The 61,823-nt window shown below is 52.1% G+C and overlaps 2 protein-coding genes and 1 long non-coding RNA gene across 7 annotated transcripts; 1 reads left to right on the forward strand and 2 right to left on the reverse strand.

The window, feature by feature from the left end:
• Nucleotides 1-1,083: 1,083 nt before the first annotated feature.
• Nucleotides 1,084-19,032, reverse strand: ADAM11 (ADAM metallopeptidase domain 11). Its single transcript, XM_055575687.1, has 26 exons — nt 18,963-19,032; nt 18,313-18,488; nt 9,297-9,373; nt 9,040-9,106; nt 7,998-8,083; nt 7,824-7,899; nt 7,350-7,416; nt 7,214-7,281; nt 6,796-6,870; nt 6,639-6,710; nt 6,311-6,477; nt 5,690-5,774; nt 5,478-5,568; nt 5,310-5,361; nt 4,724-4,823; nt 4,562-4,633; nt 4,366-4,458; nt 3,910-3,990; nt 3,374-3,424; nt 3,207-3,270; nt 2,890-2,989; nt 2,568-2,687; nt 2,308-2,476; nt 2,104-2,218; nt 1,926-2,016; nt 1,084-1,248 (listed from the first exon to the last, which is right to left on the reverse strand). Exons 1-26 carry the CDS (start codon nt 19,030-19,032, stop codon nt 1,200-1,202), a joined length of 2,334 nt encoding a protein of 777 aa, XP_055431662.1. The 3' UTR covers nt 1,084-1,199.
• Nucleotides 19,033-21,690: 2,658 nt separating this feature from the next.
• Nucleotides 21,691-55,462, reverse strand: DBF4B (DBF4B-CDC7 kinase regulatory subunit). Of its 5 annotated transcripts, XM_055575692.1 has the most exons (15): nt 55,413-55,462; nt 54,921-54,983; nt 44,710-44,864; nt 42,530-42,715; nt 41,536-41,586; nt 40,649-40,736; nt 39,456-39,529; nt 37,726-37,759; nt 36,246-36,291; nt 33,689-33,820; nt 28,666-28,774; nt 28,413-28,537; nt 27,325-27,555; nt 25,664-25,738; nt 21,692-24,852 (listed from the first exon to the last, which is right to left on the reverse strand). In XM_055575692.1, exons 2-15 carry the CDS (start codon nt 54,952-54,954, stop codon nt 24,693-24,695), a joined length of 1,500 nt encoding a protein of 499 aa, XP_055431667.1. In that variant the 5' UTR covers nt 54,955-54,983; nt 55,413-55,462; the 3' UTR covers nt 21,692-24,692. The 5 variants fall into 5 exon arrangements, with proteins under 5 accessions (XP_055431665.1, XP_055431667.1, XP_055431666.1 ...); XM_055575690.1 differs by lacking the exon at nt 55,413-55,462 and having other exon boundaries at nt 21,691-24,699; nt 54,921-55,125; XM_055575691.1 differs by lacking the exon at nt 55,413-55,462 and having other exon boundaries at nt 21,692-24,696; nt 54,921-55,125.
• On the forward strand, nt 41,614-54,987 carry LOC129648904 (uncharacterized). Its single transcript, XR_008712917.1, has 3 exons — nt 41,614-41,751; nt 49,189-49,332; nt 54,858-54,987. It is a non-coding gene; the product is annotated as an uncharacterized LOC129648904 (long non-coding RNA).
• Nucleotides 55,463-61,823: the final 6,361 nt, after the last annotated feature.

Raw genomic sequence — 61,823 nt, forward strand, 5'->3', positions numbered from 1 at the left:
GGCCCCTGCCTGGCTTGGGAACTTCCACGTTCAGTGAGAAGATGCCAGGTGTGACCACCCCTGTGGGGACGGCCAGAGTCACACCCCTTCGGGGAGGGCCAGAGGGATGGCCAGGCCTCAGCTCCTTCAGTCCCTCCTGAAAATGTCGAAATATCCCCACAGCTGCCTGGCCCAAGCACCCCCAAAGTTACATTCATCAGTTGAGATTCAGTTAAAAAAAAAAAAAAAGGAAAAATAAATAAATAAATAAAAGGTTGATGTCAGCTCCCTCCCGCTAGGTTCCAGAGAGGTTAGACCCTCCCTGGTCCCAATTGCCTGGTTTTGAGGCGGGGCCATCCCAGGCCACGCCCATCGCTGGCTGCGTGCCCTCCCGCCGCCCAACTTGAGCTGTGGCAATCTGTGATGATGGAGGCTACATTCACAGGAGAAGAGTTGGTGTGCAAGGCCAAAGCCGCATGAGGTGGGGTGGGGGACCATGAGGAAAATGCCCTCCAGGCCTAGTCCACCCTGGTGGTGTGAGGGCAGGGCCACGACCCGGCCCCAAGCCCCTGTGGGGCCAGGAGTTGAAGGGCTGGGCCCGGAAGATATTTGCATGGTGCCTCCCTCCGTGGCTGGGCGGGGGCAGCCTCCTGGTTCTGGGCGGAGATGGTGGGCGCCAGACTCGGAGGGAGGGTGGGGTGGCACTTAGGCCCCTCCGGACCTGGAACGGAGAGGGGGCATCAGGGGAGGATATGAGGCAGAGCCCAGAGGGAGAGCACCCCCACCTCAGCCGGCCCCGGGAGGTCAGTGCTGGGCCCTGGAGGCAGCGAGTCACAGGCTGGCCAGGGAGGGGGTCTGGCAGGAGGTCAGACAGTGGCGACATGAAAGACAAAACGGATGGGACGCAGAGGTAGGCTCCCTTCCCTGGGGAGGAGTGGTGGTGGTGGGGCGCGCACAGCTCCAGGTCCACGGGGCCAGAGATGGGTTGACCATTGGAAGGGCAGGAGTTAAAGTACCAAGGCCTGAGGGGTGAGTGGGCTGGAGAAGGGGGCACGGGGCACGTTGAGGACTCTCTTCCTGGAGCGGGGTTCTCCCACCCCGGGAGTGACAGCCGTGACCGCAAGGGTGGGGGAACCGGCCCCAGCTCCCCATCAACAGAATGCGAGGTGACGAATGAGATGGAGGAGACAAGGACAGCGGGAGGGAGAACGTGGCCGGCGTCACACTGCCCCCTGCTGGGTCGGGTCGTACCTTCCTCGGCGGATGTTTCTTCAGGAGCCAAAGCGAGGCGAGGCAGAGAAAGGAAAAGAAGCCTTCCGTGACCCTCCCCTTCTCCCAGGGAGGGGCCTCCGGCTCCCGGGAGACACCTTGCCCCAGAGATGCTAGACATTCCTTTGTCCCTAGACGCTAATGACAAGTCCAGGGATGTTTATCCCAGGTTCAGAGGAAACAAAAGAAGGGCAGGTCCAGGAAAACCTACTGAAGTGGAGTCCTGCATTTGAGTCCTGACTGCAACTAACTCACCGCCTGACCCTGGGCCTCGGGTCCGTCCTCTGTACAGTGAGGGGTTACACCAGCTTGAGGGCCTCCAATATGGGTGCCCACAGAACAGCCATTAGGGCCTGGGGACTGGGGATTCAGGCAGCCCCTGCTCAGCTCCACTCTGTAGCCAAGCTGGGAGGCACTGAAGAACAGGGGGACCCAATCTTCTCATTTTTCAAGAGAAGCTGGAAATCTGGATTCTTAACATAAAATTCCTGGGTTTTAAAAGTCTGAGTAACTGATTTTTTTAAATATAAAAACAAGACCCTGTGGGCTGGCTTGGCTTGCGATGTGTGAGCTCTGATTTAGCTAACCTCTCAGGGAGATCCCCTCAGCTCCAACAGCCTGGGGTTCTGATAACCCTGGGGGATGCAGGGGGTGTAGGGGGCGTATTTGTGTCTTACTTAAATCCCCAGCCCGTGCCACCCAGGACGATGGCTGCAACCAGAACAGCCCCGGCGATGGAGCCGATGATGATGTTGGTGCCGCTGGGACCTGGGGAGGAGAGCAGGGTGGGGTTGGCCGGGGCAGGCATGGAGAATGAGAAAGACAGAGCCCCACCCCGGCCAGTTCCAGCCTTACCCTTATATCTCTCTGTCTCCCCCGTGGGCGGAGACGTGGGCAAGGGGTTGTGGATACTGCAGTCTTTGCCCGTCCAGTCTGGCTGACAGATGCACTTCCCTTCGTTGCTGCAGACCTAGAGGTGGGGTGGGGCCAGTACAGGTAAGCAGGGCCCAGTCCCCTCTTATAACCCCCTCCCGCAATCCCTGGCCTCCAGACACCCACCCCGTGGTGGGAGCAGATCCGGCGCTCGCCACTGCCTGGGCAGGTGCTGAAGTTGAAGGCAGAGGCTGGCAGGCAGCGATGGTCCAGGCACAACATGTTGGGCCCGCAGGCTGTGCCGTCCTCCACGTAGCTCAGGTCTGAGCCATCAGCCAGCTGCACATGACCGCCCCTGGGGAGATGGCACAGCCAACCTCTGCCCTTGCTCTCCGCCCCCTACACAGCTGCAACCTCCCCTTCCCCAGCCATGGTCCCAGCCACACCTGCAGTCCAGCTCCTTGCCCTGGTGGTAGAAAGTGACGCTGCTGATGTCTCCCCCTAGATCCCCCAGCCGAGGAGCTCCAGAGATATTGACACAGAGGAGGAAGCCACACAGCACATCCCTGTTCGTGTAGAGACAGTGAGACCCAAGTCTTACCTCAGACCCAATTACAGACCTCATGTCTGCCCTCTCCCCATCCCCCAATTTTTCAGAGTCTCCCATTAGGACTCAACATCCTGCCCCATCTCTGAAAAAACCCTGCCGAGCCCCAGAGCCCCAGCCCCCAAACTGGGATGGCCCAACCAGAAACTTTGACAACTCACTGCTTATTGCACTGGACCCAGCCTGACCCCTTGCGCCCACAGTTGCCACGTTCTGTCCCCTCCACATTCAGCTTCTCATAGCAGAAGCGATCAGCAGCCGCTGTAGGGAGAAGAGGCCAGCGTCACCCTACCCACTCCAGAACCCACCTGAGACCTCAGACCTGCTTCTCCAACAGTGGCCTGACTCCAAGTCCAGCTGAGTCACTGAGATCCTGGGGAGCTGCATATCTTTTGGAGGGGTTTTCAGCCAGAGCCTGCCCGCCTCCAGCCTCTCAATTCCAGTATCCAGATACCTTTTCCCATCTCCAAAGACTCACCATGGCCCCAAAGGGCCTGGCACTGCCGGTCCCGGGTTTTGCAGCGACCTCCGTAGCAGCGGCCCTAAGGGACAATCAGGAGACAAGGGACAGAGACACTGAGAACAAGACAGGACACTGGACTGAGCCAGAGACCCAGACAGGGCAGAGCTTCCATCCCTTCATACCTGTTCGTGATCACAGTAGTAACCGTCCAGCTTGTGTAGGTTAGGTGGACACTGTGGAGAGAGGCACTGGACTGAATAGAGCTGCCCTAGGACTGGGAGCTAAGTTCGGCTCCAGGGAAGAATAAAGGCCTGCCAGGTAGGGGCTCTGGCCCCAGGGTCCCTCCATGTCAAAGACAAGAGCAGAGAGCTCAGATCACATGGCTTAGCAGGTCCCAAAGCCTCTCCAGTCTCCATCAGTTTTCTGCACCTACTTCACAGGCCTGGGAGCACTCGATGACTGGCATGTAATAAGGATTTAGACATTAAATAATATTATTGTCCACTGATATCCCTAGTACACACCAGGCATCTAGCCAGACTATAAATACTGGTCGAATGATTGGAAGAGCAAAGCCAGGAGGCATGAAAAACTCATATCTCAGATGAGAAACAGCCTGATCAGCGGTGGCGACGCCAGCAGCCGAGAGAGGAGGGGTGGGGAGAGAGATAGTGGCCGCCTCGCTCGGGGGTCCGCAGGGCAGCCGGGACGGGCGGACCTGGCTCGAGTCCCCGGTGCAGGTCTCCGCGATGTCGCACTCGTTCACAGCCTCTCGACAGGATACACCCCGCGGCTCGTACTAGAGAAGGCATGCATTGCGGGGTTCAAACAAGAACCACGCACTTCCGCGTCTTCCCGCCTCCTCGGCCCCACCCTCTCCTCGGCTCCGCCCCGGACCTCTCCCTACCCACTCGCACCGTCCGCAGGTCCGCTCACGGTTCCGCCCACCCCACCACTTATCATCAGGTGCTCCGCCCCACTCCCGGTAGCCCCGCCCTCAATAGATCGTAGGGTGCCGCACACTCCGCCCCTCTCCTCTCCCATTGGCGCTTTCTTCGCGTTAAACCCCGCCGCCCCTACGGCCCCACCTCCCTAAGTCACACCCTCTACATGTACTCTGCCCAGTACCTCCCAGTCCTGCCGCCTTTCCGCCCCTGCGGCGGGTACCGCTCACCTTGCAGCGGCGACAGCAGAGACCGTCGCTACACATGGCGTCGTGAGTCAGAGTGCATTTCTTGCAACAGTTCCCTCCCGCGCGGCTGCACTCCTGAGGGACACAGAAGGCGAGCCCTGACCCTCCCCACCCAGACCCTCCCTCGCCCACCCCCGCGTCCCCCGCCTCCCACCTGGCGCCCGCACCCGTCTCGCACCTGCACCGAGCCGCAGTCGCACTCCTCCCCCGCCTCCACGAAGCCGTTCCCGCACTCAGGCGGGTCCAGGAGCTGCGGGGATGGGGTGTCGTATCGCGAGTCTGGCCGGGACCCTGCCCAAGCCCCGCTCCCACGTTCCTCGCCCTGCGGCTGGTATTATACCTTGAGGGGCTTGTTGAAAAGGCAGCTCCCGCCGCCCTCCTGAAGAAACTGGTTGTACTCGTCGATGCTGCAGCGCGAGAACTTGCGGGGCAGGTAGAACCTGGGCAGGGGTGAGGGGACCGTGCTGCCGAGTGCCCGCCGGCGCACCCTCTCGCCCCTTCTCAAGATTGGGATGGGGTGCACCGGAGGACTCGGTCACTGTCTCGAGGAGGCTGAAGATCTATGTGCTTGGACACTGCACGAAAATCCTCCCGCCTGCCCATCAAAGGGCAGTGGGGAGGGGATGCCGCTCCAGTTGACTCCCCGAAACCTCAGGACTCCGAGAGAGTCCGAGGGAGGTTTGTGAGCCGAGGAGGGGAGGGGCCTCCAAATGAGGCTTTGGCGGCGCCCAGTGGGCGACTGTGAGTATTGCAGCCTGGACAATTCTGGCGTCCGGCTAGGGAATGTATGTCTCCCTGTACAGTGTCCACAGACAACTGCGTTTCTTGGAATTCTTAGTGGTCCTGAGAGCAGGGTCTCTTGAGGCAGCCAGGTCCAGAATGTCACCCAATGCTCACCCTGCGGCTCCCTTTGCCCAAGAACTCACCCAGTGTCCTCCATGATGCAACCCAGCCAGTTGTCCGGACATTTGCAGTCCCCTGCAAGTTGAGCCAGGTGAATGTAAGGGAGGGTAAAAGAAGGTCCCCCTTGTGTGGACACCCTCTTCACTTCTAGAATGTGGGTCTGGGCTGGGGGTGGGGGTCTTCATCGATACCTGCCGAGCTCCGGTGTTTATTCCACATCATGCCCAGGTTCTGCCCCAGCGTCTGGGCCAAGGTCACCGCCATGGCCCCCATGTTGTCATACTTGGGGTGAAGAAGATGGAACCCAAAGATGTCTACATCCCTCCAAAAGGCACAATGTTCATGCCTTTCGCAGCCCCCTCCCTCCAACCCCCCACCCCAGCCACGCCCCCACCCAGCTTACCTCGTTCACACCCCCTCCCCTAGACAGCGAGCAGATGCCCCCCACGTAGGCAGCTCCGCTGCTGGTGCTCTGGAAAGTTCTGCCCCTGGAAAAGAGAGGGTTGCCAGGAGAACTGGCTAGCCTGTTCTCCCTGGTGGCTGGCTTGGGCTGTGAGGGGAGACAGGTGAGCCCCCATACCAGAGCCCCTCCATAGGGAGGTGATGAACAGTGTCCTCCATGTCAGCCTGTGTGACTCAGGCAAGCCCTTTCCTCTTTTGGGTTTATTTGCCCATAAGCCAAATGAAGGATTTCTAATAGGTCATCTCTAATTGCAAGGACCTTTTATCAGATTTTTCTCCCATACCAGGGCATTGGGTCCCTGAGAAAGGGATGCTGGGACCATTTGAAAGGAGGAGCAGGGTGAAGGGGAGGTAATGGGCAGAGGAAGGTCACAAGGGTAGGGAAAAGGGGCCTCAGCCTAAGAGGCAGGGGAAGATGACCAGCCACTGTTGCAAGGGCAGGTACAAGGGGATCCCAGTCCCCTCGCCCTGCAAGAGCACCTGGCCCAGGGCCATGTTCAGTAACTCTGTGATCTGCAATGATCAACAGAAGCTGGCAGGGTCCATGGAGTGGGGGACTCACGAGAAGAGGTGGGTGGCATCACTGGCCTCAGGCAGGCCCTCCCGCCGGTAGACCATGAGCCTGGCCAGGGTCTCCAGGAGGTCATCCTGCACCTGGATCTTGTCCCCATCTGCCCACGTTTCCATGGCAACCAGCACGATGCGGGTATTGAGCTGCTCCTTGTACATCTGTGCCAGGAAGGGAGATGATGAGGAGGGGGTTGGAGGTCAATCTGTCCGTGCAGGAAGTTGGGGTCACAGGCTGCCTATGCCGTCGAGCGCTCAGCCCAAGGACATGTGCATTAGTGTGGGGCGTGGGAGGAGAGGGGAGGGCAGGGAGGGCTGCTCACCACATCTGCCAGGTTCACCACGGACTTGGCAAAGTTGCTGGTGAGGACCACCGACTGCCGCATCTGCCCGAACTGGGAGAGAAGAGGGTGGGCAGAGGGCTAGGCTGCTTCCAGTCCCTCCTCCCAAAGTCACCACCCCCTCTGCCTGGGAACGTACCAGCTGGTGGTCATTGATCACAATCAGCTCCACGTACTTGGTCTCACTGTGCACTGTAGGGTGGCCCCGGCGGACCTAGGGGGAGGGTGGGCACTTGGAATCAGTTCCCTCCACGTCTGGTCAAGCTGCAGACAGACTCGAGAGGGGCTGGGCTCCAGCCAGGAACAGTACCAGCTCCCCACTGGCGGGGGCCCCATCCAGCCTTGGTATGGGACAGGCAGCCTCGGTTTGCCCAGGATGGGGATGTGTGTAGACACTAGCCTTAGGGAGTGGGGTGGGGGGCTTCCTCCCAGGGGTGTTCTCTGACCTCCAACTACATCAGTCAGAGCCCTCCTTTGCCCCAGCTACAGACGGGGATATCCTGTCTGGACCACTGCCCGAGGTCTCTGCAGTGGGAGGTCTGTGCGGGCCCCCGTACCTGCCTTTTCCTTCTCAGCCTCGGCCTATTCTGAGGAGCAGGATGGTCCGGGGCAGCAAACAGGCAGCCTGGGGGGAGGGTGCCGGTGAGGGGGGCACAGCCGGCCCCCTCCCTAGCCCCGCTTTCCCTCCCTTACCTGGCTCCCTGCATCCGAGGGGGGCTGGGAGAAGAGGGGTCCGGTAAATGAGGTGGGGAAGGGGTCCCTGCAATGAGGGGAAATGAGTTCTTGGGGGGGGGCTGGCCAGGTCTGCTCTGAGCCCCATTGAGGGGGGACATCTCCAGCTCTTCCCCCCACCCCACCCCAGGGTGACCCAGCACTGGCCGGAGCTCCTATGTCGGATCTGGTCTCCCAGATGCTCAGATTCCAGGGTCAAGACCTGGGGGTGCCCTGAGAGATAGGGGCAAAGGACACTGGAGCCTGGTGGGAGGTTACTTGGAGGACAGAGGGGACATTGGAGCTGGGGGGCATAGGAGGAGGGAACCAGAGCTGGGGTCGCTGCAAAGGGCAGTGAGGCTGAGGTTACCAAGGCAGAGGAGGGTGGTGGGGGAAGGAGGCAGCCGCAGCCATTGAGATGACAGCCACTGGGACGACGAGTGGGGAGGGACTCACCTGGGCGTTTTCCCGAGGCCCGGCCATCTCTCGGGGCTCCACGATGTAGGTGAAGTTCCCATCAGAGAAGACCCCACTGCAGTGAGAGAAACGCAGCTCCCCATCGTCCCCACCGTCCCCACCGTCCCCAGGCCTGGAGGCTCCTCCCACCACCCAGCCCCTCCCCACACTCACTGCAGCCCCTGGCAGGTGGAGAGGGCAGCAAAGGAGTGGGGGTTCCCTCGGAGCTTCCCCTGGTAGTAGCAGTGGTCTCCAGCACCCTAGGGGAGCAGAGAGCGTGATGGACGTGCCCCCTTCCCAGCATGAAGGCAGGAGGATGCGTGAGGGCTACCGAAGCTGCCCGTGTGGTGTGCAGGTGGCTGGAAATCTGGGGACCTGGAGCCTGGCTCTGCTCTGGCTGTGCTCCTAGTTGGCTGTTTCACCCTGGACAAGTTCCTAGCCCTCTCTGGGCCTCCCTTACCTCATCTACAACATGAGGACCCTGGAGCACATCAGTGCCTCTTAACCATGAACTGGGGCTGGTACAGGGGTCACAGACTTCTTTGAGAAGACTAAATGACATTCACATAGCACCTACTGTGTGCCAGGCAGTGTTCTAAGCGCTTACCATGGATCAGCTTGCTTAATCAGATGAAAGCTATGGGCTCACCCCCGACACACACACACCATTTCATGCATAGTGTGTTCACAGATGCCACAGCCTCCATGGATCACCCTGGTCACGTGGTCTGCGGCTGAGGGACTGAGCAGCGTGTCCTCCCTGCTCGGCTCGCGGGTCAGAGGGGACTGACACCCCCTCGCCTCTGCTTCCTGCAGAATTACTTGTGCTCCAGTTACTGAATAAGCTGGAGGGGGAGGGCCGAGGCTATTTATAGACACTCATTTATCTTTGCTCACACCCCTGGGCCTTCGGGCCTGGGAACCTGGGGTCCCAGGGAGCCAGGAATTCCTGGAGCCTTGGTGCTGAGCAAGATTCCAGCCATAGAGCACTAGGGGGTCCTGAAATGTCTCCAGGCTGGCAGACAGGCTGGCTGGGGCTCTGTCCCCTGAAGTTGGGCAAGGGGAGCTCAGAGCTCCACACCATTTCACAGGCTGCCTGGACTCTGATCCTGGAGAAGCCAGGCCAATCCTCAGTGCTGAGTATACCCCCAAGCCCACCTCCACCGATCACCTTCCCCGTCATTCCACCTCCCTGGCCCCTTTCAAAGGCACTCACAGTGCTGTGCTGGGTCGGCCCCTCCCGGCTGAAGTGGCGCTCCACGTATTGTGAAGAGAGAAGGTGACTGGAACAGACAGAGTGGGCAGGAGGAAGAAGGGGGTCAAGGTGGGGCTGGGTCCTGCTTGGGACCCAGCCCCGCTCAGATCCAGGCCCCCTGCCCCAGCTCAGCCCCCAGCCCCCACAGCCAGACAAGCCCAGGCCATGCCTTGCCCACCCATGGAGTGCTCAGCCCCTGGACTCCAGGCTACACTCACTGGTTCAACTCCAGATCCAGAGTGAAGTTGGAGTTGAAGGCTGGGATGACGAAGCTCACCTGGGCCAGATGGACAGGCTAGGAGAAAGGAGGGAAGGCAGAAGGGGAGTCGACCTGGGGAGGCCTGGAGGTGGGAACTGGGGGGCCAGGGAAACCCGGGTACAGGAAGCAGCCCTGGGGAGGGGATGGCCCAGCCCCGGCAGCTGTGGGGACCACTGATTTGGAGGGAAGATGCTTTCCTCCAAGCTCATCTTCCTCCAAGCCCCTGTTCCTTTCCTGAGGTGGAGGGGCAGGCGTGGGCATCCTTAGGCACTGATCTCCCTGCTCTCTGGGTGCCACCCCACACTCTCTGGTGTAGGTGCCTCCCTGGGGCCAGTCTATAGGAGCAGCAGGGAAGGACCAAGGCAGCTCAGCCTGCCCACTGCCTCACACCAGACCCTCCCTGCTGTTGGCAGGGCCACCCCCACTCCCAGGTAGACTAAAGGGAGACCCCTAGAAGTACCATGGGAAAGAGGCAAACAGGAGATGGGGTGCAGTGTGACCCCCGGGCCCCGCTGAAGCAGGTCCCTCACTTCCTCCCTATGTCCCCCTCCCTACATTGGCCCCAGCCTCCATTTATGGAGGAGGCTTTGTACGCTCCAGACAGGGTTAGAATTGATCGAAGGGCCACTGGAAGCTGGGGTGATGGGCAAATACCAGTCTGTCTGGAGGAAAGAACTTGGCTCCTCTACCCTCAAGTCCATTGCCCTCTGCCTCGCCCAAAGCAGCTCATCTTTAATATTTCAATCCCATGGTTAATTTTTAAACACGGAAGTTTTCCCGATAAATTTTTCAGAGGGGCCTTTGCCGTGGGGCTGGGAGGCTCCAGGTTGTCATGGCAACGTACCAGGCCTGAGCAAGATGGCTGCCCTCCCAGGCCTGGATGCCCAGCTACTGTGGGGGGGTGGGGGCTCCAGAGCTGAAGCTAGTGAGCCTGGAAGGAAAGTGACCCTGAGATAAGAAGGGGCAGGAAAATCTGGGCTGAGTGGGAGTCGGCCTTCTCAGCTCCCATGCCCACCGCAAGCCTTAGGTCTTACAAGAGATCTGGAAGCAGGAGAAGGGCCTAAGCAAGGCTGGAGCCTTCTTCTCATGCCCGTCCATTCAAGAAGGGTAAAATCCAGATCCCCAGATGAGGGGCCCACCACCAAGCTGTACAGATGTGAGGAAGTTTGTTGGCTGTCTTTTTTGTGGGGGGAGGTTACAAGAAGGAGGGGAGCCCCAATGTCACAAAACCCTGTAGCCTGGAGCGAGGTGGCTTCCTGGTCAACTGCCTAGACTTCTACTCTTCATGAGCCCTTGGTATGTGCCAGGCACTGTTCTAAATACTTTACATGTGTGCGTGCTCAGTCGTTAAGTCATGTCCAACTCTTCGCAGCCCCATAGACTGTAGCCCGCCAGTCTCCTGTTCATGGAATCTTCCAGGCAAGAACACTGGAGTGGGTTGTCATTTCCTCCTCCAAGGGATCTCCCCAACCCAGGGATCAAACCTGCACCCCCTGCATCTCCTGGATTGGCAGATGGATTCTTTACCCCTTCACCACCTGGGAAGCCTAAACTACTTTAAGAATCATCATATTCGATCTTCTCAACAAACAACCCAATGGAATAGATGCTACTGTTATCCTCATCTGACATATGGGGAAACTGAGGCACAGAGAGGCTAACTAACTTGCCCATGGTCATAAGACTAAGAAGTGGTAGAGCTGGGACTCAAGCCTCAGGAATCAGCTTCTGGGGCCTTTTTACCTGGAAGGTGAGGTAAGGTAGAAGTGGCCCAGTGTCCATGAGAGGCCCTGGGAATCAGGGTGAGAGTGCGGAAGGGCCAGAGCCTGGGTCGGGAGCCCTCTGAGCCCCAAGGACACGGACTCACCCCATCCCAGGTTGACTGAAGCTCCAAGCCTCATCCTGAGCCCCTAGAGCATCGATTAGACTTGAAATAGAAAGTCAAGGACAAGGAGTCACTGCTTCTCCCTCCCCACCTTGGCCTGGATCATCTCTGCTTTCCCCTGTCCCTGGGCCCCGACCAGCTCTGTCCCCAGTACCCTACCTCCTTGGTCTGGCTCATCCCTGCCCTCCCTCTCCCCTTGGGGGACTTAGACTCTCTCTGCCTTCCCCACCCATTCCTGTCTGGACCACCTCTTTTCTCTCCTGCCCTTAGGTCTGTTTCTACTCGTTCATTCTGGCCCAGGGACAAGCCTCTGTCCCTGCCCCTATGCTGGCCACCCAGGCGAGCAACCTGTCCAGGCCCCTTGCCTTGATTCCACTCTCGGAAGCTGGTGGCCTCAAGGATAATCCAGCAGATTCTCTGAGTTCAGACTTTTTCCCCTGAAAATGGTAAGAGGAGCCTAGATGCAAGCCTGTGAGGTTGGCTTGTGTGGCAGAGGCTGTCTGGGCTCAGAGGATTCTGGAAGGGGCGACCCTGGTGCTTGCAGAATCTCCCCCCTTAGGAAGTCGGTGAGCTAACCCACCAGGCTCCCCACCCCCTCTGGAGAAAGCCAGATCACTGGGGGAGCAGACCCCAGGTCCTCTCTGTCCTCAGCCCATCTTCAGCCTGCCAAGGCCTTGGCTCCCTCCCCACCTGGCAGGGCCTAACTGGGAGCTGGGCACCTCCCCAGCAGCTTGTGTCTTGTGTCCCAGCAGGACACAGGGCTCAGGCCAGGAGGGGACCTGGGGCAGTTCAGGGCTACTGTGGGGGCTGGGAGGCAGGCCCAGGAGAAAGGGGAGGGAAAGTGCATAGCTGTACAGGTCTGCCTGACCTGGCCCGAAGTGGGGGACACGATGGGGACACCCTTTGTTTGCAGGAAGGGAAAGATCAGGCAAACCCACCTCAGTCCCCAGGACCTCTGTACTCCAGGTGGCTGGAAGGGGGCTTTTGCTGGCACCAGAGTCCTAACCCCCGACCCCACCCTCAGTTAAGATTTCAGCTCATGTTCTATTAACCCAATTGCTCCTAGCATGGCTGGGCTCCTGCCCCAGCCTGGCCGGTCCCCGACCTCTCCTGTGATCCCTCAGTCCCTCCCTTGGGAGCCCCTAGTGTCCCTGACTGCCATTCTCCCCTGCACCCAGCTGCTGGTGACAGCCGACCAGGCCTCCACCCCGTGCCCTGAACTTGCCTCTTGCTCCCCAGCCACTGGCTCCCACGTGCTCAGGCTCATTTGATCTCAACCCGCCTGGGCCGTCTTGTGCTCATTTTATAAGTGCCAGGGAGGGATACTTGGAGGTGACTGGCCCAGGGCCACACTGGGGAGGTGCTGGGTCAAGGCTCACCCTCAGGCTGGTGTTCCTGTTGCTCACGGCCTCTGTGACCACCTGGCTGCAGTGACCTTGCCCACCCCAAGGTTTCCCTGTCACCAGTTGGTCCACTCTCCAGGAATCTGCTTGCCCACCACCAGATAGAATGCAGAGGTCAGGAGGTAAAGACCCTGCTGAAGTTCTAGAATGACAATACAGGTGCCAGGGCTCCTCTCTACACCTATGGGGAGGTGTAGAGTCTTGGGGAGGAGTCTTGGAGAGTCTTGGAGAGGAGGAGGTTAAAGGCCTTTCTGGTTCCCAAATGCCCCAAAATTCGAACATCCAGGCGCTACTCCTCACACAGCAACCTGAACCCCTCCCTCTGAACCTCCATCTCTTCCAGGACCTTCTCTTCCTCACCCTCATCTGTGACCACAAGCCTACACCCACCCATCTGACAGGGCTCTGAAGTGAAGTGAAAGTGGCTCAGTCGTGTCTGACTCTTTCTGACCCCATGGACTATACAGTCCATGGAATTCTCCAGGCCAGAATACTGGAGTGGGTAGCCTTTCCCTTATCCAGGGTATCTTCCCAACCCCGGGATTGAACCCAGGTCTCCCACATTGCAGGTGATTTCTTTACCAGGTGAGCCACAAGGGAAGCCCAAGAATACTGGAGTGGGTAGCCTATCTCTTCCCTAGCAGATCTTCTGACAGGGCTCTGGCTCCCCTCTATTCCTGGACCCTTGGGCACACTGATTTCTTTGGTCACTGATTCAACTTTTCACAGGGGTGGCACGTAGGCCCCTGGGGCTGCAGCTGCACCCGCCCTTTTTCCTGCCCAGGAGCCCCTACACTAATGTTGTAGGAAAGGCATCAGAAAAAATGAGTGAGCTGCTTACCCTCTCTGAGCCTCAGTCTCCCCACTGGTAAAATGATGTTGTCATGAGGACTAAAGGAAAGCCCTCTTTAACATGTTCTTCTCACAAAGGTTGTGCTTAGTCGCTCAGTCATGTCCGACTCTTTGCGACTCCATGGACTGCAGCCCTCCAGGCTCCTCTGTCCATGTGGTTCTCCAGGCAAGAATACTGGAGTAGGTAGCTATTCCCTTCTCCAGAGGATCTTCCCAATCCAGGGATAGAACCCAGGTCTCCCGCATTGCAGGTGGATTCTTTACCATCTGAGCCACCTCACAAAGGTTAGTAATAATAAATGAAGAAAGAAGTGTCAGTGTTCCAGTGGAACTGAGCTTTGAGGAATTGGATAAACCATGTGGGCTGGTGGTGGCAGATGGGGAGGAGCCAGAGAGGCAGGAGCCCCAACCTGGGAGAAATCCCCCCTGCCGTTCCCTGCCCTGGTCACTCAAGATGCAATGAGGCTCCACTTTTCAGCAGGACCATGGGAGTCCTGGTGAGTGAGCACAGTTGGGCCAATTTCTGATAATGGAATTTGACCTAAATGCTTGAAGACAGAGTCACTTCCTTACAGGGTCATTAGTCTCTCTGGGGACAGAGTCTGGGCAGCTGGGTCCCTCTAGACAATCAGGAGGGTGCTTAGGTGAGGCCAAGTCCACAGGCTAGTCTGGCTGGGGAGGACTCAAGACGCCTGCCATGTTGCCCCCCTACCCCGCAAACCTGCTTGGAGTCTGACAGGTAACACTAAACACCCTAGCTCCTGTTTCTGGCACCCAGCGCTCCTGCCACACCTGGCCCGGGAGGGAGGGCAGGCCTGACAGATGTTGAAAATCTGCTCTTGCCGGGTCCCAGGACACCTGACATCCATCATCTCCTCTAATCCTCCCAGCAGTCTGGCAAAGCAGGGACCACTGTTAGTGGGGAAGGTAGGGTTCAGAAGGCTTGCCCAGGTCACTCAGTCAGAAGCAGGGGAGCCAGGACCCACGGAAGCTGTCCTGCCTCAAGCCACAGGCGTAGCCTTTCAAAGGGAAACTGAGCTTCCTGAATGAATTCTCTCTGCCCAACCTCAAGGCAGGGCTGGTTCATGGCCCTCCCTGGAGCAAGCTGGACTCAGCGCAGATCCCAGCCCTGGCTTCCAGTCACCAGCCTCCTCCAGGAACCCCCTCCTGCCTCTGACCCCAGGGCAGAGCTGTGACCTTGGCCACAGAAACCACAGCACAGCCTTGGCCCAGGGTGGGTGCTAGGGCTCCAGGCACAGCCTGTGGCTCCCTGCCCATGACTGCCATCTTGCAAGGGCAGGGGAACTAAGGCTTGCCTAATTGTCCCCCAACCCTCTGCAGCAAGACAGCATGAATACCACAGCACACACCCTTGGTCAAGGGCTTCCAGGTGGGAACTGATGGTCGGGACAGCCCTCACAGGAGCGCAACCCAGTGACTGAGGTCCCCTCCTCCAGCTGACTCACGGCCCTGGGACCCTTCACTCCTCTGTTCACTAACTCACATCCTGCCCTCTGTTTTGTTCTGAAGGAGGCTGGGTTTTTCCAGGGGGAGGCACAGCCCACATAGCAGCTTGATCCCTTCAGAACACATATAGCCTCCAATTCATTCAGCCCACTGACCCAGGTACCCCTGTGCAGTGAACAACCAGCTTGACTGTACACTGTAGCCCAGCTCACTCTTCCACCTCACTCCCAGCTGCAGCCTCCCGCTGATCACAAGTTTCGGCACTTCCAGAAGCTCCCCCGCCTCTTGGCCCTAGGCCCAGCCTGCTTGCAAACTGGACAGAAGTAAGGTGTTGAAGAGAGCTGTGGCAAAGAGGGCAGAGGCCCCTGGCCCCCTCTTTGCTGTACCCCTGAGTGAGAGGCCAGCACGCACTGGCTAAGAGGGCTGCCCTGAAAATCAATCTGGCCATGCTACTTAAGTGCTGTGTGACCTGGAGTACTTCACCTCTCTGTGCCTGTTTCCTCATCTGTGAAATGGGAATAATAGTATCCTCACCTCCTGGAACTGGGTTGAGGATGTAATAAATTAATAAGACACAAAGGCAGAACAGTGTCTGTCCCACCAAGGGCCCAGTAAATTTAAGCTTTAATTTCTCTAGCTTCTATTTCCTTCCTGGCCAGCTTCCCTCTCCCTGGTCTGCTTCCCTCTCCCTGGTCCCCACTCACAAAAGTCAGGAGTCTTTCCCTACCACCATCTCCTGGAAGTGGGTGGGTCTGAGATGAATGTTCTCATCATCTTGATTTGAGGGATCCAGAAGCTAGGCCTCAGAAAGGTGCGGTGGCCAGCGCAAGGCTGGAGCAGGTGAGCACCCCGGATCCCCCATCCCACCCTGCCAGCCAGCATGTGTCCCCCAACTCGCCATGTGACCCATAGCAGATGGAGATCTTGCTGCTGCCCCAACAACTTGCTTGGCTTGAGGTCCCAGATGGGTGCAAGAACTTTGGACAAAACCACACAGTGGCAGGGGTTGGGGGGCACTTTCTTTGGGACACAGGGCTCAGGGCTGCGCAGGCTCCACCAAGAGCCCCTGAGGTTCTGAGGCCAAAAGTGTTCCAGGGAGAAATGCCCAGCGGGAGCGGGAGGCATTCCGGTGAGGAGGGAATATTCCAGACATCTCATCTTGTCTCCCTTGGTCCTCCTCCACCTTGTGCTGGGTGGGGTTGGAAAGTGCCGCCTGTGCCTAAATCCAGAGAGTGCAGAACGGCACCATGGGAAGAGCCCTGGTTTTGGAGAAAATCACTCCACTGATAAAGGTCTCATTGACTGGGACTTCCCTGGTGTCCAGTGGCCAAGACTCTGTGCTCCTAAAGCTCTGGGTTCAATCCCTGGTCAGGGAACTAGATCCCACATGCCAGCTCTAAGATTTCTCATGCTGCAGCTAAGACCTGGTGTAGCCAGATTTATATATCGATATATAGATATATCGATATATAGATATATTTAAAGATCTCATTGACTTTGGGCAAGTTACTTAACATCTCTGAGCCACAGTTTGCGTATCTGCAACACGGGTAGACAAAAGTTACCCGCCTTACAGAGTTGTGAGAGGTCCACCTCAGGGGAAACAAGTACCCACAAGGGCAATGAGTCAGTCTCCTGGGGAGGCTGAGGTGAGCTCCAAGGGAAGGGAGGGAGATCCCCACTGGAGGTGACTGTGACCACTGCCCCACAGATCCACAGAACCCTCCACTCCTGCTCTCCAGACACCCTGTTTGGCTTATTCAGACTTGGTCAGGCACACATGCCAGCCACTCACCCAGCAGAGCAACACCCAAAGAGATTCCCCCATCCTCTGTGTATCCTGCACAGTCTAGTTGCACCCGTCCTGACCTCCCCTCCGTCACAGGCACCACCATACCTCAGAATCCTGCCTGTGACTCTCTCTTCAGGAAGGACTAAGCTGAAGGAGCACCCGCTTTTCATTCCTCCCTGGCCCCCAGCTTTCCCTCATCCCTGTCCTCTGATCCCACTGTGGCAATAGCCCCTCCTACAATCTGGACATCCCCTAGAATACCAATCAGGAGACCCAGAAGCCTGCAACAGAAGGCAGCTCCCAGCCATGGTTCACAAGCAGGGGGGTACCAGGGGAGAAAGTCAGACTGAGGACCAAACCCAGCTAGGATGACCCCATCCCTGGCCCTGGGACCATCCCTACTGCCCATCTACTACCTGCCAGGGAGCCTGGGCAGCCTCCATCCCCTTACCCTCCCTTCTAGCCCACCTTCTTCTCCCCCTCCCCTCTGCCCCTCTCCCAGGCCTCCCTGCTTAGGACCATTAAACACCCCCTCCCCTGCTCTCTCAGGCACTGCCCTGAGTGATGGTCCATCTATTATGCATGCTGCCTTCCTGCTCCATTCCATTTCCTGACTAGCTCCCCCTGCACCCCCACGGCCCCCTCCACCCACCCTAAGGGCTTTTAACCAAGTACATTAGGCAGGGCCAGATGCCAGTCTGACAGATGTCCATAATGCTAGCCTCCGTTTCCCTCCTTCCTCTCTCTGCCCAGCTCGATTCACCTCCCACCACTCCCAGCTGCCAAAACTTCCCAGACCTTGGTGGTACCCTTCCTCTGAGTCTCTCTACTCCTCCTGTTTCTGCCAGGCCTCGCCATCCCGCCCTCGCCGCCCCCGTTGGCCTGGCTAACTTTCAGCTTCGAGCTCCTGGAGAGCCGAGGCGTGCTGAATGAATATTCCATCTGGGTGATTATTATTCACATGATATTAATTAATTATTAATTGCAATTAATCTCCTTCATTTCTAACCTTCCTCAGGGAGGCAGGAGGGGCCTGGCAGCTGAATGGGACAGGGGGTGAGAGGAGTTGGCATTTGTGAGTGAGCCTGGGGCCTCGAACCTTTTCCCAAGGCCCCACCCACAGTAAGAAAGGGGAGGAGAACAGCGGTTCTATCAGTGCACAGGGGGAAACTGAGGCAGAAGTAAGCACTAAGTTGGTCCCTCCAAAAGCCCATTGACATGGCTGTGGCAGAAACCCAGGAGCCCTAACCGCTGACTTCCTCCTGCCTCTCACTGCCCTCCCCAAGCTCCATGTGGTGTAGGATCGCTTCTTTGGACAGGAGAGGGGGCTGGTGGAAGGCTGACCAAGGCTGGACTGAGCCCGGGGCCTTCTGGGTCCTCTGAAGGCAGGGAATCCCCACCCTGATGGGAGGGGGCCTGGAGAGGGGCAGGCAGGTGCTCCCACTAGTGGGTTCCAGCACCCTCTGGGTAGCCCATTGCACGGAAGGGGAGGCGCCCAAGCCCAGGCTGCCCCGTGGTCGCCCCTGGGCTCTAAGGCCTGCTTCAGCCCCCTGGCCTCACCGCCCGCCCCACTCACCGGGCCACCCGGAGGCTCCTGGCGGACCCTGGTATCCAACTGCTGCTTTCGGACCTCTCCCCCGGAGCTCTCCCCCACCAGACGGCTGGGCTCAGTGACCTCCGGGGCTTCCGGGCCCCCGAAGTGTGGAGAGACCCTCCAGCGCAGAGCTCCAGCAGGACCCCAGGTCCCCACACCTGGGGAGAGAAGGCCATGGCTGCAGACGGATGCCCACCAGTGGGGCAAGAGACCAGGGCACGGGGTGGGTACGGCACGCCCCTCCCCCACTCTGCTGTGGCCCTTGGATCCCGGGGATGCGGGGGTTCTGGGTGGGAGCGCCCTGCTGCCCTGCAGAAGCGGAGAGGGGCCAGGAGCTGCTGCACTCCAGCCCGGCCGTCACGACTGCCCCCCCCCCCCGCCCCATCTCCCCGCGAAGCCGCAGAGACCTGCAGACTCCACGGCCGGCGACAGGGGGCTGGCCGCGGTGGGGGCCAGATGGGGACAGGTGGGTGTCTGCACCCTCCCTCCTCCCCCGCCCCCCGCCCCCCGCTCTCTGGACCGGCTGTCACCCCGAGCACTGCAGAAAAGGTGGCTGCAGCAGAAACTGCCGCAAAACCCGGGGCGGGGGCAGGGAGGGGGCGCCGGGGCCGGGCCTGGCGGGGGTCACTCACCCGGCGAGGGGAGCAGCGGCAGCAGCAGCAGCAGCAGCGCCGCGAACGCCCAGCGCCGCAGCCGCCTCATGGCTCGCTCATAATCCTCAGGGTCCGGGGGCTGCGGCGGCGCGCGGCGCGGGCGGGCGGGAGGAGCGGAGGGCGGGGAGGCGCGAGCTGCGGGCGGCGCGGGCGGGGGCGCGGGGCCGCCGGGCGGGGGGCGCGGGCCGGCGGGAGGCGGTGGGGAGGGCGCCCGGCTCAGCGCGCTCCGGCCGCGGCCATCCCGGCGGGGCGGCGGGCCGGGTTAAGAGCCGAGCGGCGAGCACGTGAGCCGAGGGCCCGCCCCCGCCCCCCGCTGGCCCCCCCACCCGTTCAGGGCCGGGGCCGCCGCGGCGCGAGGACAAAAGAGGCGCCGCCCGCCCGGGACCGGCCTTCCCGCCCCTCCTCGGGCCCCTCGGCAGGTGCAGGGCGGGGCGCGCCGGTGTCCACCTCGCGGTACCCGCCTCAGCCTCCCTTGCTTGGAGAGCTGCGAGGACCCGTCGGTTTTTAGGGGGCGGGAGGCGGGGTACAGAGGGACCCCCGGGCTCTGAGCCGGAGATGGCCCCTCTGGGGCAGATCCATGGCTGCCCTGCCTCGGTGCTCCCAGCTCCGGCTTCAAACCCAGGAGGGGGCTTCCTTGGAACCAGTCCCAAGCGCCCTGCTCCACCGAAGGCTGGGGAGCCAGGGACAGGAGTGAAGGGCAGGGGCTCTTGTGGCCCACAGCTGGCTCCGGCCTTTGGGATCTCCCGTGGCCGAGCAGGGCATTGGGGGTCCTCTCAAACCAGACCCCTTTCTATCCAGCAGTTTCCTTCTCTGGATGGATGATACCGCAGGGTCTTCTGGCTTTGCTGCCAACCTCCGAGGAGGTTGGCTTCCCCTCTCTGGGCTGAGTGCCTCACACAGGGTGCCCTGATATTTTCCCCTTCCCCCAAATACATAAACTAGCCAGGTAATTTACATGAGGGTAGCGTGTCCCATTTCTGTCCCTCCATTTTGGCAGTCCACATCTTTGAGGAGCAGAAGATACCTCTGGAGCCCACAGCCTCCCCTCTCTGCCAGACTAGGTTGCCCTGGCTACAGACCATCTGGCCTCTGTGCCTACCTCCCTAGCTGGGCCCCCAGCTTAGCTCCCAGACTCCCAAGCAAGATGGGTTCCCACCGGGGCTCGGGATGTCTGACCCCTGCTACAGGGTCCCACTGGTGAGGCCTCGCCTTGACTTTGTGCCCCAGACCAGAGCATCCTTGCACCCACAATGGGCAACCACAGGTCACTGAGGAAGGAACAGGAGTGGACATAGGGAGCCCCTTGCTGGGTCCTCTGCTTCCCTGAGGACCCAGGGACTCTGTCAGGGAGGGTGCTGCCTTTAGCTTGTGACAGCACCCCCTGCCCCCCCCCCCCCCCCCCCCCCCCCCCGCCCCAGCTCTATTTTAGGCCCAGGAGAAGTGAGAAGGCGATTTCCCAGGAGGCTCTGACATCAGTGCTGGGAACATGGCGACTCCCCTTCCCCCCATCCAACCACCTGCCATTCCAGACCCAGATGCTCAGCAAGCCTGAGTTGATTGTTCCTTCATCCTGGAGACATCTTGGAAACCTCCTCCAGGATGTATGGGCTCTGGGGAATTAGAACCTACTGTGTGATATTCCCTGGAAACCTACAATTATCCAGGATGGGGAGACCATGCTTCTCATTTTACAGGTGGGGAAACTAAGGCTGCAAGAGGCTGCAAGAGTTTCCCAAACAGCTGGGTGGTGAGAGGCATATCCCATTCTTCAAGGTCCCCTTCCTCCCCGTATCCTCACCTCTGCCTTCTGTCTGGGACTTAGAAGGGACTGGCCCATCTATTCCATCTAGCCCACCCTTCACCCCAACTCACCAGGGTGAGCCTGTAGTACCCTACCCTCACCATGCTACAGGGCCTCCCAGGAGAGGTGGGGTTGTCATTTCATAGTCTGGATCCCCCTCCCCAACATGCCCAAGACCACACAGAGACCCCAGTCTGTGGCCCTGACCCCCCAGGCTGAGGCACATTCCTGACTCTGTGGCCGTGTTTCCTGGGCTGCTTGTTGGGGAGAACTTGCTGACCCTGAGTGACATGTCTCGGGTAGCTTTCTGGACCAGCTCCACTGGTGCTCAAGTGTATGGACTGTTGGCCTCCAATAGCCCCTTATCTCCCTGGGTTCCCAGCTCTGAACAAGCCCAGCTGGACATCTTGACCTTCCCTTGACCATATCCCACTCCCTGCCCTGAGGCCCCTCCCTGAATCTTGTCCTCGGGGTTAGCTCTGATGCCAGCTGCACACCTTGCCCAATCAGAAGGCTTGTTTCAGATCCCTCACCCAACTTCCCTGCTGAGGTCAGGGGCTGCAGGCAGCCTTTCCTCAGACTGGGAAAGGAGAGGTGGGGTGGGGATTGTCGCCAAGGATGGGTTCTCTCCTTAAATTGGGGGCCCTGAGGGCAGGGCCTGTGCCTCCCCCTCAAAGAGAGGTTAGTTTTCCTGGGGGAGTGCCCGCCCCTCCCCCTGACAACCTCACAGCTGTGGGGGCTCCTTTGGACCCTCGGCCCATCGCTTGTTTCTCCCACTCGGAAGAAACCAGAGGTTGGTGGCCATTGTCATCCTGACATCACCCTTGGGCCACCCTCTGGGGGAGCTGTTAGGCTCTGGTCCCCCCCAGAGCCCTCCCTCAGGAGCCCCTGACTGTCAGGAGGCTGGGGCCTCCTTCTCCTGTGCAGTTCTTCCTGCCCTTCAGCCAATTTTCCCTTCAAATTTTTCTGCACAGGGGCCAAGCTGAGCTGATGCGGGGCGAAGACCTAGTCCCACCCAGCAGCAGCTGCAGGTTAGGGAGGGGAGTCTGCTGCCCTGGACCTGGGGTGGCTCAGTGGGCAGGGATCCTGCTGACAGAGGCCCCCAGACCCCCACCTAGTCTGAGAGGCCTGCAGCAGAGGCCGTGCCAGGCAAGGAGGCAGGGTGAGAGGTGGGAAAGGGCTCCAGGAAACCCACTGGGGTCCCAATCCTGGTTAACAGCTGTGTGACCTGGAGCAAGTCCTCCAATCTCTCTGAGCCTCCGTTTCTTCACCTGGGAAATGGGGCTTCAAAAGTGCTCCCCAACAGTGATGCAGAGGGATAACTGTGTGGACGAGCCTCTGGAGCTCAGAAGAGCGCCTGGTGACAAGGGTTCACTCACCCTGAGCTCGCAGCGTTCATGTCGCCCTAACACTCCCGAGGAAGAAACTAGCTCCTGGCCGTTGTCCAAAACCCAAGGGACTCCTTTATGGCTTGGGGGCCTCGGTGTCCCCTCTACCCAGCACATGGGGAGGCTGATGACATGATACTGAGGGGTCGGGGAGTAGGGAAATGCCCGCAGCACTAGAACAAGGAGTTCCTTCTGCCGCCTCCCAAGTCTCATCACCGTCCTTTTCAACCAGGAGAGGACTGCTATTGTCATTTGAGTATCTCTTGGAGGGAAGCCTTGGTCTCCTCCCTCCTGGCTGTCTGGATGGCCTCCTCCTTTTTGTTTACTTGTTTATTTATTTATGGCTGCTCTGAGTCTTGGGTTGCCGCATGGGCTTTTCTTATGTTTTCTCTGTGAGTGGGAGCTACTCTCTAGTCGTGGTGCTTGGACTTCTCATTGTGGTGGCTTCTCTTGTGAAGCACAGGCCCTCGGGTACTCGGGTTTCAGTAGTTGCAGCTCCTGGGCTCTAGAGCACAGGCTCAATAGTTGTGGCCCATGGACTTAGCTGCTCTGAGGCGTGTGGAATCTTCCTGGACCGGGGATTAAACCAGTGTCTCTTGCATTGGAGTCATGCGTTGCGATCGTGCCCCCAAAGGCCCAACAGCACAGTGCTCCACTGCCACTTCTGCCCGATGCAAGCGATCCTCCTGGAGCTGTGGAGAACCAGCTGCTGGAAAGCCGGGGAGCTCAGGGATGGAGTGTCTCATACAATCCTTTAGTGGCTTCATCCACAGATTTACACTGGAGATGGGGCTTTGGGTCAGCAAGCCATGAACGAGGGAAATGAGTGAAAATCAGCTCCATTGAAATTTCTAGAACAGAGGACTCGCAGGTGTGTGTATGTTGGTGGGGGTTGAAATACATTTGTTGAGTGTGTACAATGTGCCACGCACCTCGCCAATGTATTTAATTCTTTTAAAATATATTTTTATTTACTAATATTGATTTCTGACTGTGCTTGGGTCTCTGTTGCTGCGTGGGCTTTCTCTAGTCGCCGCGAGCGGGGGCTGCTCTCCGGTTGTGGTGTGCAGTCTTTTTGTTGCGGTGGCTTCTCCTGTTGCAGCACAGACTATAGGGCACGCGGGTTTCAGTAGTTGTGACACATGGGCTTAGTGGTTGCAGCTCCCGGGCGATAGAGCGTGTGCTCAACAGTTGTGGCCCAGGGGCTTAGTTGCTCCGAGGAATGTGGGGTCTTCCCATGTCTCCTGTCCTGGCAGGTGGAGTCTTTACCTCTGAGCCACCAGGGGAAGACCAAGCTTTCATTCTGACTCCCTAGTAAGGTGGCAACGACTCTTACTTCTTTAGATTTAGAAAGCTGACTTTCAGGAGTTTGCCCAGAGTCACAGAGTGGCAGGACCTGGATTTGAACTCAGGCCTGCGTGACTTGAAGTCTACAGGATTCATGGAGAATATGGAGGGTGTGCCTTGAAGAGCATTCTGGCTGTTGTCAAGGGTCAGGTCAGGGCCTAAAAGTGGGCACACAGGGGCTGGATGGCCCAGGGTGGTCTGGCAGGAGGTGGCGGAGAGGGCAGGGAGGCAGGGTGGGTTAAGGGGAGGAGGGTCAACAGGGAGAGGGAATAGGAAGGCCTGGGGCTGCCAGAGAAAGGGGAAGAGATGTAAGACGGGGCGGGCAGGGGAGTGGTTCTCGCACAGGGACTGAGTTCTGGGCGAGTCCCTCTGAGGCAAGTAGAACAGGAGGCATACAAGGGATTCACAGGAGGTTGTGGTTTTTTTTATTATTGGAGGAAGGACCCTTGAAATCATCTCACATGAGCCCCTCACTTAAAGATGAGGAAACCAAGACCCAGGGTAGTAAAGGGTCTTGTGTTGAGTGTGGCTAAATCTCCTGCCTTCTCACCCAGCATGGGTGAAGACTGGAACTCAGAAGGGAGTCAGGGGTGGAGCTACCAATTCGCTGAAAGAACCAGAGTTGGGAGGTGAGAACAAGGGCCCAGACTCACATCTGGAGAGGCAGTGAGGGCTGGGGGCTGTGGGCTGGGGCTGCTGAGGGAACCAGTGCCCGTGGTAGAGAGGGCAGAGGCTAGGGGAGGGAGGGGAACCTGAGGTCAGCGGGAGCAGGGGAGCCAGGTTCCAACAAGGCGGAAAAAAGGAAAAGGATGCCAATTTTGGTCATTATCAGGTTCTCCGAGGTGACCTTGGAAGGGACGATCCTAGTGGAGTGCTTTGGGTAGAGCCACCGCGGAGGTTTGGACGGGGCAGGAGGTTCGGGCACGGAGGCAGTGGCTGTAGACCGCAAGATGTAGCCAGAGAACAGAAGGGAGCTCTCTTTAAGCTGCTGAATCAATGCAAGTGTTCTCCAGGCTGGAGTTTTCGGTCAGAAGGAAGGAGAGGTGACGAGCCGGAGGAGGACACTGCCAAGGCTGGCGGGGTGGGCTGGAGAGCAGACGGCGGCACGCTGCATCCTCTGAGAGTCAGACTGAAGGGGGCATGGCAGGCTGAGGCTGTCCTGCTGGGTCAAAGTCATCTGCTGAGATGAAGGGAGGGGAAGGAGGTGTGAACAGTGCCCGTCTGGAGGAGCCACCAAGGGGCTTGTGTCAAGCAGCACCTCGCTGTCCTGGCTCTGGGCTCAGGTAGCCTGGGTTCCTCTCTCAACTGACATCCTAGAAGCCGGAACAGAGACCTGGAGGCAGGGAGATGTAACGTTGGGGCTTGACCTGGCAGCGATGTGATGTCCAGATGTCACATCAAGTTGCTGAAATGGGAGGGGAAGGCCATATAGTTGGATGCGAGGTCCTGGGCAGACGGTGACAAGGGCATCAGGACCTGGTGTGTCAGTCTTTGAGTGAATAGCACGTGAGGCTCTCAGAGGTCTGAGAAAGGGGCGGGGGAGCTCCCCACTCAAGAGGCAGTGTCGCGGGAAAGGCAGTGGGGGACGAGGCATATCCCTGAATTGTAGAAGAGATGCACCCATGAGGCCTGGAAAGAAGCTACTGTCTGGACTCCAGGCGGAGAGGAGGACCTGGAGCCCTGGTTCATTGGAGCAAAGGGGTTTTCCTTGGGAGTGGGTGGCATGTATGCCCGCTTCAGGCAACTGTGAAGTGGGCAGCAGGGCCAGTGAGTGACTTAAGCAGACTGGACAGGCATACCCCCACCTCCCCTGAGCCCTCTGGGGCCAGGCCTGCGGAGGGTGGGGGCACCTACTCACGCTCTCCCACTTGCAGGTGGCACCAGCTTGCTACCTCATTGTTCTGTCTGTATCTGCTGGGCTGTCAGCCTGCATGGGTCCCTGGAGGGCAGATCAAGGCCCTGAAGGGCAGATCACACACCAGCCCCATCTCTTTACTATTTGTTATTAATAAATTTATTTTACATCTCCTGAACCAAGATTAATTGTGAAATTTAGCGGGATGGCATGAAAAGGCCAAACCTGATTTCTGTGAGCATTGTACACATAGCTGTTCTATTTCCAAACTAACAACTCAGGTCCTCACCTGCATCTAGGCGCCCCCTCTGCCCAAGTTTCTTCCTCCAAAATGAGATACAGAATAGCACCAGGCTTCTGGAAGCTTCAACGTTTAAAGAGACAAACACAGAGGCAGAGAAGGGTGAGAAGAACCACAGTACAAGATGTAATAATAATAAAAAAAAAAGTGGTCAAAGAATCGATAGCAAACTCATCTCTGTCTCCAGATTAATGGCTCAGCTGAAAGAAATGGGGGGAGGTCCTCGGGGAAGGAGGGGGATGCAGAAGTTGGCAGGTGAGCTACTGACCCTGGAACAGAACTCTGGGTGGGCAGCCGGAGCTGAGGCGGCAGGGAAGAGCTGAGAGGGGTCCCCAGAGGGGTTCAGGCCACATCCTGGGCTCAGGGGAGGGTCAGTGCTGGGCCCCCAGTAAGTGTGGCGGGGAGGGAGCTTTGGAAATGGCGCAGCCGAGCCCCTCCTCTGCTTCATATGTTCCTGAGGATCTGTGTGCACCAGCGTGGGGGGCTGGGGGAGGGGACAACACACAGGCATCTCGGAAAGCAGGAGAGCCGCACGCTTGTGGGAAAGGAGGCTGGGGTGGGGGTGGGGAACACCGACAACTAACCCTCTTGGCTGAGCAAGTGCCTGCAGAGGGACAGGAAGCCAGGCCAGGACTCCTGCTGCTCTGGCTTCTCTGTGGGCCCTCCCTATGCCAACCTTGCCCCTGCCTCCTGGTCTGAGCAGCTGGCCGTGCCTGCACGATCCATGGCTGGAGAGGGCAGCCCCCAGCCCCAAAGACCTGGTGGCTGGGAGGACTGGCTCCGTCTAATGCACCTAGAGCTCGGCCATGGTCGTCCAGGGCCAGGCTCTGGGCCGGCTCCTCCTTGTGTGTCAGGTCAGCCTGGGCTGGGTGTGCAGCCCTCAGCTGACGTATAACTTGCCCTCAAGTTGGGAGCTGTCTGGCCCCAGAGCTGCATGCCCAGGGGTGGGCGGGGACTCATAGAAGTAGTTCTCTGTTGGCGGTGGGCTGGGGTTGGGAGTCAGGGGCCTGGAAGAGGCTGGGAGGTCCAGAACCATCGGGAGCAGCTGGTCCGCCCGCCGGCTGGCAGAGGGTGGCGGGGAGAGGCAGCCAGGCTCTCTGCAGGTCCTCCTGGGGGCTCCGTGCCTGCAGCTGAGGGCAGGTGGGCTGGCAGCTGGCCCAGAGCTGCTCAGCCTGCTGGGAGACAGGGCCAGGGGTGGCACTCTCAGAACACTTAGGTCCTGGGGGCCTTCCTCCCCCAGGCCAGGGGGCCTGTGTGGCCCAGCACTCTGCCAACCTACTGGGGGGCTGCCTGGGAGGGAGAGGCAGGTCTCTTCCTGTGGGTGGCGCACAGGCTGGAGGGAGGCCAGAGACCTGGGCACATGGCCTGGAAGGGGAAGGTGCTTGCTGCTGGTTGTCCTGATGCCACAGGAGCTGGGGGTGCCACAGGGGCTGGGGGCTCTCGGGACAAGGAGTGAGGCTTGTGGCCAGGATGCGCCCGGCCTCTTTTCGGCACTGCCACTGGGGAACTGAACCTTCCGCTTGTGGCCAAAATGAGGCAGCTCTGGGCCAGAGGAGAGTTCAGCAAGTCCTGAGCTGGTTAGGAGGTCCTGGTAAGCAGAGCTCCCAGACCCTGGGGTTTCTGGGGGGTCCACAAAGCTGTCAGCTGACCCCTTCAGCTCCCGGCAGCTTGCTATCGGTCCAGGAGTCTTGCCAGCCTCCACAGGTTCTGCCGCTGCCTTCATGCCACTCATAGTCCCACCATGCTCGGTGGCACCTGGGGCCTGCTGATGACCGTCTTTCTTCCTCCAGGGAGACGCTGCCCTGAGAGGGGAGGGCCAGTGGGGAGGCGGAAGCTCAGGACACAGAGGGTCACAGTCGGAAGCCAAGGAGCCTGGCTGCCTGTGGGGACAGAAACACCCAGTGGGTCACAGAGTTCAACTCCAGAGCAAGCAGGGGTCCTCCCGGGCTGGGGGCACAGTGGAGGCCCGTATGGTGCTACCCTTATGGGGTTTGGTGTTCAGAAAAGAGCTGCCATTCTGGGTCCCAGGTGAAAGGCCTATTCTTGGCTCTGCGGTCTGTGGTTGGGGCTGGCCAGAGGAACAGGTTAGAGGCTGCTCTGTTTAATAAGGCAGTCATGGAGGAGGCTGCCCTTTGGTGGCTAGAGAAAGCAGCACAGATCCTGGCTGTCCACCCTGAGCCCAGGGAGGCTGCCTGAGGTGGAGACTTGGGGGTGCAGGGGATGAAGCCACAGCTCCTTGGTGGGCAGCAGAGGGGAGTGCTGCTCAGAGGGCCCTGGGATTCTGCCAAATCCTCTGCCATCCTTTCTGGGGTAAAATTCTAGAGAAGCAGGAAACCCTCCTTTTCACCTACACAGGAAAGATCCAGGAATCCCCCACCCTACTTCTAGAAGGCCAGACAGGCACATGACCAGACACATGCCAGGAGCAGCAGCGACAGCTGAATTGCTCCCCCTGCGTCCCCAATTGTGGCGTTAGGAAGGGAGCTCTGGTTGGGGTCCGTCCTGATCTGATGGGCTGAAGCCCCAAATGGAGGCCTTCCCTTGACCACCCCCAGAAGAACAGAACAGAAGATGGCAGGAAAAGAAAGGGAAGGAAGGAGTAAGAAAGGTGAGGAACCACAGCCAGGCCTCTGCTGTCGCCATCCCAAGGGTTCCTCTCCACCTCAGGGCAGCAGCAGGAGAGCTGAGAAGGCGGTCGTGCCCACCACCCATGGCAGGGTGGCATGGCGGTGCTTACCCGGGGAGGCTGGCCTGGAAGGGGACGTCTGCAAAGCTGTGGCTCAGCTGGGCAATGATCCGATCGACTTCAGCGTACAGGTGGGCTTCCAGGGCAAAGCCCTGGTGCCTGGGGCTCTGGAGATGCTGCCCGGGGTGAGAGGAGGTAGGGGGGCATGTTAGACTAGGCTGGGGCGGGACACAAGCAGACCACCCAACCTCACCAGGGTGGAGAGACCGTCTGGGAGCAGCTGCGTGGTGGGGAAGGAGCTCACCCCATGCAGCTCCTCGAAGGCTTCTTGGCAGCACTCACAGTACCCTTTCCTCCTCCTGGGCACAGTGCAGGCAGCCGATCGCCGGCTTGGCTCCTGGTCCTTGGCTTCTCTGGGGAGAATACAGGGTGGGGCCAAGTGGTCACTGCTGGAGCCCTTAGAGCGAACTGCGGCCCTGTGGCCTGGAGTCCAGGCCAGTGGGGGAGGAGGGACCAAAATGGCCAGAGTAGGGCAGGCACAGACTGGCCTGCCTACAGTTGGCACCACTCGTACAAGGTGGGCAGGAGAGGCAGCAAGGAATGAGGCCTCTCTGTGAGTACCCCATCTTAGCTCCATCTTGATCCCACCCACACACCTCAAACCACAGGCAAGAATCCCTGATGATGTTCCAGCTCCATGCTCATACCCAAACCCAGGGTCATTTGACCCACACAGCTGTACCTTCCCTGAGGACTTTCACATCTTTCTCAAGCCTGACTTTGAATTTCAGTCCTGCATTTGAGTTTTGATTTGTTAACTGAAGTATAGTTGATTTGCAATGTTGTGTTAGTTTCTGGTATGCAGCAAAGTGATTTAGTTCTTTTTTCTTTCTCATATTCTTTTCCATTATGGTTTATTACAGGATAGTCAATATGCTTCCCTGTGCTATCCAGTAGGACCTTCTTGTTTATTTTATATACAGTACTTTGTACCTGTTAATCCCAACCTGTTAACCCTGATTTATTCTTCCTCCATCTGATATATCCATCTGATATAGCAAGGAAAAGTAAGAAAGCCTTCCTAAATGATCAATGCAAAGAAATAGAGGAAAACAATAGAATGGGAAAGACTAGAGATCCCTACAAAAAGATTAGATACCATGGAAACACTTCATGCAAAAATGGGCACAATAAAGGACAGAAACGGTATGGACCTAAAAGAAGCAAAAGATATTAAGAAGAGGTGGCAAGAATACACAGAAGAACTATACAGAAAAGATCTTAATGACCTGGATAACCACGATGGTGTGATCACTCAGCTAGAGCCAGACATCCTCAAGTGCGAAGTCAAGTGGGCCTTAGGAAGCATCACTACGAAAAAACCTAGTGGAGGTGATGGAATTCCAGCTAAGCTATTTCAAATCCTAAAAGATGATGCTATGAAAGTGCTGCAGTCAATATGCCAGCAAATTTGGAAAACTCAGCTGTGGCCACAGGACTGGAAAAGGTCAGTTTTCATTCCAATCCCAAAGAAAGGTAATGGCAAAGAATGTTCAAACTACCGCATAACTGCACTCACCTCACACGCTATCAAAATAATGCTCAAAATTCTCCAAGCTAGGCTTCAACAGTACATGAACTGAGAACTTCCAGATGTTCAAGCTGGATTTAGAAAAGGCAGAGAAACCCGAGATCAAATTGCCAACATCTGTTGGATCATAGAAAAAGTAAGAGAAGTCCAGAAAAACATCTGCTTCATTGACTACGCCAAAGTCTTTGACTATGTGGATCACAACCAACTGTGGAAAATTCTTAAAGAGATAGGAATACCAGACCACCCGATCTGCCTCCTGAGAAACCTGTATGCAGGTCAAGAAGCAACAGTTAGAACTGGACATGGAACAACGGACTGGTACCAAACTGGGAAAGGAGTATATCAAGGGTGTATATTGTCACCCTGTTTATTTAACTTATATGCAGAGTACATCATGAGAAATGCTGGGCTGAATGAAGCACAAGCTGGAATCAAGATTCTGGGAGAAATATCAATAACCTCACATACACAGATGATACCACCCTTATGGCATAAAGTGAAGAGGAACTAAAGAGCCTCTTGATGGAAGTGAAAGAGGAGAGTGAAAAAGCTGGCTTAAAACTCAACATTCAGAAAACTAAGATCATGGCATCTGGTCCCATCACTTCGTGGCAAATAGATGGAAACAGTGACAGACTTTATTTTCTTGGGCTCCAAAATCACTGCAGATGGTGACTGCAGCCATGAAATTAAATGCTTGCTCCTTGGAAGATAAGCTATGACTAACCTGGACAGCATATTAAAAAGCAGAGACATTACTTTGCTGACAAGGATTTGTCTAGTCAAAGCTATGGTTTTTCCAGTAGTCATGTATGGATGTGAGAGTTGGACCATAAAGAAAGCTGAGTGCTGAAGAATTGATGCTTTTGAACTGGGGTGCTGGAGAAGACTCTTGAGAGTCCCTTGGACTGCAAGGAGATCAAACCAGTCAATCCTGAAAGAAATCAGTCCTGAATATTCATTGGAAAGACTTGTGCTGAAGTTGAAGCTCCAATACTTTGGCCACCTGATATGAAGAACTGACTCATTGGAAAAGACCCTGATGCTGGGAAAGATTGAACGCAGGAGAAGGGGACGACAGAGAATGTGATGGTTGGATGGTACCACCGACTTGATGGACATGAGTTTGAGCAAACTCTGGGAGTGGGTGATGGACAGGGAAGCCTGGCGTGCTGCAGTCCATGGGGTCGCAAAGAGTCAGACAAGACTGAGTGACTGAACTGAACTGAACTGATCCCTCCTCCATCTGCTTTCCCCTTTGGTAACCATAAATTTGTTTTCCATGTCTGTGAGTCTATTTTGTAAATAAATTCATTTGTATTATTTTTTAGATTCCACATATAAGTGATATGATACCTCTCTTTCTCTGATTTGCTTCACTCATAATCTCTATTAAATCCACCCATGTTGCTACAAATGGCATTGTTTCAGTCTTGCTTATGGTTGAGCAGAGCAGTATTTCACTGTGTGTGTGTATACATATATATATGTACATATATATATATGCACCACATCTTCTTTATCCATTTATGGACATTTAGGTTGGTTCTGTGTCTTGGCTATCGTAAATATTCCTGCTATGAAATTGGGGTGCAAGTATCTTTTTGAATTAGCATTTTCTCCAGATATATACCTATGAGTGGGACTGCTGGGTCATATGGCAACTCTATTTTTAATTTTTTAAGGGAACTCCATACTGTTTTCCACAGTGGCTACACCAATTTACATCCCCACCAACAGTGTAGAAGGGTTTCCTTTCCTCCACATCCTCTCCAGCATTTATTACTTGTAGTCAGTCCTGCATTTTTAAACGGCCTGTAAGGTACTGGTATTTGAGCAAATTCAGTGGGTCCAAACTATTCCCCTAAGGACTTTCTAAGTATGACACAAAACCCAGGAAACAGTAAAAAAGCTCAACGACAAACAATTAAATATATATATATGCATGGTAGAAAATATAAACAAACTCAAAAAAACACACCAGGAACTGAGGAGGATATTTATAACTAATAGCATAGCCAAGGGCTCCTTACAAATCAATAAGTGATCAATAACTGAATAGAAAAACTGGCAAAGGCTATGAAAAAGGTTCACACAAAAAGAGATATAAAAAAAGAGAGATTCAAACGATCCAACATAGGAAAACATACTTAAGCGCATTCATAAAGAGAAAAATGAAAACTGCATTACACTGAGATATGGGTTTTGATCTACCGGACTGGCTGAAGTCACAAGTCTGACAGCTCACCATCTGAGCCTCGGGGACAGGAAATGGGCTCTGGTCCACTGCGAGTGAAAGTGTGCCCTGGCATTACCTCCACGAAGAGCAATTTGGCTGCACTTCTCAAAATTATAAATGTAGGCACCCTTTGACCTGGCATTTCCACTTTTAGGAATTTGTCCTGCAAATATACTTGAACAATCATAAATTTACTCTGAACAAGACTATTCACCGCAAAAGACTGGAAATCATCCACGCGTGTGTTAAATAAAATACGGTAAATCCATACCATGGAATACCCTGCAGTGATTAAAGGGAATGAAGAAGCTCTTCAGGTACTAATAGGAAATTAAGAAATATTCAGTGGAAAAAAAAGCAAGATCCAGCACAGTGAATATTTTGCTACTCTTTGTGAGAAGAGAGAACAAAGGGTACACGATGTACTGTCCATAAACTCTCTCTGGAGAGACTCACGGTCTAGAGATTGGAGGATAGGCAAAGAATACAGACGCTTCACTGTAAACCCTTCATCTTCCCTTTATCAGCTCCTGTGCCATCCCCAGGCCTTCCCAGGCCAAGCACCCCCCGCAGCCCCAGCCCAGGCAGCCGCTGGGCTGCCCCTCTTGTGTCCCTTGTATCTTCTGGGAAAGGGATGAAGGGCCCTTAGACTTCACCCTGGCTTGTTCTCGCCTTCCTCCGCTCTTTATCTACTGCCACAGTCCCTTTCTGTTTTTCCTCCCATTCGCACTATTTCCTGACCCCTTAGCCCCTGTCTGCTGGTGTAAACCACAGGTCCTCCCTGGTACTGGGGACCCTCGGGCTGGGCATCTGCCCTCTAGTCTCCTGGCCCATAGGTTAGAAAGGTCTGGGAAAGTGTCCAGGTCATCACCTGAACTGCATGCCTTCTGCATGTTGGTCAATGAAGGGTCCAAACTCATCTATCTGCAGAGTAGGGGTACCAAGCAGCCTACAAGTCACTTCAGGCCACACAGTGTGGCAGGTCCCCCAGACCCTCTGCCTGCTATGTTTAGCTTCAAAGGCCTCAAATGTGGACGTGCACTGAAACCACGTGGGGAGCCCGGGAGCATGGAGCTCTGGGGTCTCCATCACCTGAGACTGTGATTCTGCAGGGGGGGAGTCCAGGAATCTGCATTTTTAACAGGCCCCCAAGGAGACTCCCTTAAACTACAGTCCATGGGGTTGCAAAGAGTCAGATATGACTGAACGACTTCACTTTCACAAGGAGACTCTAAGAAAGGAGGTTTATACTCCGAGGTTCAGAAACCAGCCTCATGCCCTTTGGACACAAGTCAAGTTCTTCAGTACGGATGGAGAACACCAGATAAAACGGATGAACACTCCTGGTGTCCCTCTTCTCTGGGCTAAGTTCCCAGAATAGACTTTGCCTAAGGAGCTAACACATGGCCATTCCCCAGGCTGACCAGCAAGCCCCCAGCGGGGAGGACTTTGACCTGGAACCAGCTCTTGTACTCAGGAACCAGAAAGACCCACCTGGTATGGTGCGAGCTGCTTGGAGTCATCGGGGCCTCAAAAGGACTGGCGGCTTTGGGTCCCAGAAAAGAAATTTCAGGAAAGGATTTAAACTGAAGGTGGAAAGGACGAAACTTCCTGAAACACACAAAACTTCCATTTTGACTCCAGTGGGGAAGGGAAAAGGCGAGGAAGAGGGGCCAGCCCAAATGCTGAGAATTCCCATCTTAATAAAGCAGACTCTCACCTGCCCATCTTTTTTGGGCCATGTCACACAGCATGTGGGATCTTAGTTCCCTGACCAGGGATCAAACTCATGCCCCCTGTATTAGAAGCTCAGAATCTCAACCACTGGACCACCAGGGAAATCCCTCACTTGCCCAGCTTTTAAATACTAGAACAACATTCTTATCTGCCTTACTGGGTTAGATTAATATTTTAAATGAACACTCTTCCTGTCTACTTTCCAAGCCTGTTTACAATCATTGCCTCCCCCATATCCTGCAACCTCTGAGCTGAGCAGAATAACGGTGTTTTCATACTTTATATCACGAAGAGGAAACGAAGCCCTAAAGGTTCTGTGGCTTGCCCAAGGGCTCATGACCTATAAGCAGCCAAGTCCAGATGGGAAGCCACGTCTCCCAACTTCTGATCTAGTTCCTCCCACCTTTCCATTTTGTTTCTCGACCCTCAAGTGACCTCTGAGAACTCTAGCCTGGCAGAATCTAAACGCAAGGATGTTAAGACCAGATCAGTGATCTTCCTGTTCCATGAAGAGGAATATCTTTGCTATGGGCTGGGCCTTTGTACTATCTGAGGGGTGATGCTCTGAATGGAAAAGAGAGGTGCAGTGAAGGTTCTGGGCAGTCAGACATACACTGAGTCGTTTGCCTTAAGTAGCTCACATTCAGGAGACTTTCGGGGCCAGACGTGGTGATCTGTGGGTACTCGGCAGCCTCTGACCACACCATGTTACGGTACAGTGGACGGTGCTCCAGGGGAAAGCAGGCCCTGGGTTCCAGGGACATATTGAGACCCTGCAGCCTCAGGAGGAAATTAACCAATGAGTCTTCTTGGGGATTTATCTGGCAGTCCAGTGGCTAGGACTCCGAGCTTCCACCGCAGGGGGCCCAAGTTTGATTCCTGGTTGGGGAACCAAGATCCCGTAGAGTGCACAGCACAGCCAAAATAAAATGTCTTCTTGGATCCTGAAGGAGAAGGAGGCGCCCTTCACAGCCCTGGTACCCGGCTTTCGCCCTCCTCCGTGTTATTTTGTTTCTGCTGAGGAGGTTGAAAAGTTGAGGCTGGTGCGGCTATGTTGGGTTTTGAAGAGCGCCTGCTTTAGAACAGCACGCAAAGAAGGATCGAGAGAAGGCTCAGCTCCATGTGCAGAGATACTAAGGCCCTAGTGGTGTCTCAGCCACAACGGTCCAGTCATGACTACTTGTACCCGGCTGGTTGTGAAGGGCGGGCTGCGCAGGACATGCCCCTCCCCCACCTGCCCGGAAGGGGAGATGAGAGGGCCTCCTTCCAGCCCTGGATTCCTTCTACTGGCTTTTGAGCCGCCAGCGCCAACTCTGTCCAATGTGCCACTGTCAGGTGAGGCATGGGCAGGCCTGCCGGGCTCCTGGGGCTGGGTCTCTTGGTGGCCAGCCCAAAGCTGAGGGACACAGAGCATTCTGACCCAGGAGTCTCTCCTGGGGACGCCTGGGCTTTAAAAAAACTTCTGGGGTTAATTCTAGATTTTCACAGACTTTTAATCTGGTACTTACCGAAGAGTCAGTGACAACCCAGGTGGCTAACAGCTCATCAGATTATCATTGATGTGACCCTCCTGCTAGGTAAGAAAGGGCCCTCACGGGGACAGACAGGGCAGAGGGGAGAGGGCCCCAGGCTGGATGTGGACTCTAGCCTCAGACTGAGACTTACTAGCAAAGTGGCTGTGTTCATGGCCCTTAATGTCTCTGACCTCAGTTTCCCCACTGGGAAGAGGATGGACTCTTCTCATGGCAGTTTTACCCATGGCTATGAGGAGATAACACATACCAGGAAAGGGTTTTACACAGCAAATGGAAAGGCTTGGTCAAGTGTTGATACAAGGTGGTCTGACAAGGGAACCCCAGTAGCACTGCAGAGATCCTCACTTTAGCAGAGACGACCAGCACTAACACCAGCAATGATTTCGTATTGAGTGTCAGTGTACACATGGGGGAAATGGGGAGTCAAACAGCCTGGATGCAACATCACAGACTCAAAAATGCAGAGCTTTGAAAGGAAGGAATTCAGGGACTTCCTTGGTGGTCCAGTGGCCAAGACTCTGAGCTCCCAGTGCAGGGAGCCCAGGTTCGATCCCTGGTCAGGGGACTGGATCCCACGTGTTGCAACTAAGACCTGGCACAGCCAAATAAATAAATATTTAAAAAATAAGGAAGGAATTCACCTATAGGATTATTAACCTCTGACTCATGATCAAGAGGAGTGCCAGCTGGGCATGGCTCCTCTGATCTATGAGACCTCCCCATGGCAGCCTGGGGCCCCTGAGTACCTCTTCTCCGTGTAGGTCTGGCGGTCCACTCACCTGCTTTCATCTTCGACTTTGAGGAACGGTGCCTTCAGTCTGGCCACTGGAAGGAAGAGTGCGCCCGTCAGCCATCTGTCTGCCCTGGTGCAGAGCCTAAGCTCTGCCCACAGGAAATGCTCAGAGAGACGAGGCTCTGCCAAAGCCCAAGAGGCTCTCAGAGCCAGAGACCTCGTGGCCCCAAGGAGTGCCTTTCCCTTGGCTGAGTGAGGCCCCTGCTGCCATCTCCCCCAGCCTCTACCACCCTTGGGGGGAGAGGCTACACAGTGCCCCAGGGTCCTAAATGTGCCCACCCTCAGCCTCCTGCATGTGGGTGCTGAAGGCTGTCAACCTTGAGAGTCAGGAACCTGGCTGGGTAAGAGAAACCCAGCCCTTGCTGGTTTCTGCTAAGAGCCTCAGCTCCTTCCCAGACCTTAACTCCTGGTGTCTCAGAATCCCAAGGGGGCCTGAGGATGGTTCTCAGACAGAATTCTCCATGAGGAGTCTGGGGTTCTGGAGGGCAGGAACAGCAAGGAGGAGAACTGAAGAGTGTTTCGAGGTCTTGGCAGAAGGACAGTTAAAAAAAAAAAGTGAAATCTGGTTCTTGAAAAAAATAGGGCAAAGGGGTGCTGGGAAAACAGATTTGGAGTCAGTTAATCAAGAGATTTGTCCCCTACTAGCTGGCTATTTGCACAGTTTACAGATTCTCTGAGGCATTATAAACCCCTTCTGCCCTTCCACGATGCCCAAGTCCTGTCAAAGGGGCAGTTGAGGCACCGAAAGGCTGGGCACAGCTAGCTGCCACCAAATCCCCAAGAGGCTGGTGCTTCTCAGCTCCCAGTGCCCGAGCAGAAGCAGCCTTTCTTCCTTAATTACTTTTTTGGGGCGACTCCTCGTCTTTCTAATTAACTGACACAGTGATTAAAATCAATTCTCCCACAGACTTCCTTGATTTGCAAGCGTAAGAGGTGCCAAGTGACTTTCCTTATTAGTTCCCACTTGTGCACGAATAAATGCCACCGACAGAGCATCTTTGGGAGAAATATCCAGGGGGAGAAACTTTCCTGCTGTCCAAGAGGAGCCGGGAGCTGGGCCCGTCAATCTGCCTATTTGTCAATTTCAGGGAGTTTGGCATTTCTGAAAGTAGTAGGCAGCTGTCAAACTGCCCACCCCAAACTGCTCCTGAATCAGAAAGAAAAGGATGCTGAACTTCCATCGATGCCTGGGAACAGCCAGAGGCTGCAGGAGCCAGAGCAACCACAGGAGGTCTTGGCTCTACACAGAAGGCCCGGCCCAGCAGCCCTGGACTTGCTCACAGACGTCCCTCTCCCGCTGCCCTCCTCTCTGAAGCTCGGGCCCTGGCAACAGGACGAGGCTGTACACAACCTGGACTTGCTTCCTGCCGCAGAAAAGTGAGCAGATGCTGCCACAGAGGGAGTCGTGGGGAAGCGTTTAGGGAGGGAGGGATGGCAATTAAATGAGGAAGAGCTCCTGCACTGACCTTTCCGTGTTCTTGACTCTGCTGGACATGTTCCCTGAATGGAAAGGAAAAATAGGTTAAGGATGTGAGGGAGCTAGGGGGGTCGAGGAACTGGGCCCGGTGAGCCGAGCTGCTCCTCGTCTGCCCCACTTTAGCTTTCTGCCCACGGCTGGACCCTGAGCTGGAGCAGACCTGAGCACCATGCTCTTTGCATGGTGAGCTCTGAGCGTGAATCTCAAGGGCCCTGACTTTGTGCAAGGAATGCAGGACAGAGCAAAAAGCAAGCAAGGGCTGAGGAGCAAACCCCACCACCGTGGGAATGGGGCCCGTGCCACCCATGATGTTCGGGGTTCCCACCTAACACCCCGGATGTGGCACAGATGAAACTGCAGCAGGTGACACACCTGGCGCCGAGGAGGGGCTCACTGGCAGCAGCCCGTGTACTCTGGGCGCGGCTGGCATGCCAGGGCAGCCGACAGGATGAGGGTGAAGACAATGCCTTTTGGTTTTCAGCACCCTATCTTACACACCCTGACTGTGTTTGTCAAAACTGGCTTTCAGGCCAAGGTCAAACAAAGCTAATGTTACAAGCCAAATGAAACAAAATTAAAAAAAAATCAGCTAAAGAGTTGGGAGGGTGTGGATAGAATAAGAGATCCAGCGGCTATATAACTGTCTGGGCCTCTGGGCCCAAGGGGATTCCAGATTCTCTTCCAGGGCACACCACCAGGGCCAACACAGCCCAAAGAAGCCTGCAACAGGCCCTCCCCCATCAGCAGACTGCACCCAAAACTTGCCCCAAAAGAGTCCCAAGTAGCTACAAAAGAGATTATTAAGCGAACAAAGCAAAGTAATAATACTACACATTTGCGTAAAAGGGGGGAATTTCAATGTATTTGCTTGTAGATACTTGGGAGTCCTGGAAGGACATTTGCACAACTGTTCACACTATTGACCTCAGGGAGGGAGCTTGGTGGTTGGGGAGCAGAAGTCGGAGGAGAAAGAGACTTTCAGTGTATGCGACCCCATGGACTGTAGCCAGCCGGGCTCCTTTGTCTATGGAATTTTCCAGGCAAGGATACTGCAGAGGGTTGCCATTTCCTCCTCCAGGGGGTATCATCCCAACCCAGGGATCAAATTCTGGTCTCTTGCATTGCAGGCTGATTCTTTAATGCTTGTGCCATCAGGGAAGGCCTGTATACATTACAGCAAAACCTTAAAGATGCCCAGACCAGAGGGGGTGGGGTGAGGGCTGGTGAGGCTGAGCGTTCCACCTGGTTTGGATGTGGTCCCTCTCCTGGGTGCCAGGCCCTGGACAGACTTGTAGAGCCTGATTCTTCCTTGAATTCAGGGCTGGGTGAAGACCCTGCAGCTTTAAATCAGCCTGGGCTCTCTTGAGGTAGTACACAGTTCTAACCCCAGAAAAAGAAGGAAAAGCCAAACAAGAATTTGGAATATGGCAGCTATTTCAAATGCCACTACCCCCCTGCCATCACCCATGCAATCTGCAGGCTCGTTTCCAGACCAAGAACTATCCCCAGAATGGCAGCCTGGCCAGCAGGCCATGAGGACTTAGCTGCAGGCAGTCCTTGGCCCCACACAGGGCTGCAGGCACCAGGGCTGAGCTGAGAGGCTGTGTTCCTCCCACTTCCCCAGCAAGGCCGGGAGGAGGCGGCTGCGGCAGGTCATGGATTTGCCAATGCTGTCACAGCCTTTCCCATTTCCCTTCGGTTTGGGAGGGGATGACTTACCTCTGGCTTCTTCAGCCCTTGTTTCTTCACACGTGGAGCATCAAGAGACAGTTGCTGCACCCGTATCAGCATTTCTGGGGAGGAAACAGAGGGCTGTGGCCAAAGGCTTCCTCTTCTTGTTTCCCCAGCACAGCCCTGTCCTGGGGCTGGGGGACTGAAGGTCCCACCTGGCCTGGCTCACTGGATCACACCAGCCTTGCCTGCCACCTTCTGGCTACGTGTCATCTCTGCACCTGCTGATAATAAAAGAGAGCGCAGGGTGCTCTATCCCTGGAAAAGCACCTGTGCTGGCTGCATGCTCCTTTGGAGCACTGAATACAAGTCTTGAACAGGAGGTGCCTGATGACCCATAAAGGGCTTTAAGGTGCTACTGAAGAGCAGTTTTGTGGGGGAGATCAAGCCATGGCATTTACTCAGTTATATCCTTGGTGGGAGACCCTGCAGGAGCTATACATGCTGGAGCTTCTCTAATACACAGAAAAGCAGGAAATTAGATCAAGTCAGAAATGGCTGGTTTTCCAGAGACGATGGAACCTCCCACCATCCCAGACCAGGACCTGCCTGGCACAGCTCCCTGCCCCTCCGACAGATCTCAGGCTGGATCTAGACCTGCCCCCTTTAATGGGTCAGAGAAAATGCCAGACTCAAAGTGGAGCTGGGTAGGAGGGCTGGCCACTGCCAGCAGATTCAAGACAGCTGCTCTCATGTAAATGTATTACAGCCTGCACACAGGTGGTTATAATGTGTGGCAAACCCTAGAGGAAAGAAAGAACAGGAAATGTAGTTGAGCCAAACTAGGAGGGAATGTGGGCCTGGTAAGACTATGAGTAATTTACTCAATCTATTCCCTGAGGCTCAACTTCCTCATCTGTACAATGGGCAGAGACTGTGGTGAGGATTAAATGAGGTGTTTCCTAGTTCAGAGTAAATGCCTGATAAGGGGTAATGGATATTAGGATTGGTTCTTATTCAATCCTGCTGAGGAAAGCTGGCACCGGGGTTAAAGGAAGCAGCCCTTCCCAGCACCTGCGCTCTGCTATTGCTGCGGCTGCTCTCCACCTCTGTGGACCAACACAGTAAGTGACTGAATACATCTGGCTTCAGCCAGTACATGACGCGGACCCTTCTCACAGCCCAGGTTCCCAGGCAAAGTTGCCAACCCTCCCCTCTGCGGCCCTGGGCAGGAAGAGTACCGTCCACGTGGAGAATCTGCACCCCCCAGGAGCGGGCGTTGCTCAGGAGGCTGCTGCCGTGTCCACTGCCGCCTCCACTGCTGCTGCCCTGGAAAGACAAGTGGAGTGAGGCAGGAGGACGAGACCCCCGCCTGAGGCTCAACCACCTGGGGACAGGCTGGCCTGGCTTCTGGGAGCTCCAGGTCATCCATGTGCGGAGCTGTTGCGAGAAGGTGGGCAGGGGAGCAAGCACAGAGCCTGGAAAGTCGACTTCAAACCCTGGGAGGACCCTGTCCTTCGCAGGGGGCTGGCCACCTTGGGAGGGACGGGTGGCTGATCTGGCTGGTGGCTCTGCTCCAGCCACCTCGGGACCAGGAAGGGACATGTGTGTTCATGTGAGCGGCTTGTCGGGAGAGCTTCTGTGAGGAACGCTCTGAGCCCACAGGAGGGACACAATAAACACCACCCTCATCATACAGGAAGCTACACTGGCCACACCACCCTCCTGCATCACAGACCACGGCTGGGGCACCTGCTGATGGCACCTGAACCAGTCCTCTGCAAGATCACATTAACTCTTCCTGCTGCCACTCAACTGTAATGGCCCTGGGTCCTCACAGAAGGGATAAATAGCTACGTGCGAAAGACACCCCACCGCATTTCTCCCAGGTTCTTAAGATCATGGAGTCAAAACCTGGCTCTTCCACCTCCAGCCTGGGTGACTCTGGACAGATGACTGAACTCCTCTGAGCCCCACTTCCTCGTCAGAAAGGAGGAAATCATGACAGTGCTACAAGCCTGGCCGGGCATGCCTTTTGTGTCAGTGCTTCAGAAGAACCTTCGGAGGCGGGGCTTATTCTCTCCCTGCGCCAGACACACCGGCCTCCAGCCCGTCCCCCTCTGCTCACCTGGTTTCTGATGGCCTTCTGCAGGAGCTCCTTCCCTCTGCTCAGAGGCACCTGGCGGAAGAAAGGAGCGATGGGGGAGCTGTGGAGACCACCTGTGCACAAACACACGTTTCCACAGGGGCTGGCCAGGATGTCTGGGAGTCATGTCCCTCGGAAACCTGGGAGCAGGGACAGCTGAGCAGCGGCAGAAGTGAAAGCTGGGAGAACCTTCCAGAGGTAAAGGTAAAGCCATCCTCAGGTTCGGGTCACTCACAGGGAGCTGCAGCCTGGGTGGCCTGAAGCCTGGGGAGGGGCATTTTGAATTCACCCAAGGTCAAGTGTTACAAAGGTCCCGAGACCTCTCTTCTTCTTCTTTGTTATTTTTTTAGACCTCTCTTTAAAAGCTCACACTCCCCAGCAGACAAGTGTCAGTCAATCCTAACAAGCCCTCTCTGGTTTATTCCCCTACTGTTTCTTTTTCTTATTTTTTAAAAAAATGTTTATTTATTTTTGGCTGTGCTGGTCTTCAGTGCTGCACGTGGACTTTTTCTAGTTGTGGTAAGCAGGGGCTACTCGAGCTGTGGTGTGTGGGCTTCTCTTGTTGCAGAGCGCAAGTTCAAGAGCAAACAGATTCAGTAGCTGAGGTGCACGGGCTTAGTTGCCCCATGGTATGTGGGATCTTCCTGGACCAGGGATCAACCCCATGGACCCTGCAGTGGCAGGTGGATTCTTAACCACTGAACCACCAGGAAAGTCCTCCCCTACTGTTTTTGAATCTCAGACTCTGAAGTCCCAGGAAAAGTGAATATTTATCACAGAAGGGAGGGCATAGGGATGGCATGTCACTGAGGTGTGTGGATCCAGAGCTGTGACAAGATAGTTTCAGCCCCTGAATTCAAATGAGAGATTAAAATAAACCAGATGAAACTAAAACCAGAAACTGTTGAAGTGGGCTCACAAAGGCCTACTTCCTTCGTTTACTAGACACACACTTCCCGCCCCACGAGGTTCTTACTGGGTCCATGGCTTTCTGTGCGGGCCTAGCACGGCTGCCTTTTGGGTTGGCCACGGGCGGTGTGTCCACTGTGACCTCGCTGGGGCTGGGGCAGCCTCTGTGACTTGTCCTGCTGCTCTCGGCCTTCGCCTCCCTGCGGCTGGACACGATGTAACTTACTTCTTTGCTCAGAAAACCCTCAATTACCTGAAACCAGATCACAGAGGTGGCTGAAACCCAAAAGGCAGAAGTAGAATCATCAATATTGACAGGTCGAGGAAGGAAATCAGGTTGGCTCACAGAAGCTGCAGAATTAATGTCCTTAAATAGACCAGATGCAATCCTGTGCTGGGCCCCCAAGAAGACATCATCCCAAAATATAATAAGGTTTATGTACAGGACACAGGTTCTTGACTCCAGAACTGTAGTCCTCCCAGCAGAGCCTTGTGGGCTCTGAATATCTGACTGGTGAGGGTTTGCCCAGAGAGAGAGCACGCTGATGGGACTGGAGGATCAGGAGCTTGGCTAAGCCATGGTTTTGCTGTGAAGATACACTGGGCCATCCAGATGCTGCATCTGTCATCTTTACCACACTACGAAGAGGAGCCTGAAATAAAATTGGGTTCTGGATATTACTCAGCTGCGTAAGTGTCTGCTCATCTTACCTGCAAGCCCTTTATGACACTGAGAGGGTCTGACTCATCCTAAGAAACCCAAAACAGTGCTGGAAACACAATGACACAACTCATGTCTGGTGGAAGAAGAAAAGATGGAAATAAGCAGTAGTGAGCTGGCAAATGCTTAATGCCGGACTCTTGGGGGGAAAGGGGGAAAAAAAAAGCCCTGCTTTGTAGCGTTTGCTGGTTTCTGTGGGGTAAAATACTACTGGGGCTGATTTCAAGGTAGCCATATGACATCCCTTAATGTGGGAGTGGAAAGAGATGTTAACAACTGGTTCTCATGAGCCAGGACCAGCCGGCCCCAGCACCCTGTGAAAGGAAGGATGGATGATCTCTCTGACGAGAGAAACCTGGCACTTAGGTTTAAAAAAGAAGTTGCGGTCCCTCAAAAGCTAAACATGGATTACCACACGACCCAGCAACTCCTCTCCGAGGTATACGTCCAACAGAATTGAAAATAGGGACTCGAATGGACACTTGTCTACCCATGTTCACAGCAGCATTATTCATAATAGCTAAAATGCAGAAACAAACCGAGTGTCCATTAACGTATGAATGGATAAGCAAAATGTGGTCTGTCCATACAGTGGAGCACTATTCAGTCATGAGAGAGAAAGGAAACTCTGATCTACTCTACAGCATGGGTGAGCCTTGAAAGCTTTATGTTAAAGTGTAACAAACCAGAAACAAAAGGACCAACATCAGTGATCCCGCTGATACCACATATCTAGAATGGGCAAATTCAGAAACATAATGTAGATGTGAATGCTGGGGAGGTAGGGGGAGGTGAAAAGGGAAGTTCTTGCTTAAAGGTTACAGAGCTTCTGTTTGGGGTGATAAAAGTTTGGGAAACAGAGAGTGATGGTTACACAACAGGGTGAATGTAATTAATGTCCATGAATTTTAAAATAATTAATTTACAGGGACTTCTCTGGTAGTCCAGTGATTAAGAATCCACCTTCCAATGCAGGGGACATGGGTTCCATCTCTGATTGGGGAACTAAGTCCACATGCTGCTGTTACTGAGCCTGTGTGCCACAATAAAGACCCATGGCAGCCAAAATTTAAAAAAAAAAAAACAAAAAACTTTTTTTAAATTAAGAAGAATGAACCTATAAACAATTACAAAGGCATATTTTATGTCATATAAATTTTATCACAATTTAAAAAAATCTTTAAAGTGATAGGTTGAAGGAGTATGTCTGTCTACCTTCTGTAATATGGCAAAAAGATAAATGATTTCATGGCCACACATTTCTCCTATCCCAACAAGTCCACTCCTTAGCAGTGCCACTCTGCTGTTTCAGTTCTCCAGATTTCTAGAATGAACAGAAATTACTTTTCTAATTAGGAAAAAAAAATTATCTTTACTTTTAAAAAATGGTTTACATTTAAGCTGCTTTGGAAAATGCAGTGATACCCCTGAAAATACCTGGAAGTCACAGGCAGAACCCTTCTCCAGCTCCTGCCCTTGAATCCATGAAGGCACATGGCACCACAGGGGAGAAGCAGGTTACCTACCCCACCCAGCTGCTGAATGGCCCCCGTCAAAAACTGGAGGTTCTTGCCGGCAGGCAGATCCAAGTAGAAGGATTTTCCAGAAAAGGGCTGCCTCCTGGCATCTGGTGAGCTCTTCTGGCATTTTCCCAGACAACTGGAAACTGTGAGCTGAGCTCCTAGAAGACAACAATAAAGGGGAAGACAGTGAAAAGCTTGAGGTAAGAGAGACCCCTGGGGGTCAAGGAGCCTTTGCGGCCGACAGCCCCTGTGTGGTGCCTGGCCAGGCCCTGGCCACCAAGGTGGACACGAGACTCCTGCTCCTGCCCTTGGGAAGCCCAGGTGCAGAGAAACACAATCCACATACATGGATGTTGGAATGTAAAATGGTGCAGCCACTTTAGACAACAGTGCCGCTGTTTCTTGAAAGGTCAAGTATAGAGTTAACATAAGACTCAGCAATCCAATTCCTAGGCATACTCCCAGGAGAAATGAAAACATACATCCAGATAAAGTTCATAGCAGCATTACTCACTGTAGCCCCAAAGTGGCAACAATTCAAATGTGAATAAAACAGCAAAATGCAGCACATTCATATGATGGAATACTACTTGGCAATAAAAACCAATGAACTATCAGGACTTCCCTGGTAGTCCAGTAATTAAGAGTCTGCCTGCCAATGCAAGGGACACCAGTTCAATCCCTGGTTGGGGAACTAAGATCCTACATGCCATAGGGATCCAGTGGCAGCCAAATTAATTAATTAATTAATTTAAAAAGTGAAAGTGAAAGTCACTCAGTTGTGTCCGACTCTTTGCAACCCCAGTTGTCCAGGCCAGAATACTGGAGTGGGTAGCCTATCCCTTCTCCAGCGGATCTTCCCAACCCAAGAATCAAACCAGGGTCTCCTGCATTGCAGGCAGATTCTTTACCAACTGAGCTATCAGGGAAGCCCTGATAGCTGCACTCAATATGCCAGTAAATTCGGAAAACTCAGCAGTGGCCACAGGACTGGAAAAGGTCAGTTTTCATCCCAAAGAAAGGCAATGCCAAAGAACGTTCAAACTATCGCACAATTGCACTCATCTCACACACTAACAAAGTAATGCTCAAAATTCTCCAAGCCAGGCTTCAACAGTATGTGAACTGAGAACTTCCAGATGTTCAAGCTGGATTTAGAAAAGGCAGAGGAATCAGAGATTAAATTGCCAACATCCATTGGATCATAGAAAAAGCAAGAGAATTCCAGAAAAACATCTACTGCTCCTTCACTGACTGTGTGGATCACAACAAACTGTGGAAAATCCTTAAAGAGATGGGAATATCAGACCACCTGACCTGCCTCCTGAGAAATCTGTATGCAGGTCAAGAAGCAACAGTTAAGACCAGACATGGAACAATGGACTGGTTCCAAATTGGGAAAGGAGTAAGTCAAGGCTGTATATTGTCACCTTGCTTATTTAACTTATATGCAGAGTACATCATGAGAAATGCTGGGCTGGATGAAGCACAAGCTGGAATCAAGATTGCAGGGAGAAATGTCAATAACCTCAGGTATGCAGATGATACCACCCTTATGGCAGAAAACGAAGAAGAACTAGAGAGACTCTTGATGAGAGTGAAAGAGGAGAATGAAAAAGCTGGCTTAAAACTCAACATTCAAAAAACTAAGGTCATAGAATCTGGTCCCATCATTTCTCGGCAAATAGATGGGGAAACAATGGAAACAGTCACAGACTTTATTTTCTTGGGCTCCAAAATCACTGCAGATGGTGACTGCAGCCATGAAATTAAATGCTTGTTCCTTGGAAGAAAAGCTATGACTAACCTGGATAGCATATTAAAAAGCAGAGACATTACTTTGCTGACAAGGATTTGTCTAGTCAAAGCTATGGTTTTTCCAGTGGTCATGTATGGATGTGAGAGTTGGACCATAAAGAAAGCTGAGTGCCGAAGAATTGATGCTTTTGAACTGGGGTGCTGGAGAAGACTCTTGAGAGTCCCTTGGACTGCAAGGAGATCAAACCAGTCAATCCTGAAAGAAATCAGTCCTGAATATTCATTGGAAAGACTTGTGCTGAAGTTGAAGCTCCAATACTTTGGCCACCTGATACAAAGAACTGACTCATTGGAAAAGACCCTGTTGCTGGGAAAGATTGAACGCAGGAGGAGAAGGGGACGACAGAGGATGAGATGGTTGGACGGCATCACCGACTTGATGGACATGAGTTTGAGCAAGCTCCAGGAGTGGGTGATGGACAGGGAAGCCTGGCGTGCTGCAGTCCAGCTGCTAAGTCGCTTCAGTCATGTCCGACTCTGTGCGACCCCATAGATGGCAGCCCACCAGGCTCCCCGTCCCTGGGATTCTCTAGGCAACAACACTGGAGTGGGTTGCCATTTCCTTCTCCAATGAAGTCAGAGGTGGACCCAAAGGAGAGAGTAAACAGACATATGAGCCTGACAAAACTAAGAGGACAGACACTATCTGCGGTGGCTTCTCGTGCTGTGGAGCACGGGCTCTAGGGCATGTGGACTTCAACAGTTGCAGCACATGGGCTCAATGGTTGCAGATCCCGGGCTCCAGAGCACAGGCTCAATAGTTGTGTGGCACGGACTTAGTTGCTCTGAGGCGTGTGAGATCTTCCCAGATCAGGGATCGAACTTGTGTCTCCTGCATTGGCAGGTGGATTCTTTACCACTGAGCCACCAGGGAAGCCCCTGGACCTGATATTTTTAAAAGTTTTCTACAAAACTTTGATTCTATAAATTCCTGCAACTCGCCTACCTACCATCCAGTCAGGCTTTTAATTGGATCTCCTCAGTTAAACCCTGCTTGCCCTGATGAGATACTATTTTTCTTTTTCTGAGTTACAAATTACTTATTATCTGTACTTCTAGTATTTTTGGCTTCATATTCTTGTTTACTCACTCCATTAGACCAAAAACTACTTGGGGAAGAGATTTTTTTTTTTTTAATTTGGCTGCACTGGGTCTTAGTTTCGTCAGGTGGGATCTTTAGCTGTGGCATGTGGGATCTAGTTCCCTGACCACTGATTGAACCCAGGCCCCCTGCATTGGGAGCTTGGAGTATTAGCCACGGCACCACCAAGGAAGTCCTTGGGAAGAGATGTTTGACTTACATGTGATCAGATCAGATCAGTCACTCAGTCGTGTCCGACTCTTTGCGACCCCATGAATCGCAGCACGCCAGGCCTCCCTGTCCCTCACCAACTCCCGGAGTTCACTCAGACTCACGTCCATCAAGTCAGTGATGCCATCCAGCCATCTCATCCTCTGTCGTCCCCTTCTCCTCCTGCCCCCAATCCATCCCAGCATCAGAGTCTTTTCCAATGAGTCAACTCTTCACATGAGGTGGCCAAAGTACTGGAGTTTCAGCTTTAGCATCATTCCTTCCAAAGAAATCCCAGGGCTGATCTCCTTCAGAATGGACTGGTTGGATCTCCTTGCAGTCCAAGGGACTCTCAAGAGTCTTCTCCAACACCACAGTTCAAAAGCATCAATTCTTCGGCGCTCAGCCTTCTTCACGGTCCAACTTTCACATCCATACATGACCACAAGAAAAACCATAGCCTTGACTAGACGAACCTTTGCTGGCAAAGTAATGTCTCTGCTTTTGAATATGCTATCTAGGTTGGTCATAACTTTCCTTCCAAGGAGTAAGCATCTTTTAATTTCATGGCTGCAGTCCCATCTGTACATTTCCATAATGCTTAAACTAGATCCTGCTTTCCCATCCTCAGCTAGCATCTGACCTTCAAGCATTCACCCTCTGTTCCTGTAAACCTCCCTTTTCCTGAGAGTCCTAGGTATTTAGAGACCGAAAACTGGAAAGTCAGCTTGGCATTTAACAGAAAAGGCCTTTGTTCTGAGTCCTGCTTCCATCTCTTACTAGCTGTGTAACCCTAAGTCTTACTTAGGATGTAATCTTAAGTAAATAATCTTACTTACAGTAATCTTACTTAGGATGTCTCAGTCTCTATTTCCTCACTTCTGAAATAGTGGTAATAATAAACACCCACTCTCATGGGCAGTCCATATGGGATACGTAAAATATCATAAATGGTGTCAGGTAATGGTATTTAGGAGTTATTCAAATACTTAATAAGCACTCAGGATGGAGACTGGCCAGAAACATCTGATCCAGCCATACCAGGAATACCAGCTGGATGTCAGGCCAGGGCATTATTCTAACTGTAGCCATTCTGGGTCCCTCCCTAAGGCCATCTTCTCCAGAAGGTGAGCCATGTGGGGTCATAGCTCCCCAACCAGGGACTGAACCGGCAACCCCTGCACTGGGAGGTGAAGTCTAAACCCCTGAACTGCCAGGGAAGGTCCTCTTTTTCCTTTTATTGAGCAGTCTAACTGACATACAACATTATATTAGTTCCAGGGGATACAACATAATGATTCAATATTTGTATAGAAGGCTTTCTCAGAGTAAGCCCTTTTGACATTCACACAGGCCTACAACTTTCTCCACAGGACCTAATCCTAGGGAAATCTCTGAAGAAAGAAGGAATTAGATGAGATGAATGGCAGAGTCAGACACTGGCGTGCGGGTGAGGGCGGTGCTGCGCTGGGTGAACAGCAAGCCTAAAGCGGAAGAGTGCCAGGACTCGCAGGAAGGTGAGACCGGAGAATGGCTTCTAGTTGTGCTCAGTGGGCCCCTGCCCGCCTGTAGCCAGTGCCAGGTAAGCAGTCCAGCACCGACCAGAGACAGTAGGGTAACATCAAGGCAGTGTGAGTGTATGTGAGTATGAGTGTGTGAGTGTGAAGCAGTTAACAAAAGGTCAGGGTCAAGGGGAGTTGTGAAGTCAAGGAGGTCAGTGAGCTGGCTGGCACAAATGAGCTTCCCTCCCTCCTCACTATTCATTTGGTGAATCAGGAAATTACAACTTAAGGAAAACAGCAGCTCTTGCAAATGAGCAGTACAAGGCAACACATGTATTAGAGGGGGGTGGTGACTGAGCCCACACTGGAACCAGGGGCTTCCCACCTTAGGGTGGTTTTCCTCTTCTAACCAAACCCCAATCCCTGAACTCAAAGGAGGAGCATAACACAGAACCTAAGCTTTTGCATCTTCCTTCCAGGCGCACATTATCAGTTAGAGTGGCTAGCAGTCTCAAGGGAACATTAGCTTCTAAGAAAATATGAGGCAACCGAAGAAGGCAAGTACTATAAAAGAAGCTTTCTCTGGCATAGGTGCCCTTCTGTTATAAGTAATGGACCAGACAGAAAGAAGAATTTTAAAGCATAATAAATATCTCAAGAAGGCAAGGAGCTTACTAGAAACATAAAAGAAGAACAGCAGGTAAATAAAATAATTAATTGAAGATAAGGGATATAAAAAAATACAATAGTTAAAAAACACTTCAAATAGTAAAAAAAAAAAAAATCATTTAAAAATGAGCAACAGATAGACATTTCTCCAAAGGTATACCAATGACCAATAAGCACATGAAAAGATACACAAGGTCATTAGCCTTGTTGCTGCTGCTAAGTCACTGCAGATGTGTCCGACTCTGTGTGATCCCATAGACGGCAGCCCACCAGGCTCCCCTGTCCCTGGGATTCTCCAGGCAAGAACACTGGAGTGGGTTGCCATTTCCTTCTCCAATGCAGAAAAGTGAAAAGTGAAAGTGAAGTCGCTTAGTCGTGTCTGACTCTTAGCGACCCCATGGACTACAGCCTACCAGGCTCCTCCGTCCATGGGATTTTCCAGGCAAGAGTACTGGAGTGGGGTGCCATTGCCTTCTCCGATTAGCCTTGTTGCTGCTGCTGCTGCTGCTAAGTCGCTTCAGTCATGTCCAACTCTGTGCGACCCCAGCGACAGCAGCCCACCAGGCTTCCCTGTCCCTGGGATTCTCCAGGCAACAACACTGGAGTGAGTTGCCATTTCCTTCTCCAATGCATGAAAGTGAAAAGTGAAAGTGAAGTCGCTCAGTCGTGTCTGACTCCTAGCGACCCCATGGACTGCAGCCTACCAGGTTCCTCCGTCCATGGGATTTTCCAGGCAAGAGTACTAGAGTGGGGTGCCATTGCCTTCTCCGGATTAGCCTTGTTAGGAAAACGTAAATTGAAAACACAAAGAGATACCACTTCAAACCGACTGTCTGTGTGCTGAGTTCCTCAGTCGTGTCCATCTCTTTGCGACCCCATGGACTTTAGCCGGCCAGGTTCCTCTGTCCATGGGGATTCTCCAGGCAAGAATACTGGAGTGGGTTGCCACGCCCTCCTCCAGGGGATCTTCCCAACCCAGGGATCACACCCAGGTCTCCTGCATTGCAGGCAGATTCTTTACCGTCTCAGCCATGAGGGAAGCCCAATAAGAGAGTTGCTTAGCAGGCCCCAGGGAGATATGAACTCCTGACACCTGGTTTATAAGACCAGCACTCTAAACCCTGAGCTATAGGGTCTCATGCCAAACGCACTAGGATGGCTTTAACAAAAAAGACAGGTAATAACAAGTGTTGGTGAGGACCTGCAGAACTGGAATCCTCATACTTTGTTGGTGGGAATGTAAATGGTGTAGCCAACAGGGAAAGTCTGCCAGTTTCTCACAAAGTTAAACAGAGACTTACCATCAGTTCACTTCAGTTGATCAGTTGTGTCCGACTCTCCGTGACCCCATGAATCACAGCACACCAGGCCTCCCTGTCCATCACCAACTCCTGGAGTTCATTCAAACTCATGTCTATCGAGTCGGTGATGCCATCCAGCCATCTCATCCTCTGTCGTCCCCTTCTCCTCCTGCCCCCAATCCCTCCCAGCATCAGGGTCTTTTCCAATGAGTCAACTCTTCGCATGAGGTGGCCAAAGTATTGGAGTTTCAGCTTTAGCATCAGTCCTTCCAATGAACACCCAGGATTGCTCTCCTTTAGGATGGACTGGTTGGATCTCCTTGCAGTCCAAGGGACTCTCAAGAGTCTTCTCCAACACCACAGTTCAAAAGCATCAATTCTTCGGTGCTCAGCTTTCTTCACAGTCAAACTTTCACATCCATACATGACCACTGGAAAACCATAGCCTTGACTAAACGGACCTTTGTTGGCAAAGTAATATCTCTGCTTTTTAATATGCTATCTAGGTTGGTCATAACTTTTCTTCCAAGGAGTAAGCGTCTTTTAATTTCATGGCTGCAATCACCATCAGCAGTGATTTTGGAGCCCCCCAAAATAAAGTCTGATGCTGTTTCCACTGTTTCCCCATCCAACTTACCATAGGACCCAGCAATTATACTTCTAGGTATACATTCCAAGAAAAAAATGATAACCTGGAAACAAATGTTTATAACAGTATTGTTCATAATAGCCAGGAAACAGAAAACTCTTATGTCCATCAACTAATGAATGGATAAAATGTGGTAATCCACACAAAGGAAATAAAGAACATGAGCCTCCAGATTGAAAGTTTCCACCAAGTGCTAGCTCCATGAATGAAAAAAGTCCCATGGCACACTATTCATGAAATTTCAGGATGCTGAAGAGAAAGAGAGGATTTTGGCTTCATTTCAGGTAATACTGGAGAGGTTACCTAAAAGCCCTCCTTAACACAAATGTCTAAAAATACCAGCTGAAATAGAAATACCAATCCTATCTAACTGCTAAGTCCACAAAATTAGTAAGAAGACAACAAAAGTGCTCCACATGATGAGAAAGTTGAAAACCACAGTGGTGAAAGCGAATGCTGACTGCCCTGAGGGAGGGAGTCTATGGACTTAAAAGCAAAGAGCTTGAGACTGAAGAGCCACATGAGCCGTGGAGATGAGGTCTTGTGCAAGCCTAAAGTGGGGAGCGAGGATTGGGAACTCCTGCATGAATCTAGGAGAAAAGGGAAGCCAGAAAATAATCCATCCACTAGAAAAGACAAAAAAGGAATACTGCCTACCTTAGCCTGGGCTCCACATGAAAGGAAAATCTTCACTGAGAATCCAAAGTACAAGCCTCTCAAGAGACTGGAGTTCAAATTCATTCTAGTCATGTGGATTAAGAACCCACTACCCCCATCACCCAATAGAGATTAACATTAAAAAGTAATCCCAGCTAGGGTTTTCCTGGTGGCTCAGTGGTAAAGAATCCACCTGCCAATGCGGGAGACAGGGGTTTGACCCCTGATCCAGGAAGATCCCACATGCCTTGGAGCAGCTGAGCCTGAGACACAATTATTGAGCCTGTGCTCTAGAGGCCGCCTGCCCTAGAGACCGTGCTCTGCAACAGGACAGGCCACTGCAATGAGAAGCCAGTGCATGGCAACTAGAGTGACCCTCCTGGACAAAACTAGAAAGAGCCTGAGTAGAAAAGAAGACCCAGTGCAGTCAAAAATAAATAAATAAGAATTTTTTAAAAAACAGAGTAATGTGCACAATCATTTGCAGATGAATAGTTGATGTTCAGTTGCTAAGTCGTGTCTGACTCTGCAGCCCCATGAACTGCAGCATGCCCGGCTCCTCTGTCCTCCACTATTTCATGGAGTTTACTCAAATTTATGTCCATTGAGTCAGTGATGCTATCTAACTGTCTCATCCTCTGCTACCCCCTTCTCCTTTTGCCTTCAATCTTTCCCAGCATCAGGGTCTTTTCCAATGAGTCAGCTCTTTGCATCAAGTAGCCAAAATATTGGAGCTTCAGCTTCAGTATCAGTCCTTCCAATGAATATTCAGGGTTAATTTCCTTTAGGATTGCCTGGTTTGATCTCCTTGCAGTCCAAGAGATTATCAAGAGTCTTCTCCAGCACCACACTTTGAAGGCATCAATTCTTTGGTGTTCAGCCATTTTTACAGTCCAACGCGCAAATCTTTATATGACTACTGGAAAAACCATAGCTTTGACTATGCAGACCTTTGTCAGCAAAGTAATGTCTCTGTTTTTTAATATGCTCTCTAGGTTTGTCATAGCTTTTCTTCCTAGGAGCAAGCATCTTTTAATTTCATGGCTGTAGTCACTGTCCACAGTGATTTTGGAGCCCAAGAAAATAAAATTTGTCATTGTTTCCACTTTTTCTCCTTCTATTTGGCATGAAGTAAGGGACTAGATGCCATGATCTTAGTATTTTGAATGCTGAGTTGTAAGCCATCTTTTTCACTCTCCTCTTTCACCATCATCAAGAGATTCTTTAGTTCCTCTTCATTTTCTGCCATTAGAGTGTTACCATTTGCATATCTGAGGTTGATATTTCTCCTGGCATTCTTGATTCCAGCTTGTGATTCATCCAGTCTGGCATTTTGCACGATGTTCTCTGTATATACAGCCTTGTCATATTCCTTTCCCAAATTGGAACCAGTCAGTTGTTCCATGTCTGGTTCTAACTGTTGCTTCTTTACCTGCATGTTTTCAATTCTTGTATCTTTATTCTTATGAAAACTAAAACCCTCTAAAATTAACACAGTTATGTTATTGTGAATTTTAAGAACAAATACAAAGAGAATAATCTAAAATCTTCTACAGGGAAAAGCAGGTTATACACTAAGGAACAAGAATCAGATTGACATCAATTCTCAACAGCATCTACTTTTTAGCAAGAAGAGACCACTGTCACTTTTCAATGTGTTGAAGGGAAAAAAACTGACTCAAAAACTTTAATATAAGGGTGAAATAAAGATGTTCTTAGGCATACAAGCCTCAAAAAGTTTATCACATAAAGCCCCCTTTTGAAAATATGCTTGGAGGAAGTTCATCAGCCAAAAGAGAACTAGAGCTAGAAGAAAGCAACACCATATGGGAAGGGAGAGTAAATAATTTAGTGAAATATATCACCGTTTAAAAGGCAACAATGAAATGGCATATCTGTAAAAATCCAGAACTCAAACTAGATGATACTAAGAGGGCAAAGGGGAGCACTGAGGGAAGTGACTAGTGCTGAAATACTTATCTAATTGGGTGGGGCTCTTTAAGTTTATCAATAAATTTAAGAATTTTATGGTAAAAGTAACCATGAATATAGGTTTAATAAGTTACTCCATCCTGACTCTCCATCTGCTCATAATATCAGAGAGAAAACTCTTGTTTGACCTTTATCATGAATTCCTTAACGATCCATGACATGCCTCAACACAAACAACCCCCTCCCAACACACACACACACACACACACACACACACACACAGTAACTAGAAAACCCCAAGAGATAACATTTCTCGGCCTTTTCTTCCCAAGAGACTCTGGGGCAGGAGTACCAACTGGGACCTCGAAACCCTCATTAACTGCCCTGTTACCTACCTGGGTCCGGAGCCCGTAGCTTACTCTCATCCATTGAACTCTCCAGTTGAAGGCGATCGTTGACTGAAAAAGGACAAAACATCAGGTGAACCACCTCCACTAATCTTCGACCCTCCATCATCCCCTCCTCCAACCTCCCAAGTCCTGCACAATTTCCATCGAGGCTCCCGGGAACTCCAAGACTCAACTCCATCCCAACCCACATCCCCTCTCAACTCCCGCGCCTCCTTCCAGACTCTTGTTCCCCCACTCCCTCTGCCCCTTTAGACCTCTGTCTTCTCAATTCCTATGACCCCTCCCCGGTCCCTCTACCCTCCCAGCTCCCGTAACCTATCTGCTTCCCAATTCCTATGCCCACTTCCCAACCCCGAACCCCTCATTAACGCCTTTGACCCTTTCCACCTTCCTTCTTATCCCTCCTTCCCCCTTTCGGCATCCGTACCCTTTCCCGGATCCCTCCTCCAATTCTCTGCTCTTTCCCTGTCTCCGTACTCCTTCAAGGCCGCCGTATCCCAATCGTGAGCTCCATGGGCTCTTTCAAGCTCCCGTGCACCGAATGCTTCTCCGCAACTACAGCATATTCTCTAGGCACCCTCGGCCGCGGGTTCGGTTTAAATTTCCTGTTGGCCCCGCCCCTAAAATTACGTAAGAGCTGTGAGACTGCCATACGGAGGCCCTCGGAGGACAATATTAGCTAGGCCGCCCTCTCTCTTGCCCTTCATTTTTTCACTCTGCTCTTTCTGTCTCTTCATCTGTCCACTTTTCATAGGCTTGAGATCTTTTGAGGTTTAATAGCCAGCGAGCTGGGGACTAGCAGTAGCGTCTTAGTGATTCTTCACATTGAGCTAGTTTGAAATTCCTAGGGGTTCAATAATAAATAACAAACCTAACGCTTATAGATAGAGCGTTTACAGTTTACATAAAGATTTCACATACATAGAATTTCGTCTTCACATCTTTGTCTCCCTTCATTTTCTACTTATCCACCCAACCAAAAAAAAAAAAAAATTCTCAAAAGTGGTGTCTCCATTCCTCACTTACATGTTTTCTTCAATTCACCTGATTAGAGCTTGATTCTCACCTCTCCATCAAAACCGTACTTACCCAGCCAACTGTGACTTCCATTTTCCCCTAGCTGACTTATAGAACATTGAAACATACTACTTCCTTCTTCTTGAAACACTTTCTTCCTTTTGCTTCCATTTCTACCCATTTTCACCTTACCTCAATGGGCTCCTTCTCCATCTCTTTTGCTGGATCCAATGCCAGTTCCACTTATAAATGTTGGTGTGCACCAAGGCTTTAGCTTTTAGCCCTCTTCTCTTCCCTAGTAACACTTTCTCCCAAGGGGATCTCTTCCAACTCCATAACTTTAAAATTCAGCTCTACGTTAATGCCTGAGTTCTGACTTATCCCCAGATCTCCAGACATATGGTCAAGTATCTACTGGACATTTCCATTTAGGTGAAGACTCAGGCTTAACAAGTTCAACATTTGTTCCACTGCCCCCTGCCAAAAAAAACCCTCCTCACCTATCCTTATCCTATCTCATTATCCACTCAGTTCAAACCTATGTTATATTTTTTAAAAATTAAAAAACAAAAACTTTAAGTTATCTTTCAGAACTTTCCCTTATCCCCACCCTGCTCCCAAAACAAATTCTACCAATTCCAAAGTACCTCTTGAATCAGACCCAGCCACCAATTTCTTGCCCAAAGTGCTGCAGTTAATTCCTAACATATTTCTACACTTAAATAGCTTTCTACCTCTTCCCAATATAATCCGTTTTCCATGAGCAACCAGCATTATTCATTAAACCCATGGTAGAAGTGTATATACCACAAACACCTTGTATCCCTTCCAGTGGGGCCTCTCCCTGCAGATTTGAGTTCCTGGGGAACACAAACTTGGCCACGTGACTTGCTTTGGCTGATGGGAAAAAAAGAAAACAAGTGACACATCACTTCCAAGAATAAGTTTAAAAGCCAGGCTGGTTTATCAAGTTCTCTTTTCCCTTATCTAGCAATGTCCAGCCAGAGGGTACCCTGTCAACATGGGTTCCTTGGTGAAGACTTGCAACAAGCATAGGCAAGCCATAACTGACATGTAGCATGAGTGACAGTCGCTCAGTTGTGTCCGACTCTTTGCAACCCCATGAACTGTAGCCTGTCAGGCTCCTCTGTCCATGGAATTCTCCAGGTGAAAATACTGGAGTGGGTTGCCATTTCCTTCTCCAGGTAGCATGAGCAAGAAATAAACCTTTGTTGTTGTAAGCTACTGAGATTTGGGCATCATTTATTACCTGGGGCTTCCCAGGTGGTTCAGTGGTAAAGAATCTGCCTGCCGATGCAGTAGACATGCAGGGTTTGATCCCTGGGTCGGGAAGATCCCCTGCAGGAAATGGCAATCTACTCCTGTTATTTCTTGCCTGAGAAATCCCACAGAGGAGCCTGGCGGGCTACAGTTCATGGGGTCACAAAGAGTCAGACACAACTTAGTGACTAAACCACAACAACCAGAATCTAGCTCAAGTTTCTCAAAGTGTGGTTCAGCCCTTTCACAAGGTTCCATGAGGTCAAAACTGTTTTTACAATGATACTAACATCATTATTCACTTTTGCTTTCATTGTGTCATGAATATTCAGTAGAGTATGCAAAAGCAAAAATGAGAATCTAGCATTTTTTCATTATATCAGATATTTAAAAGATTTGCAGAAATGTAAAATAATGCCACTCTTTTAATTCCATTAAAAATGCATCATTAGGACTTCCCTGGTGGTGCAGTGGATAAGAATCCGCCTGCCAAGGCAGAGGACATGGGTTTGATCCCTGATCCGGGAAGATCCCACGTGCCTCAGAGCAACTAAGTCCTTGCACCACAACTACTGAGCCTGGGCGCTGCAACTGCTGAAACCGTGTGCCTAAAGCCTGTGCTCCACAAGAGGGGCCACCTCAGTGAGAAGTCTGTGCACTTTAACTAGAGAGTAGCCGCCGCTCTCCGCAACTAGAGAAGGCTAACATGCAACAACAAAGATCCAGCACAGCCAAAAATAAATTTAAAAATATCATAGTGTGTACCTGTCAAAAAAATTTTTTTAAGTGCTTAAGAAAATGCATCATTTATCTTAACACACAGTGGGCTTATTTTTAAATGAATAAATGCATTTTAAACTTGTTTTAATTTCTAATATGGTAAATATCAAGTATGATTTTATAAGTATATACTCAAATACATAAAATATATCTATTAGTACAAATTTAAAGATACCCACGTGGTGGTAGTTGGTCTCGAAGATGGCCTGCAATGACTATCCTTGACTCCTGAGAGTCATTGTTTAGTTGCTAAATTTTGTCTGATTCTTTTGCAACCCCATGGAATGTAGCCCACCAGGCTCCTCTGTCCATGGGATCTCCCAGGCAAGAATACTTGAGTGGGTTGCCATTTCCTTCTCCAGGGGATCTTCCTGACCCAGGAATCCAACTCAAGTCTCCTGCATTGGCAGGTGGATTCTTGACCACTGAACCACCAGGGAAGCCCTCCTGATAGTCATACTCACATCCAGTAAGGCTATATACCAATAGAGTATTTTTTAAAATATTTGTTTATTTATGTTCGGCTGTGCTGGGTCTTCATTATTGCACAGGCTTTCTCAAGTTGCGGTGAGTAGAGGCTACTCACTAGTTCCGGCGTGCAGGCTTCTCACTGTGGAGGCTTGTTTATTGTGAAACACAAGCTCTAGAGCACAGGCTCAGTGGTTGTGGCAGTCAGGCCCAGTTGCCCTGTGGCAAGTGGAATCTTTCCAGACCAGGGATCCAGCCCATCCACCCTGCACTGGCACATGGATTCTTAACCACTGGGCCACTGGGGAGCCCCTGTACCAATAGAGTATTGAGGAAGTGACAATGTGTGACTCTGGAGGCTAGGTCATAAAAGACATCTCAATATCTTCATTGCTCTTTCTTGGATGCCTGATGTGGGGAAAGCCAGCTGCCATAACATGAGGGCACTCAAGCAAGTATGCCTGTGGAGAGGCTCCTTGTGGAGAGGAACTGAGGCTTCCTGCCAACAGCTGGTCCTGACTTTCCCATCTGTGACCGAGCCATCTGGCAAGTAGATCCTTCAGTATCAGCTTAGCTTTCAGATGACTGCAACCTCACAAGAGACCCCAAGTCAGAAAAATTCCAGTCAAGCTGCTCCTAAGTTGCAGGCCCACAGAAACTGAGAAAATAAATGATTAATGTTGTTTTAAGTCCCTAAATTTTGAGGTGATTTATTACACAGCAATAGATTAACAAATATACACATAAACAAAAAAGCTGTTTGGGAGTCTCCATTTTAAACAATGTAAAAGGGAGGGAATTCCCTGGCCATCCAGAGGTTAGAATTCCGGCCTTCCACTGCCCAGGGCCTGGGTTCAGATCTCAAAAGCTGTGCGGCCAAAAATCAAAAACGAAAACGGCCTAAAACCAGAACTTACCTTATCCTCATTGACAAAATCAGATCAAATTCCTCTTTTCAAAAACTCCCAGTAGCCAGCGGCTTTCCCAGTTTGCTCCTCAGACCACACTTGTCTGAGTCTTGAACAAACCGAGCTCGTTCCTGCCTTAGGACCTTTGCACTAATGGGTCCATTTCCCAGATCGTCTCTTTCCTTTTAGGCACCAGATCAAATCTCATGTTTTTTCAGATAGGACTTCTGGACTGCTCAACCTAACGGTACTTTACTTGTTTGTGGTCTATATTTCCCCCCTAGAAGGTTAAGTTTATAGAACAAGGACCTTTTCTGTTTTACTCACTGCTATATCCCCGAAGTAAGAATGTAGTAGATTCTTTTTTTTTTTTTTTTAAAACTTATTTATCTGGCTGTGCCAGGTTTTAATTACAGCACACAAGATCTTCAGGGTCTTTATCTGTGGCATGTGGGAGCTAGTTTCCTGACCAGGGACTGAACTCTGGCCTGCTGCATTGGGAGCATGGGGTCTTAGCAGCAGACGAACAGAGAAGTCCCAAGAAGGTAGTACATTCTTAATGAATGTTGTTAAATGAGTGAAAAAAAATTAATCTCTCTGATCTTCATTTTTTTTTATTTGTAAAGTGAAGATTATATTACTACCAGGCAGTGAGGTTTTAAAGATTAAAGATGTGTTTAGCAAAGTCTGTGAACAGAAAAAGGTAGCTTTTAATATGTGTGTTAGTCACTCAGTTGTGTCCAATTCTTTGTGACCCCATGGACTACAGCCTGCCAGGCTCCTCTGTCCATGGAATTCTCCAGGCAAGAATACTGGAGTGGGTTGCCATTCCCTTCTCCAGAGGATGTTCCCCACCCAGGGATTGAACCTGGGTCTCCTGAATTGCAAGCAGACTCTTTCCCATCAGAGCCACCAGGAAAGAATATTTACTACTTGGCAGAAAATATTTTGAGATAATAATTCAAATTGTTCTTTCTGGTTGTTTTTGATTCCTGAGGGGAAGTGCTTAGAAAAAAAATCAACTCATACCATAGAGCAAGGATTGATTTTTCAATATCTAAAAAACTTGTACAGATAGATTCAGAAAAGATCAACCACCCAATTGAAAAATGGGTATGGGAACAGTCACAGTAAAGGAAATACAAAGAGCATTCAAATATGCTCAGCCTCATTTAAAATAAGATAAATGCAAATGACATCTATATTGAAATACCATTTTTCACTTAACAGACTGGCAAAGATCAGTTTTTCGAGACTGCCAAATTGCCTTACGTAGGGTTTGTACCAGACTCCTGTGTAAGGCAATTTGGCAAGCTCTAGGAAAATTATAAACGCACGTATCTTTCTACCCAACAGTCCTGTGTCTAGGAGTTCTTCTACAGATACACTCATACACTCATATGGGATATAACTTCTGTAATAAAGGTATTTACTGAAGCATTACCATATTTAGCAGCTACATGGTGTTTATTAGACAAATATCTATAAAATAATGACACAGAAAAGGGATGCATATATATCTATTTATTTAATGCTACAAATACATATGAAATGCATACTATAACGTTCAAAGTGCTTTAAAAATAGTAATTAATCTTCATAACAATCCTCTGAGGTAGGTAGTAACTAAACCCATTTCATATTGAGGTTAAAAGTTGGCTTGAGGTCACATACCTAAAAGGTGTTAGTACTGGAATTTGAACCCCAGCAGCCTGACATCAGAATCCATGCTCTTAATGTTGTTCTCTGTTGCTTCTCAATGTAGGGTAAACAGAAATCTGATACAGTGATATTAAAATCTGACAGAATAGATTTTGAGAGATAAAGGATTATTAGGAATACAGATGTCATTTCTGATGATAAACAGTTTACCAGGGACTAAATAACCTAGTCCTTATATGACTCTAACAACATCAAAATAAGCCAGAAAGGGAAGGAAAAACTATAAAATCTGCAATATACAAGGAAATTTTAAGATACTTTTCTTCTAAAAATAGATGATAGATGAAACAAAAATAAAACAAGACTAGTAACATATAAAAGATTCAATGAGGAGAATTCCCTGGTGGTCCAGTGGTAAAGACTTCATCTTCCAATGCAGGGTTTGATCCCTGGATGAGGAACTAAGATCCCATGCGCTGTCCAGGAGGACCCAATAAATAAATAAATAAATAAAAGATTCAATGATATAACTAATACATTTTAATATATAAATATTAGAAAATACTCTCAAGTACATGGAACGCTAAAAAATTGACTTGAACTACGCCACTAAGTATCAACCAATGCCAAAACACCAATATCATACAGAATACATCCTATGACCACAAAACGAAGTTAGAAACCAATAACAAAAACTTAAGTTTCTTTTAAAGAGTAAAACAAAACACATTACTCTAGAATTTTTAAAACCACATTTCTAAATAATTCATGA

Source organism: Bubalus kerabau, chromosome 4, assembly GCF_029407905.1.
Source record: "Bubalus kerabau isolate K-KA32 ecotype Philippines breed swamp buffalo chromosome 4, PCC_UOA_SB_1v2, whole genome shotgun sequence".
NCBI classification, from domain to species: Eukaryota; Metazoa; Chordata; class Mammalia; order Artiodactyla; family Bovidae; genus Bubalus; species Bubalus kerabau.

Coding starts and splice junctions, on each gene's coding strand:
- ADAM11 (XM_055575687.1), bottom strand. CDS start 19,032: ATGAGGCGGCTGCGGCGCTGGGCGTTCGCGGCGCTGCTGCTGCTGCTG. Junction 8,084..9,039: donor GGCCGACCCAGCACAGCACT/GTGAGTGCCTTT, acceptor CTGCTCCCCTAG/GGTGCTGGAGACCACTGCTA. Junction 3,271..3,373: donor ACTACTGTGATCACGAACAG/GTATGAAGGGAT, acceptor ATTGTCCCTTAG/GGCCGCTGCTACGGAGGTCG.
- DBF4B (XM_055575688.1), bottom strand. CDS start 55,125: ATGTGGGTTGGGATGGAGTTGAGTCTTGGAGTTCCCGGGAGCCTCGAT. Junction 37,760..39,455: donor AAGGGCTGAAGAAGCCAGAG/GTAAGTCATCCC, acceptor CTTTCCATTCAG/GGAACATGTCCAGCAGAGTC. Junction 36,292..37,725: donor AGAGTCAAGAACACGGAAAG/GTCAGTGCAGGA, acceptor TCTTCCTTCCAG/TGGCCAGACTGAAGGCACCG.